Raw genomic sequence first — 61,967 nt, forward strand, 5'->3', positions numbered from 1 at the left:
TTGAGATCAAGCTAAAAAAAATTTGCTTGAAAACAAAAGGAATTTTCAATTTTTGAAACTCACAAACCTTCACGTTTATTTTTATTTTATTTTTTATTTTTTTTTAGAAAATTTTTAGACTAATCTCAGAAATTTTCTTGGCGGTAATTTACTCGTATTTTTTATTTTTTTTATCTACGATAGCCCTAATGTGGATTTGTACTTTCAACATAGCCTAAAATAACGAACATTTTTCTGTATAATGAAGCAGATGCTGAACATTTTGTTACATGACAACAACTAACTCTTAACAAAGTCTGTTAAAAAGTCAAGCGAGAAGCTTTCAGTCCTCAGATTTTAGCTAACTAGCTAACTAGGCAGCTAACTAATAGCTAACAGTGGAGTATTGTTTTGAGCTAAATGACAGAATAGCTTAATAGTATTTTTTTAGTACAGAGAACAGCGAAGCAGTTGTTGATGTAACTTATGTTTGTATTCACTCCTGTTTCATCATGGTTCTTCTACATTATGTCTTATAGATTACTGCAAATAATCGGGGGCAAATAACTTTAAGAAAAAACAACAAAAACAACCTGTCTGTCACTCAATTTGTAGCCGAGAATAAGAAACAGAAACTCCGCAGTCTGATCTCCAGGGAGCGACCCGAGGCCGACCAGGTGATGAGTGAAGATTTCGTGCTTTCGTTACAAATCTTTTCCACTTTTCACCAATAAGGCGATTCAGTTTTCATGTTAATCCATGAAAATTGATTAACTTGAAACTTTAGATACCTAAAATTGGTATCTAAAGTTCTTTTGGGATCCTTTTCTGTTTTCCTTTATCTTATTTTGTGCTTTCTTTTTTTCCTTTTAGTTTTTTTTTCTGGAAAATCCTGCCCATTATATTATTTGACTTCCTTCATTCTCCATTAGAATATTGTGTCTAAGCGTTTTGTGCTACATTTACAGACTTGTAGAATGGACAAAAACAGTCTATGCATCCTGAGCAAAGGASAGATGTTGGTAGGAAAGTTCCTCTGGTGGTGACCGACAGTCCACCTGTCATAATACAGCAAAAAAAAAAAAGTCTGATGGAGGGGTGTGGGCTACTGCCTGATGATGAAAGATGGGCTGTCCCCTCTGACATTTCAGGCGTTCAGAGTCAACAGGACGACCACCACCCAGGTGGCTGAGTGGAGGGCCGGCCAAGCAGCGGACGGACAGACAGACACTGACCGAGCAGTATGATTCCAACAGCTGAAGAAGAGAGCAAACGTCCCGCCGGTGGGGGCAATCAATCACACCCCGAGCTAAAAACCACCAGAGAGTGGAATCCGGCTGAAGGGAATCGAAAATAACAAAAAAACAACAATAAAGCGCGATAACAAGAAATGCAGATATATATAACTTGTCGGGAGACCTCACGCACACTGCTCTCTGACAGGATGAGCCTCAGCAAGCATAATAAACATCCAGGACAAAGTATTTTGTGCAAAGCAACGTTTGGCTCCCAGGGGAGGATCTGGGTCTCATTACGGATACGTGTGACGGTGCATGTGTGAAATGGGGAGTTGGACTCGTGCCTCTTTTTCGCTACAACAACAGCGAAGTGGATCTGGATGCTCAGGCTATCGGTGAGCTTCGCTGATGTTCACATGGTTAGTAAACGAGCGGTGAGGGAATCGGGTGTCAACATAAACCTCTCGGGGGAACAGCAGCGAAGGTCCAGGACGTCTTTGGGTTCTAAAGCTGGAGAACCACTGGCTCCGATGAGGCAGCTCTTAAAGGGGCAGTGATATGTCAAATTTACTTTTTAGAACATGTTATAGTTATTCCCTCATCAAAAACACACCTGGAGTGTTGCCTTGATTCTTTCATGCATGTTTGAGAAGTCCTTTAATCTCCCACGGCATCCATTCAGCTTTTCAAAACACCTGGGTGGACTTAGCTCCGCCTTCTCAGACAAAGCTCCTCCTTTCCAGTCTTCCAAGCTTCCAACTCACAGACCAGTCCCCTCCCTTCCCTCTCTTTTTCCCCCCACTCAACTCCTTCAGACTAGCCAGCAGCATTTAGCAAATGTGTCAGTGAAATGCTGGTAAAAATGTTGTTAAGGGGTTAACCCTTTAATTACAGCTTTCTAATTATTTATTAGAAACTGTAACTTTCACATGAACTTTATTCAAACTTTTCTGAAGTCCCAAGAAAACAGTTTTCATTTGCATATTAACAGTTAAACCAAAATTATTCATACCCCTGTTAGATTTAGATGTAGAATGATTTTCATTTAACCAATATTTTTTTCATCTTATAGGAAAATATTTTTCTCAACACATAATACAACATTCTAAAGAAAGTAACTATTTTGAAAAATAAAATAAAATACATTTTGACAAAAACTGCATTAAAAAAAAGCTTTTTGCATCCAGTATTTTAATCTTTTATCAATACTGATGAGGTCCAAGACTTTGTGACTGGAAGGCCTCCTTAAAATAATATTTAGAAGTGAAAGATCAGAGAATATAAAAAAAATTCACAGAAATTTGGATATTTCAAAACAACTCTGCATGAATTTATCAAACAAAATTACAATATATGTTTTAGATACTTAAAATACTGGCCATTAATGGACATCAATATATCTACTTAGCCCAGAAAGCATAAAAATTAAACATTTTATTTAGCACAGTCCAAATTGGACAGAAACAAAAATATTTTTTTTAAATTTCCCACAAGAGCCACGATCATTATTCTCCTTCTTTTCTGGCTCCTTTTCTGTGTCAGCCAGTTCTACCTGTGCATGCAAACTTTACTTGTATATCATCGTACACACGCTTGTGTGTGTGTGTGTGCGGGTGCATGACTGTGTGTGTGTGTGTGTGTGTGTGCGCGCGCGTGCGTGCATGTGTGTGTGTGTGTGTGTAAGCAGTGGGCGTTTGGGGGTCCCACGGGGAGCTGTACGGTTTCAGCACCTTGTCTCCTCTCCTGTTGTAGCGTTGACAGGACGGCGGTGAAGGGGCAGATGGGGTGAAGCGCAGAATTACAGCCAATCAGACGGTTGCCTCGTCAACCTCGCAGCGCTATTTTTAATAACCCCACTGTTTTCTTATTTAACATACTTTTTCAATAATGCAATGGTTTTTTACTTTTACATTTTCCAGTTTGCTTCAAAGATGTAAGGCTATAATTGGGAACAAATTATGCAAACAACAAGGTCTAATTATTAATTCTTGGCTCTGGTGAGTTTCTACCTAAAGGCAATAAGCTCAGATATCTGTAAGTTATCTTCTGTAAGTTATTTTCTCTGCTGCTCACTGTCTGGTTTTCATTTGGATTAACTTCCTTTGCTATCTGCTATTTGTTTGTGCGTCGTTCCACTTCAGTCCAGTTGTTGGATTTGGGTTTGTGGCCAATTTAAAGGCAGAATGAGGGGGCCAGCCCAGGGCACCATTCATGCTAGAATCACCCCTGGCAGTGACCTTAGACACCCAGACAGAAATAATGCACCTATACTTAGTCATCTGTTAACATGAAGAAATTTTATTCTTGAAAAGCTCTATCTAGTAAATGTGCGCGATACGGCATATTTTGATATCGATACGATACTGAGTAAAAACAGGGCTGGTATCACCGATTCCGATACTGATACTGATACTGTTACCAATACCGATACCGATACTTTTTTATTATTTAAGTTTGACAAACGTTTTACATTCAGTCTTTTTATTTGTGGAACTGAACCAAAAGTATCGATCTTGTCGTTCTAGCATCGATCCAATACCGGCTTGATATCAATATTATCGATGAATCGATTCGCATACACTTGTTAAAACTGGGCTGAGCCATATCATTTAGTAGAGATTATTGAGATTTGTGAAACTTTTACTGTATATTCTACAACAAAACCTTTAGGTTTCCTATTTTAAGTTCGCCAAGATCATCTTTTCTGTATGGTTCTCATGAAAAACAGGAGCGCTTGCAGCCGAATCAGTGTGAAGCGGCAAGCGTATTACATGTGCTTATCGTCTGTTTAATGTCTGTTTCCAAAGTAGAGAGGGAACGGAGGGATGAGCGAATGCCAGGGTAGGACGTAACCAGAGCCAGATTCTACAATCCATCAGGGCCCGGTCGATCGGCGAATATCTGACATTAGACCGAAACTCTCTGCCGATTCCACCGCAGCAGAGACCCGCTCATTAGTCAGCCTGACAGCGTTCGTTTCTTCCCTGTGAAGTGGAAGACAAAAGCGGTTTCTTTGGATTCAAACCCAGCTCTCTTCCTCCCTCTCCCAATCTGCCTACTGAAGAAATTAGAAGGCGAACACACAAACTCCGTTTAGATGACGGGTTTTAACTCGTTCTAACTTCTTGAGACGACCTCAATCCCACAGCCAAATGCAGTTTCGGTCTTCTTTTCCGTCATTTAATCATAATAAGTAATACGTGTCGTTTTTTTACATTGTTTTTTTTACATGGGACAGCCATTTTCATGCTTCACGCAAAGAAGAAGAAGAAAAATTACCCAGAGATATGAGGCTGTGCTCTCCTGGCATCGATTAACGGCGAAATATCGTCATATTTGTTTCCTGTATTCTCTAGAATGATCTTCCTCGCTCAGTAAAAATACTCTGTATCTCTGCTGGAGACCCGTTCAACCCAGCGTTGTGAAACAGTCGACATCTTGGATTAAAAAGGGAAGTAACGAGCCAAAGCTGTGGTGGATAAACTTCTAGCTAATGGCCAACAGAGATGTCATGAAGCTTATGAAACTGCTTTCTTTTACAGTTATTTTTACTCTTTACAAAATGTCTGATCGGGTTTCTTAACAATGGCTTTCCTGGAACGCTCTACATATATGTTTTTCCACAATAATTACTGATACTCTTTAAAAAAAAAATTCTTTATCTGTGTCCAAACCAAATGAAGGAAGGAATTTCATTTAATTTATTGATTCATCTAATTTATTTGATTAGGAGAGTGCACATTAATAAACACAACCAAATGGCTAAATGTCATCCTTTACCTAAGACAAGTAAGCAGAAGAACCAAAACACCTCACTACGCAGGACAGACGGATCAATATCGGCAAAACCTCAGATATTGTTATCAGTATCGGCATCGGTATCGGAAGTGAAAAAAGTGGGCCAGTGTGCAGGGAAACCAGCATGAAAGGTGCTGCACATGCAGATCCTTACCCTGCAGCAAAACCAGAGAAGAAAAATCTATAATTTTCATGATTAACGGCCAGAAAGGAACTCCAGATCTACTGAGTTAACCTTTTTACGTTTCCTGTGTGCGTTTCCAAAAGCGACCTGCGTCCACTTGAACGCGATGACTGATTGAGAGTTAGCGCACTAAATAAACTGTGTCCCAACACGCTCAGATATTAAGTTATCCAACATGTGCGCGTAAATACGTGTGAACTGGTCGCCGCTCAAGTGTGTATGTGTTCCCAGCTGGCACCAAGACAAGCTGCGACGTTATAACACCTAATTTACTCTCATTTAAATGCTGCAAGGTGTGAAACTGAGGTCAGTGGTATTTCCTTCACACACCTGAAACTGAAACTCGCTGTGTGCAGTTTTAGTCATTTACTCACACAAACTGACAGACAAAAAGTCCAGTTTGTTAACATTACTCCTATGAATATGTTTATGGGATTTTAAATTGCCTGTTTAAGATATACTGTTATTAAATTAAACAAAAAAATATATAAAGATTTTTACCATTTCCATCACATTCAACACCACTCAGGTTTACACACAGACCTTTTTTTTTATTTTTTATTCTACTGTGGCATTTTTTGTTGTTGTATGAATTCATTATACTTCCTAAATTTGACCGATCCATCCCCCAAACATTAGGAACCTTGTATTATTTTTCTATTAATAAGGCACATGTGCAAAGTTCTTTATTTGTGTTGGTTCTACATTGATTTACAGATATAATTAAACAAAAATGTTTTGTGGAATTCATTCAAATGTTTCCAATTTAGCTTTTCCCCTTTATGTCTTATACTGTTTTAAAAAATACTCATAAGGTGAAAAAATATGGTCTCGTGAAGCTTATGATGGGAGAAACTGCTTTCTGCTGTCTGTTTTAAACAAACAGATCTCACCCACAAAACAAAAGGTTTACTTTATTTAAGAAAGCAAACTTTCAAAATCTCATCTTGTCCTGTAAGCTAAATGTTCTGTGACACCTTTGATGGGGAAAAAAAAAGTATCTTTATTGCAGTTCTGGGAAATAAACCAATTTTGATATGGACAAAAAAAAAAGAAAACAGCTCGTCTTCATCGAAACACGAGGGTTTTTATTAAGAACATGTTTGTCAAATTGAAATGCAACTACTGCCATTCTCATCTCTAGTAAATAGTAAGTACATAATTTTTCACTATGTCATATTTGTGGAAATTTTCAGTTTCAATTGTTGTTTGGCGTAATGTTTTACAAACTGTTGGAATAGGTGATATTTATGGACAGTTCTTGCACAAACACCACCCTGGGCGTTCAACCTTTAAATTAAAAACTGCCAATTGCTGTAACTAGCAGACATTATGCTAGAAAATACGTAAACGAATAAGTTTACTGAAGCATATCCTGCTTTGGACACGTCCTGCTGAAACAGCAGCGTTTGCGCTTTTACAGCGACCAATTTAAATAAAAAAGAATAAAAACAGATATATATCTGCATGGTGCCACGTTAGTAAATGTTACAGTGAATTTACTCCAAGTGATGCACGGAAATTACCCCCACTGATTGGCGGGTATAAATTCAACGTTTTCCTAACCAGATTTTTTTTTAAAACGCAAGCCGTGCGCAATTTTTTTTTTCTGTCTTAATGCATATGTATGGGTGTGTTCACATGTGTAATAGATGTGTAATATCTGTTACCAGGCCTCATCACTGCTGTCAGCACGTCGGACCTCAAGCGCGTGTGATGGATTGTTTTACATGCAGCTGGAGCCTCCTGCTGTCTCCCCCCGGCCGAACCGCTCGCTGGCAAACAGGAACGCTGCCGAGATTCAGGAGGAATTATGAGTCATGATGGATCTGTCAGTCTGCTGGAGTGTGTGTGTGTGTGTGTGTGTGTGTGTGTGTGTGTGTGTGTGTGTGTGTGTGTGTGTGTGTGTGTGTGTGTGTGTGTGTGTGTGTGTGTTCTATCTTATCCCATGCTTCTATTACGTTGTCTTTATGGAAGGTGAGGCGTTTTGGTGAGCAGACTTCACAAACAAAGCGATCAAATTTCAGAGGTTTAAGCCAGCGAAGTAAGTAAAGGGCATAAAATACACGTTGATTACATGAATAAACCGCATTATGTACATTTCATTTGTCAGTGACAATTGTACAGAAAGCTGCGATATATAACTTACATTTAAAAAATGTTTCTTGCTTATTAGTTAAAACTGTCACCTTATCGTGACGTTATTATGAGGCAGATAATCTGTGAAAAGATCGATCTCCTCCACCTCCTCTCTGTGCTGTTAGTGGTGTCTGAGCAAAAGCACCAAAAACAACCAATCAGAGCCAGGAAATGTCCCAAAAACAACCAATCAGAGTCAGGAGGCGGGTCAGTGTACTTACCTCTAAATGTGCTAATGTATTCATGTCTATGGTGCTAATAATGGAGAACTGACTTAAAGTTTCAAGAAATCCAACTTATCAGCCATGCTAACTATGTTCTAAGACCCGCCTCCTCCTGGCTCTGATTGGTTGTTTCTAGTTAACACTGGGCAGAGGAACTCGATTTTTTTTTTCACAGATTTTTTTGTGTGATATCACATCGTGACAGTTCCAACATATATGTAAAAAAAAAAAAAGTCTCATAAAAGTCATGTAGTGCAGCTTCAAATTACGGCATTCAGCTACATGAACTTCACATTAAAGCTCCTTTTTAATCTGAAAACTTCGAATTAAGCTGCCAAAAACAAATATTTTACTAAAAGATCTGTTGCTAGGCTAAAAAAAAAACAAACAAAAAACTTATGGGGGGCATATTTTTACCTTCAGATGTTTTTCAGCTGCAATTTAAAATTTATTCCTACAGCCGATTCTGTCATTTGTCACTTTTCAACTACAAACCCTAACTCAGAGCTGACTTCATGCTAATACTTTCTCTCCGAGTTTAGTGCCAAATATTCTTACCCTATACTTAAAGTAATGATAGTGAAGCTTCCGACTCAAGTTTGAGTTGAAAAAGTGAAGATTTATTTACGGCGGTTTATACAGCGAGGATGAGGAAGTGCAGAGTCTTCTTGTCTGAATGCATTTGGAGGTCTAACAAACCCGCACTCACTGGAAAGCTTTAAAAGCTCCTGCATGTGTGATTCACCACACTGGCAAATCATTTATTGCTATGAATGCAAATATTCTGCCAGCATTCGGGTTGTAATTTCTGGCCCAGTCCTGCAGCTGATCACCACATATGATAGTATTTACTTCTTTTTTTTTTTTTTCAACAGAACTTACCACAATATTTGAATTCCTGGAGTCAAACGGTGTAAGCCTCACTTTTCTCCACATAATCAGTCTGCATTACAGTTGTGAGTGTAAAACTTCACTACGTCATCTGTCAAAACATTACAGATATCACTCAAATGGACGTCTTTAATTTATGAGAGAAGGATTTCTGTGGCTATCATAAAGAGAAATACCTTTTTACTCTTTTTAAGCATTGAATGAGCCACATCAGTCTTTAATGTCATTCTCATTTTGTTGAGTGGGACAGTACAGGAATGGAGACTCATTTATAACGATGCAGTTAATGTGTTTTCTTTTAAACTTCATTTAGGGGCAGCATTATGTAAAATCCACTTTTTAGCGCTTTACATCATGTTGTAATGTTATTCGCTCATCAAAAACATACGTATGTTTGAGAAATCCTTCAATCTCCATGGAAACCATTTAGCTGTGCAAAACGCCTGGGTGGACCTACAGCCCCGCCCTCTGGACGAGCCATGTTGTGACTTTCTGAAGGCGGAGTTTCAAAGAGCAGCAGGTTCTTAAAGAGACAGACGTCCAATTTCAAGGCGTTAAAATTACAAAGTAAAATTTTTTTAAGTTTAATTTATATTTGATATATTCTTATAACAAGTGAAGGTAACATAGTTACTTGATTTTGCTATAAAATGACATTACGTGCCTGCTAAACACATAATTAGAAAAAAAACAACAGTTTGCATATTTTAATTTAAGAAACCTTTAAGACTCAGTCTCGTTTGAACGTAAGCTTCCTTTAATTCAGCCAGCATTTTCAGCCACTTTCACAGTAAGAACCCAGCATCAAACATGTCCGCAGGGATGCATGAAAACGGTCAGATGTGAAATGTAAATTACAGTAAATGAAGCATTAAAAGCAGAAGTGATGATCCCGAATGTAAACAGCGGGCCTGCGTCCTGCTAACGCGTTCTTCTTCCGCTGCCTGTCTCCGGCCGCAGCGTTCTCCGTCTTGAGTTTATTCAGCTGCCTCCAGCGTTGAGGGATTCACACCCGCAGCTATCCGGGGGCAGACTGACAAGCCTCTGCTTATTGTCTGAAATGGCAGCTCTCCCACCCACTCACATAAATCAGAAGTGTGTTTCCAGATCTAACACACACACACACACACACACACACACACACACACACACACACACACACACACACACACACATCCCACTAAAACATTTCACAGTCACATCATCTATTTTCCTAAATCATACCACTGAGCTGTCATGAAAAGCAATGATTAATTCTTTCCAAGGAGTCGCAGTATTAGTTATATGCGGTAAGTGCTCAAAATTTCTTTTTAATTAAAAGAGGAGAGCGGGGGAAAAAATGCAATCACTTGTCTGTAATATTTACATTTTTTTGTACTTTTTTTTTGCAAGGCCCTGTTGCCTTGGATGACAAGAAGATGAGGAGTGAAAGACATATCGCAGTAAAATGCAAACGCATGCACAGTCGGGAGTATAATTTACTTTTGCGTTTTTCCAAGCCGAAAGCTGGAGAGGAAGAAACACGAGTTTGTCAGGTTCTGGGCCAGGAAGTTTAAACATCAGCCTGATTCTGGGTCGGCCACTTCACCTGAGATGAACGTTTCCTCCTCGGCTGAGATGTCAGCTGCCGTACTGCGAGTTCATTTATCGGAAAACGACAAACACACGTTCCTCTGTGAACCTGTTAACAGAAAACACAGAAGGACGGCTCAGAGATTAGAAAAAGTTTATTATTATTGTTACTGTTAGCACGGCCAGAAGCCAAATCATCCTCAGATTTTATTTTCATTTCTATTCAGGGATCACTAATGAAAACCTGAAAGTGTCTAGTAATAAAAACTTTTAAGAATATACAAATAAAACCGTTACAATAAAATTATCTTGTAAGTTGTGAACGATCACATCGACTTTCTGCACTGTTTTAGCATTGTATTTCAGCTAGCTAGCTAACTAGCTAGCTAGTTTTAGCAATGGCAGCGGACAAAGTGAACGAAGACGTTCAGTCTGTGTTGGTCACACGTATAAACATCAAATTAACATTGGCTAACGTTAACAGCCATCTTGTTCTGCTCAGCACTTCACAATGGAGGACGGTTGTTTGCAGCGCAGGCAATTTCAGGTAAACTGGTGCATTACATACGTCATGTCCAAACGTTGGCGATTGGGTCAAATTTAAAACCTCAACACGCCTCCACGACCCGTTGCTTAGGGTCTAGACTTTCTGGACGAAGTGAAGCGTACAACAAAGGGCTGGTTTTTACCAGGCTAGTGCAGCAGGCAGCTAACTGCTAGGTTACAACCATGCGTTTTGGGGTCAAAGCCAAAGCTTGAGGAAGTGGAAATACAAATAAATATTGGCAGAAATGTAGGTTTAGTTATCTGAAGCCGACTGTGGCATCTATAATATTACTACAGCTTCATACCAGAGTTATTTCTAATAAACAAGCAGGAGATGCGTCTAGATGTGCTCTGCTTCTCATGACATCTTACCAATCTGTTTATGTCTTTAGATTATTGCCTATCAGTTTTCCACTGCAGGTCAGGTAGAGTGTTTTTGATCTTTGTTACAAATGGCACCGGAGAGAAAAGATAGGGTGGGACGTTTCAAACATTTCCATCCATCTTTTAGTAGAAAAGCAAGCTAGCAACAAAACAATCAAGGGGTCAGGAACGAGGCAAGCCGTCTGTAACCGCATGAAGCGAACTGCGGGGGTAATAGCTTCCAAAAGATCCCACGGGTGAATGAAAGGGAAAGAGCTGGGCTAATGAAAACGATGCCCCCGTGATCACCATCTCGGCTCCAGGGTTGTATATCATACGGGAAACCCAGATGAGGATGAGCGGACGTGGGAGGTTGGCCGTCTCCAGTGAGCGTGTTGGAGCGACGCCACATCTGGTCAACAGTAGCGTTCGCTTCCTCCACAGAAAAAGAAAAATCACACAAAGCAGAGAGATCCCGCGCTAAACGAGGCCCACAAACACCACAAAGATGGTGGATTCGGGTGACTGAATCAGATTTTTATTTTTCATTGGAGTCGCCATAGAAAAGTGAACACGGCCCATGTGGAGAACATTGGGTCAAAATGTGCCTTTTCGTTTTTCTAATTCACATCGGTAACCAGGTGAATTTCTGTTTATTTTCTCACCTTACGGTGAGATCAACACAATGTTTGCAACTTTCACAGATATTAAAAAGGACTTTAAGTTCAAACTAACGGACTGGTTCCTGCAGATTTTTGATTGGCAATCGCACACACAACTTCACTTTCTGATTACAGGACGCACTGCAAAAACAGAATGGAGCTTCAACTTAAAATTTTTTTAGCTAATTTGTAACATGTAATCAAATTAAATTTGGATAACTTAATTTATGACAACTTAATAAACTTTATATAGTTATTTATATGAACTTAATTTGATTACTTGTAACAAATGAGATCTTTTTATTCGCCAGATRAACCGTTTTCTTTTTTCAGTGTACATCAAGCAGTGAAAATGAACTGAATGTGTGAAACTCTAACAGACCACTAGGTGGTGCTAATAGCAGATGTTCAGGCCGATTACATTTATTCTTTTACTTTCTTTTATTGTAAAATATAACAATGCATAAAAAAATGATCAATAAACAGTTCATGATTACTAAGGCTTTCATGTTAGACATAAAGTCAGCTTTAGGAACAAAGTCAAATTATTTATCACTACTTGAAATTCCCCCAAAACTTTTTAAGCTGCACTTAAAACAACTGAATTACTGCTTTGAGAATTTATTTCCGAGTTTAATTCATTGATAGAAATGATTGACCACATTTTCAGATTTTTACAAATTTTAAGTCAAGTTTAGTTGTACAGCACATTTCAGCAACGAACCAGTTCGAAGTGTTTTACATCAGAAAAACGTCAGAAAAACATGTGCCAGTTATCAAACCAGCAACAACTATTACATTTAGTCAAATTTTATTTAATAGACATTTATTACGTCCCTTTACTTTGTGTTGATGTGTTACTCAGAATCCCAGTAAAACACGTTAAAGTTTATGCCTATAATGGGATGATTGTGGAAAAGGTTTAAAGGGTGAGTATGTTTCCAAGGCATTTTGTATAATAGTAGTAAATCAGTTCATCAGTCAATATTGTTCTTTAGATATCACTTCCTGAATATAAAAGATGATCTACTAACCATTATATAGTGATTATTAACTTAATCTTACAAAAATAATCTCAACCAAAAAAGAAAAAGATAGTACTTAAATCTCAAATCTAGAATCTTTTCAGTGGTTTGTCAAATTAGTACCAGCTTTTCTATCCGAAGACTTTAAAATTTTATTTTATTTTTTATGAAAGCCATCAATTATTTAATGTATAGCTGCAACTTTATGCTTCCCTTTTTCTGTCATACAAGAATGCAGTATCCAACTCTTATCTGCTGTGTGTGGAGAATCATCCACACGTCACATGAAAGCAAAAGTCTGTCTTTGCTTTTCATTATTCAACCTCGAGGAAAACAGATAGGAAGGAAAGATAAGGAGATGAAAGAAAGGTTAAAAAAAAAAGTCTTTCATTTTCTTTCCTAATTGGTCTCCTGCTGCCGGGCCGAGAGGAAGTGGAGCTTCCACACCTCCACCCACAGAGGACGCCTGGAGTCTGGCCCCATCCCCGGAGCTTTGGAGGAGTGTGAAGTGCCAGCTTCAATCCCAGTAATCTCAATCCCGCGCTCCACGGTCGTTTCTCCTCCGCGGCGGCGTGAATGAGCCGGGGATGACCTCCCTCCTGGTTCGCATTATCTGCCCACCTGTTAATATGAGACCTTTGACCTGACGGAGAGGAGATGCGGTCAGAGGACAGCGAGTCTGTCCTAATGAGTCTACGTCCAGTCGATGTGTCATTTGGTTTCATTCACAAGACGAACAGCAGCTTGAACAAACCAGCATGCATGTGCTAATAAATTACTTTTTTTGTATTTTCATAAACAGAATGAAATTGTTTTTTAGCTCAGCCCTGCGATCTCTGGTTTATTCTCACAAAATGTGTTTTAATACCTTTATTCCTCACAATAAATCGCTTCAATTCAAATTCAAATGTACCTTATTGATCCCAGAGGAAAATGAAATGTTATTGTAACTCATATTAATTCAAATTCTTCAGATTCCTTGGACAAAGTGACAGCTGTTGGCAGGAATGATCTCCTGTAGCGGCCTGCGCTACAGTGAATTTGAAGAAGCCTCTGACTTAAGACACTGTTTTTCAAACACATCTAACTTGTCTCATCTCAGTGCCATTCAAAGTAAAAATATCACGGTTGATGTTATTTTATTTTTAACAAAATAAATGTCTTCACAAGATTATGCAAAATTGTATTACTTATTGTTTGTAAAGTCCAATAAATCTTTTTCTCCCTGTAATTTATTTTTTCTGCAAAAGAAAAGATATATCACATGGGTTCTAAGTAAGAGTACGGAAAGAGAAATGTACGTTTTTGTGGGGTTTTTTTTTAAAGAACTTCAGAAAACGGACGTAGTGCTGATTATGTTTTCATCTGACACAGTTTGTAGCTAGCTTAGGCTAATGCTAACATGTTGATTCTGTTCTTCAAACGCATTTAATCATGATTTAGGCCCGATTTCAAATTGAAACTTTATGAGACCAAAGCACCCTAAAGTAACTCAATTGATTGATTGATTTTAAATGTTTCACATCACTTAGCTATCGTCGTTTCCTCCTGCTCTGTTTCTCCCTCCCCCGCCAGCACAGAGCAAACTTTCATGCCCACACATATATCCTCATATCAACCCGATACATCCCTGACACATGCGGAGCAGACTTCTAAAGCAAATTGATTATTTGCATGTAGCCTAGCGCTCTCCCTCTGTGGTCTGCTGCACAGATGTATGGATGGATGCGTTACTTCCATAGAGAGAGAGAGAGAAACAAAGAGCTGCAGCAGCAGGAGCCATCTTTCAGAATGACAGAGAAGTCAAAAGCCGGGATTTTACTTTAACCCTGTCGAAGCAGCCGACACTTTGTGAGGTTTTGCCGCAAAAAGTGAGATAAAAAAAGGAATATTTTCTTAGTTCCTACCCAGTTCCAAGTGCGTTACTTTGTGAATATTTTAAAACTAATTTCTAATCGCTGCATGGGAATTTGTTAAACTTCAAAACAGAACATTCTGTGACATCATCTGTGTTGCTCTGTTGTTTCATTTTGAAAGCCATAAAAGTAATGAATTGGCCCCTGATCATCCAATACATGACTACTCCTCTCCCAGCCTTGTTAATCAATGTAATGGTCATAAGGACAGATCAGCTTCCAAACAGGACAGCGGCTCTCAGATGATGTCTTGTTCCTGGTTGCTAGGAGACAGGCTCGTTTGCTACAACTTGAACGGTCGAGATTAAAAAGAAACATGTAGAGTTAAAGCTGTAAGGACTTAACACCTGATGCCCAATGATTATCATAACTAAGGTAAGGTAAGCTAAGCTTAGGTAGGCTAATCTAAGGCAATGTAAGATAAGGTAAACTAAATTAAGCTAAGACTTTCAATTCAATTAAAAAAATACTTTATTACAAAAGAAAATTTTCTGCTGTTTTAACTCACATTATTTAAATTTTCCATCAGTAGTCGGTGCTGATGGCTGTGGACATGAAGGATCACCTGTAGCAATCTCTGTTACAGAGGTTTTGAAGAAGCATCCGACTGAAGACCCTCCGTTCTTGTATGACAGTCTCATGAAGAAGATGCTCAGTGTTGACCATAATGTTACTGATTTTATGGCAAATCCTTCTTTGCACAACAGTCTCCAGAGGAATACAAAGAAGTCTAAGAGACAAGTTGCTGAAAAGTTTCTTTCCAAGTTATTTCAAGTATATTGAGGTATTTGCTCTAGAAACTATGCTGGAATGACTTGGTGAGATTTTGTGTTTCTGCAGCGTTGGTCTGTCACACATATATCATAAAACGCTGTGAAGTTAGTTCTGCAAAGTGGGAAAAAAATTTGAAAAAGTTCACAGGGTGTCAATGCATCTGTAAAAGCGCCGTAAGTGTCAGAAAAGCAATAAGATTTCTTGGCGAAATACTTTCAGGAATGCCAGCTGACAACGAGATTCGCTTTGAACGAATATCGGCTTTCCACTCCTTGGATGTCTGATGACGGGATCGGGCCTTGGATGACCTGTAAAGACTTTTATAAATGAGTTCAATGGGATTTTTGTGGCTCTTGACAGTTTAACGGAGCATCAGATCTCCGCGCACAGACTCTCGGCAGGTCCACATATTGTTCGCCGGAGAATAAAAAGAGATGAAAAGGGGATGTGGCAAGAGGCTGAGGACACGAGTACATCCCCTCTTGGAGGACGTTCAAGAGACGTCCTATCAAAGCCGCTTTTCTTCCGTCTATAAATACCAGCTGAATAACATCCCCCCCAACCTCCTGCTGCGAGGATCAAGATCTGTTTAACACATGAAAGGCTCTGGAGATAACTCGGTGGGCTATACATTATGCATCGCGCAACTGCAGATGAAGAGAGCGGCGTATTAATCCAGCGTCTGGCCTGACATTTAAAAACGTGTCCATCAAAAATATGACGCTTAAATCTGCCCTAATTTATTGCGCTAAATATGTCTTAGCGTGTTGCATCGCTGGGAATCGGTGTTGAAAACGGCTCATAATAAATTATCAAATTTAAGTGGTTGCAGTATGGGGGTGGTAAAACGGACAAGATTGTAAAGTAGTCATATTAGGCTGCACCTGTGACAGAGTTCAGCTAATTAAAAAGGCTTGTTTGACTGCCATTCAACCCAAACAGCAGGTTTTACAGCAAGCTAAAGCAAAGGCAGCAGAACAAACTTTGCAAACAGCACTCAGAGAGTTTGAGAAACATCAGGATTAAGGTTCATTTCAGTGGCAAAAGTTGAAAAATCTAGAAAAAGTAGGGACAGATGGACCGTCAGTAGCAGCCTATGTTAATTGTTTTTTAAAAGAGGACTATTACATATTTTCCAGGCACAAGGTCATTTTATTGCACAGTCAAATAACTGTTTCCTTCAGTTGTCATAAAAAATGCTGCATATATTAAATGTGACTAACAAGAAATTTAAACTGGGCCTCTGTCTCTTTAAGAAACTTTTGTTCTCTCTGAAACTCCGCCTTCAGGAAGTCGTCACAACATGGCTCCTCTATTAAACCTTTAACAACGGTTTACCAGCGTTGTATTGAGAAGCAGCTCCTATAACGAGCTCAGCAGATGCTCAGTTCCAACAGGTGTTTGCTAATTGTTGCTGGCTAGTCTGGAGGAGCCGAATGGGGGAGTCAAGAGGAGACTGCTGTTCTGTGAGGCGGAAGCTCAAAAGGTTGGAAACTGCAGCTCTGAGGAGGAGCTTCGTCTTTGAAGGCGGGGCTAGGTCCAACCAGGAGTTTTGTACAGTTGAATGGTTGCCATTCAACTAAAGGATTTCTTAAACATGCATGAAATGATCAAGGCAACACTCCAGGTATGTTTTTGAAGAGGGAATAATATAACGTGAAGTAAAAATAAAAAATAAGTCAATTTTAAGTAATACTGCCCCTTTAATATCTGTTTTGGCCTGCTATGTAAGGAGGGCAGATTGATTCAAAAATATTAATAATATTGATAATTCAGTATCAGAATCTGATTGGTAATAGAGTGGTAAGATTAATATTTAGTTTCCCACACACCCTTTCAATTTTGTTATATTTTTGTATTTGTCAACTCCATCTCAAAAAAGATGTTTCCGATTTGCTCTCAATTATATTTTCCACCGTTTATGAAAAATACACAAATCATGTTTATATGCTATTAAAGTATTTCATAAGCATTTATAAACTTTATTCAAATTCTGTCCTAGGCTTGAACATAACACTTCAAAGGAAAAACAGCAAAAAAACCTGAAGGTCAGAAGTTTGATGATATATCACTCTTAAATAGAAAGTATCGGTATCGGCAACAAGCCCTTCATCGGATCAATACCAAACTATGAAGCAAGCCACACCTCTAGTAGTAACCAGTGTTTATTTTCATCTTGCTGCCATTTGTATGTTGTGAGAAGAGGATGGCAAAATTGATACATGATCTCGTAAAAAATAATTTACAACAGCAATATCAATATCGGATATTGATATCGGCTCAAATTTTCATATTGGTGCGTCATTTATGAAAAGCCTGTGAATCCTACAGAACTCTGTACCAGGAGGCCATCAGGCTTAAACAGCTTGTTGGGGGATTATTGTAGGAGACAAAACTTCAACAGATCTTATCCCATCTGTGTCAAAGTCCTTACTTCTTTTTCTCCTCTCCGTTTTTTTTTTCCAGATGAGGAGAGGTAAAGCGAGGAGAAGGGAAGAGAGGGGGGAGCGCAGCAGCACTCCCTCCTTCGCTCAGAGATGCAGAGAGCAGAACTTGTGCCAGTGAACCGGGCTTTGAAAGTGTAACGTAAGAATGGCAGATCACAGAGGCCAGAGGAAAATGATATTCTCCTCGTTGCGACTCCCCCTGCTAGGGACTTTGTTGTGGGGGCTTCTGCTTTTAACTGGAACCAGGTTCGGTGTTGATGCGGCATCCCGCACGGTGCGTACGAGCAAGCGCCGTCGTTTCTCTGCTCCCTGATGCGTGAGAACGGCGTGTTGAAGCTGATGGCCATCAGTGAAGACCCGGGGTCTCCAGGTAGGGGCTTCTCACCTGAGCTGACAGGTGGAAACCATGGAAGCTCGGAAAGCAGAGGAGTTTCCCATTATGAAATTGTGAAAGCAGATCATCACGATATACTGTACCGCCACCTTCTTAAAACCCATACGGCAGTTATTACTATTTCACTCAGACCCGCCATTTTGGATTTTAATGAAGTAGCTCGTACTGTCCCAATCCTCCTATTTTTACACACTTGTAACCTGCGCACTTATGTACACTTCGACTGAGTGCACACTTCATGGAGGGGCGTAGGGCCAAACCTTCCACGCAGTCAAAATCTCATCTTCAAGACAGCAACATACGTCCAGAGAGTATAAATCTGTCATCACCGCCCTGATCTTTCTTTTTGTATCCTCCTAAAAAAAAGTCTTTTTCAGCAGGAGGATTTTAACCTGCTTTTCTGCTGGTTGTTCTGTGCACTTTTATCAGATTTGCGAGGAAGGAAATGCAGGAGAACAGGAGTTAAATCTGATTTACGGCACGTTCTAAATCTATCAGACCTTTATGTGTTTACTAAAGGACTTCAACTCCAGGGGTTAGTACAGAACTGATAACCTATTACATGTATGACTGGAAATAAGTTCATTTTAATCAAGTCTGACTATTTTATTTTCTCATTTTCACCAATAGAGCAATATGTTATTGTGTACTTGTGCTGCTAAGGACGACTCACATAGAAACATCTTGTTGTGGATGATTTCCATTAGTAAGAAAAGATGAAAATCACATTATCAAATATAATCTCATTTTATCAGTGTGAGACACACACACACACACACACACACACACACACACACACACACACACACTTTGGAGCAGCTATAGCTTTTTTACAGAAGAGACTATAAAAAAAAAGAATAACCAGGACGACTTGATACAATCAGACAACCAGTGTTTGCCAATAGCTGTGTTGCTTCTCTGGTGTTTTGGATTAAACAGACTTCTTAACAATAATACTTCTTGATTTTCCTGCAGCGATGACATATGGCGTAGAGGATAAAAGTTAGAAACTTCGTCTTATAAAAGAATTCCTCTACACACACACACACACACACACACACAAACTCAAACTACACAACCCTAAAATGTTTCTCATTTGCGATTTGATACGCCTTGTGTGTTTTCGCAGATTTGACACCCTGTCGAATCGAGCTAAAAAAAATGCATCACGTTAATGCGGCGCCCCGTTTCATTCGGTAAATAGGCGTTTTGCCATTTGGGTTTTCTGTTTCAGGTGAGGAGCAAACCAGAAGGCCTCGGGCATTGAGGCGGCGTCTGTGGGACGGTGGGCGAAGCTTCGACCACGTCTTTTAGGAATTAAACGACTTTTAATAGAAATTGGAAGCACAGATCTCATTTTAGCTGATTCAAACACATGCAAAAAACATATGTATGCACATGCCCTCACTCTCAAAGCCAGCTGGTATGCAGAAAATCCCACAGTTTGCCCAGTTCTTTTGGGGGGGAGAAATGAGAGCTTAGCCTTCAGTCTAAATCAAAAACAAATCCTCTCACAGCCAGATTCCAACATCAAAGGGGCAGATTGGACAAAAATCCCCTTTAAGGCCAAGTTAGTGGTGGATGGATGGTGTCGAGTTAATGCATAGAAAATTGTTATATTTACCCTTCTTTTTATTATTATCATTGAAGCTGAAAGTCTGCTATGACTTCTCACTGCCGTGATGATGGTGCTGACACTTCACCCAGGAAACGGTTTCTAGGGGTCTTTGCTCAGAAAAAAATATACCACACTTAAAACCTGCTCTCGTTTAACTCCCCTTTTACGTATTTGAGTTAAGTGTAATTTTCTGGCAATTTTTTTTTATTTACTTCATTTTCCACTATCTAGCTAGCTAGTAGGTTAGCTAGCTGGTTGGATGATTAGCGTAAGATTAGCGTCTGTTAATGTCCAAAAATTCATAGCGCTATACGAATTTGATTTATTATGATTATTATTGTTGTTGTTAAATGTCCGTCCCTTTATTTGACACTACGTTACCCATGATGCACCCGTTTGTTTTTTGTTTCAATCTCATGTAGCCGAGCAAGTTCATTTCTGTGCTTCGGTGTGACTCTGTGGCATAAAAACAGCGTCCACGGATCAGGAATGGCCATAAGTTATCAATCATTCGCTAACCACATGTGCATGAGACGTGTACGTTTTTATTACGTAAGTATACCTTTTCCCGACCGAAATGTGTGTTTACGTCAGTTATTAGCCCAGGGGGTGACATTGTCCTCGTGTTTTTCTGACTCCCGATAGTGGAAAGACTTACTTAAAATTATATCTTAAGTTCTATGTTATATTTAGTCAAACACATTGATGTTGCAGAGGTGAAATTTGCCATTCATTGCACTTTTGTCCTGTGTATTTTTATTGCGTTTAACTGATAATTGACGTGCAGTGTTATAGCGCCCTCTAAGGGATTTTCTGTAGCACTGCATGTCATTTTTCATACTGCATCCATGCGTAGCTGTAGTTTACCTGTAAGGTTATTAATAAAATAATAATAATAATAGTTGTAGTAGTAATAATAATGATGGTAGTAGTTATTTCTAAATTTAAAATGTTAATTGTGGATTTGTTGAGACATTCAAATAATTTCAGTTGAGAGGGAAAAATAGCACAAGCTCATAAAATAGTCAAAATAAGTTGTAGTCTAAAGAAAGTTCTATTCTAAATTAACTAAAGACATCAAGATTAAGTAAATCAGATGCATTGTTCACGATCCAGTAATTTACATGGAGAGTAACTACCACCATTTAGCACTAGAAATAAAATAATACACTCACAACTTTAAAGTTTTTCTAGCAAAAAGCCACTCCAGCTCCATTTGAACCCGTTTAAATCCTTCACTTCAAAACATTAAATAGTCCAAAACACACACAAACAGAGCATATAATTAACATGTGACATGCAGCCGTTTCCCTTCACTCATATGTATGTGGCAAATATTCTGGAATCGATTTAAAAGTCCTGACTACCAATTTCATGCGTCGCTGCCATAAATCGTGCACAACACACATGTCCTTGTCTGGTTTCGTTTTTATTTCTCATCATCTGTAGACTTTCTGCCTGACGTCGAGGTTCGCGTCCCCTCAGCCGCACCTGAAATTTCAATCTCCAGTTTAACTTTGATATGACTGAAGTGATTTACTGACCTGTTATCTAAATGATTAAAAAAGTAGATTTTATTTCAATAACTGAGCTCACCAAACGAGACATTACAAATATTATTTTCACACAGATTGATGGCTTGCAAGGTTTATTTCTGATTATTAAGATGATTTTCTACTAATGAAAACGTCATCGTTTAATATTGAAATATTACATCGGACTGATGACGGGCTGAATGAAAAGTACGTTTAGCACTTTAAAGGTTTACACTTTCTAAACTTTCTTTCAATAAGACAAATGAGCCTCATTGGAACATATATTCTAATTTATTGAAAATGGGTGCACATTTAACAGTAAAATAAAAGTTCCCGCTGCTTAGTATAAAAGTAAGTCTCAGTTCATTTTAAGCACATGCTTTAATTATTATTTCTAAGTATTTCTGAAGTTTAGAATAAAACTAACAGAGTTTCAAATTTTTTTCATTAGACAGGTTGTGTTTTCATAAAGAAAAAAAAAGTCACATTTATGCAACAAACCCAATCTGAAATTAGGAATAAAATCTGGCTTGGATGGTAATTTAAAAAAGGCAGAATTAGCTGAAGTAAGTTAAACGTCTCCTTTTATTATTGCACTTTTCTTCTTGGTTTTCAACAAGCTATTTCACCTCTGGTTTCATGTCATGTCCAACTAACCTTTTTGTTGAAAACACGGGACTCGTAGCTCTGACTTGTGTGTGAAGCATGACTCAGGCTCCCTTTGCATAACCGAATCGGACAGAGTGCCATAATATTTACACCAAAGACACAAAATGAAACTGCTTCACGCTGGCCAAAAGATCAAACTTTAAAAGAAAGAAAACAGAAGGAGGAAAAGTGCTTAGGCTGAACGGAAGTGAATGTTGCTGAGGAGCTCACAGACATCGCATTTTGATTTTCAAAACATAACGCAGAAATAAATCCTTCATGTGAATCTCGATTTAACCTGGAGATACAGTGAAGTAAATCATTAAAGTCTCAAGTGCTGTGACTGCAGACTGAGTTTTTTTCCAGACATCACATGTTCAGAGTATCCATCAGTCATCCACTACGTGACATTTCAGACACTGGTGTGATTTAAACACAGCGAGATTTAAACACACACATGTTAATTAAAGTACAACTGTAGCATGTCGGAGAAAACTGGAAATTTTGGAGAAAAAGAGAATGTTAGGGGGAAATTAATAATGCCCTCATGAACAGCCGAAATTCATTTACTTTGTCAAAAAAACATGATGATGAATATAATCTTTATATGAAATACTAATAAAAACAAAATCAAAACAAATGATATAAACACTACATAGTATGGATTGAAACAGGCAAAGAAAAACTCCAGTACATTAATCATTAAACATGAGAAACGATGAACATCAAAATGAGCAAATGGCTGTTAAAATATAAATACTGCATTTGTTAAATTTCAAAATTGTCAACTGTTTGGGGAAAAAATTACACAGTCATTGCCAAAAGTTAACATTCATTCATCTGAAAAACAAACTAATCTCAGAGAAAAAAAATGGTAAAAAGTAAATAAAGCTGAAATGTTTCAGATAAATAAGTTTGCACACGTTCTGAGTTTGTTAAACCGCCTCCTAGATTCATTTTCAGGAGTTAAAGCCAACATCAATGATGGGCTGCTTCTAGTGATCAAATGTACCGGAAGTAAAGTTTATTATTTTTGGTCATTTGAACCTTTTCACTGAAGCCAAAGTTTTCAGACAGATTAAAATGATCAAAGTGGAATTATTATCACATCACTCCAGGAAGCAATATACAAGTGTAGCCCATGTAGAAATATATATTTTAATGTTTTTAGGTATCTGCTAGAAATGACAAAAATGACTTCAAGAGAAGAAAATTAGAGGTTTTGAAATGACCTAGTCAAAGTCCAGAATTACACCTAACAGGATGTCTGAGGGGCCACTTGTGTACTAGACATGTCCTGACTGACAGTCTAGAACATTTGGAGAAGTTTCACTACAGCCACTGAACTAATGTTACGAAGTCTGGATGTGGGATGCTAATCATTCAACGTTCCCACAAAGAAGAATGAATGATTAAATGAAATTTGACATTATTTATCATGGCTTCATTTTGTTGCAGCACACAAACTTGCTATTGTAACAGGGGCCTACAACCTTGGATTGTAGCAATCACGTTCTTTTTCCTTTAAACCAGCTGAAAAGTGGCTCTCATGTCCCAGAAAACGTTCAGTTCAAATGTTGAACTATACAGAACGAACACCTTGGCAGCCTTCGTGCAAAACAAACAGCAAAACTTAAGACCCGGCTTCAGAGTAAAAACAAACACTTCTGCGGGCCTTGTCCTTGCATTCTGACGTATTTAGTCTCGTAATAAACCCGGGGAGAGACGGCCAGTGAAGCTGGAAACCTCAGCAGGGCCGCATAACACCTTGACAATTCAACCCACATGTGCGGCGGCGTGCTGGGCCGCCGCCTCAGGGCAAGATGGCCTCTGCCGGGCCGGCATGTGGAAGAGGTTTTCCACTCAGCTGAACCTCCAGCACCTCCACCGGGATCCCCGGCGCTCACCGCTATTATACCGCCGCGGCTTCAAGCGTCGCCAGCCAGCTGCGGATTAACACCATTTGCACCTCGTCTCTCGGCGTGCAGGTAACACCCATGCCTCCACGGGGAGGTCCGCGCATTCCACGAACACGGAGTCCCGACAAGAGGCAGGCAAATATCTCAGGAAGGCTGGGTTTGTTGCCAACAATATTACATTTGCGAAAAGAGTAAATTGAATTCAAACGCCGTAATGCAATAAGAAAGGGATAATCTAATTTGAGCTCAGCGCTGTTTTAAAATGCTTGAACAACTTCTTGAGGCGTTTTGTTTCGTCCTCAGAGAGCTGAGACACCGTGTTTTTCTTCTTCTCACGTCCTGCTATCGATCAAGCGCTTATGGGTAGGGACCCTAAAAGAAACAGGCTCGTGATATCAAAGCTCGAGACATCTGTGTTTTATATCTACGTTTACTCAGAATGTCTGTCAGTCTGTCCTCCACTTGGCAAGATGCTCTCTCTCTTTTTAACCTAAAAGTTTTTCATATTTTAGTTAAGTTACCATTTTCAGACTCACGAGTTGAGTTTTTGACCAAAGGTGTTCACATTAAAACCCCGGTTTTACGTAACGTCTGTGATGTACGTTGATAATTAGGCATTAAACTCTATATATAAAGTTAAATGATTTATCCAAGGCACACGAACAATGGAGAGAAGAAAGATGCCAAAAGAAATTATTGGAATGGAATGAATATAAGTTTCCTATGGAGATTGGAAAAGTATAGATTTTTTTTACACATCTCCATAAATATTAGAAAAAGACAGACTATTCATATTTCCTTCCCTGTCTTTTTGTTTATCCTTCCTCTTCCCCATTTATTTCCTTCTTTCCGTCCATCTTTCCTACCTTACTTCCAACTCTGCTTCTATCAATCCTTTCTTCTAGATTTATCGGCCAGCTGATTCATCGGGGCTGATTTCCTTAATTTTGAGAGATGTGATCGGCCGATATTTACACGTCTCCTGATCTTTTCTACATCAGCAAAATGTCTGATCATCAGCCACTGTCCTCTCTTGCTCTCCCGTTAGAGGTTTGACTGACAGATCGGGCCACCAGCTCATGTTAACAATAGTCACCCCCTGTTGCCGACTCAGCGACCTTCTTGCTATATTTAGCGACATCTCAGAAAAAAACAAAAACTAGCATCCGTCAAAATGAGAATTGGCAGGTCAGGCGTTTTAAAGATCAGTAATCGGACAGAAAACTGAAATTGGTGCACCCCGACTTTCTTCCATACTTTGTTTTGTTTCTGTTCTTTCTGCATCATATCCATCAATCATTCATTCTTTTCCATATCCCTTCTTTTCTTACTCCACCAACTGAGCCTCTTTCATCCTTTTTGCCCTTACTATCTGTCCATCCTATCACCATTTCTTCCTTATTTATTTCCTTCCTGTTGTACTTCTTTTTTTGCTTCTCTCCTCCTATCCATGTCCCCTCCCTTCCATACTTCCTCCCTTTCTTGTTTACTTCATGAGGTTTTTCCCATCATAAATTTGAGAACTAAAGAACCATCTGCCATTAATAACGTCAAGGTTTTGCTTTCAACCTTTAAAAGTGACCAAACACAGAACAGAGACCTCTCTATTGCGTTAGGAAACGAACGGACACGACGAAAACAAGGAGAGCGTGTGTAGAAACGAAGCAAGAAAAGAACGGCAGACCAAGTGAAGAGATGCACAAATAAAGTAAAGCAACAAAGGTTTTAGGTTTTTTTTTAGAGTGCTGACAAGCAGGTCAGCTGGTGTGGAGCTGGAGTGGGTGGAGCCAGTCGGTGAGTGGAGGAGTGAGAGTGGGAGGTGTTGGAGCGGCTGGGGAGGGGGGTCTGCCCTGTGACATGACCCCGTCACATGAGAGGTGAGCCAACACGTACCGTGGGCCCGTTAAACAGCTCGACGCCAGGTAAGAGACCGATTCCATCCGCCTCGTTTCGTACGCTGATGACACCGTGTGCTCTTTATTTGACCTCCAAACCCTAAAACAACATACAGCCGTTTAGTTTTAGCACAAATTCTAACAAGATGGCCAGAGGTTTTTCAATTGTCAAAAATAAAAGCTACGAAAAAGACACCAGGAAGGTGTCACGGCCTGAGAGTGGGTAGGGAATCTGAGAAAAACAATAATAATAAACGGAGTAAATCTTTATGTTGGTGGTTGTATTTTAGTATAGAGAATGTCAACGCTTTCCAGAAGTTCACCTGAACATTGTTCCCTCAGCAGCCATTCAGTCGCTCTAAATGAGCGGCACCTTTCACGGCCGGCAAACAGAGGCCGACATTCAGCACAACAAAACAGACCAGGCCACAAGGCTGCAGGTAGACAACTGGGAAAGATGGCAGCGTTTTAAACCACAAACCAAAAACTACTAGTTTTCATGGAGTATACAGCCAGACGTAATTAAATAGTTTTTAATCAGACTGTTTTTTCCACATCTTAGAACAAAATCGTTGCTTCATCAGAACTTAGAATGTACCAAAATATCAAGTTTTCTAACGGATATAGATGATTGCTTTGTATTTGAAGAGCAGCCTACAGGGTGTGAACTGTAGATGGATTATATACGCAGGTCTGTTTATTGTTGATCTGCCACACTATATGCTGGATGGCGTTTTGAGTTTTCATCAGTGCTGCACTGCCCTCAAGTGGTCATACCTGGAAACTGCACTCTAAAAGATTTGTGACGGAAACAATTCTTCTTCTCCTTCAGTGTTTTCTAACTCTGGTCTTTGTCCATTATAGCCTAGTAGGTGTTGATACAGATGAAGTATCTCTTCAGCATGGTATTATTTAATGGTACAAGTTAGAGAAATTTACTATTTAACTTCACCGATCAGAGATTTTGTGGCAGGTTGTGAATCACCTGTTGGTTTTTTTAAGCCTTTTACATGCAAACACTAATTTAAGTTGATTACAATTTCTCCTAAAAAAAACTACTAAAAGTAATACATTTGCGTTTTCAACATCCAGATTTAATTTAAAATTGATGTGTTTCAGAGTCACTTAAAACAATGATTTCTTCAAAACAGTTTTGGAGTCAAATAGATTTATAACTTTGAAAATCTACAAATTCAGTCATTTTTGATCCAAGTTTTGGACCAAAATATAATCTATTCATTAAATCCACCTAGAAAGAATTGCAATGCATCTTTAACCCTTTTATTGCTTTACAACTCTAGAAAACGTAACAAAAACTTGTAATTTTTTTCTACAAGATAATTTCATTCTAAATGCCAACAGTGTCCAACTTTAAAATATTGAGGAAACAAGTCTGATTTTTTGTGAGATGTGTTAGATTTCTACTATTTGAATCCTTTATTATAGCAAATAAAGTTCCTCTTTGTTATGAGCAATCGTTGGTCATTTACACGCTCTGCAGAACTTCAGCATTATTGCTTCAAAACAGGATAGCATGATTACAGATTAAACATTTTGAATGTTCTTTGGCATCTTTAGCAATTGGCGCAGTTAGCGTCACCGACAGCAGATTGTGTGGGTGTCATCTGCACAGATTGTAGACTTTCACCTTAACTGTAAAGGCAACATTTCTTAATCCAACATGCTCTATTGTGACAGACTAAAGAGGTCAACTTTGCTGTTTTATGTTCAACTTCCAGTTGTTTGTTGACGTCTAGCTGTTAGTCGTTTTTCGTGTCGCTTCCTTTACACTGGATTCTCGTCTATTTGTGGTTCAGTATTCACAGACGCTCTTATTTGTGTATTTTTCTGTCCAGAGCATTGCCAGAAAGCTCTTCTCTTGGTGCTGATTTGATGTGTCTGTAAGAGCGGAGTTAAGGAAGACGATGGATGTTAGCTTCTGTGGTTGTTCAAGTGTGATACTGGTTACCAGCTAATTTCTCAGTGAACTGAAACTACATATTTTAACTGCTAAGTACAATTTAAATACACATATCAAATATAATGTAACCTTTTTAACCGGTTCTTTATTTGGAAATCTGTTATTAGTAACTATAATGTCAATGAAAATTAGCTTGAAAGAAGAATGGTAGCACCTGTCATGTATTGTGGTCTCACATTAGGTAATACATTTGGGTTATGTCACAAGAAGTGCTTTTTGTTTTGTTTCTTGTCATTAAAATACAGGTTTTAAATATTACAGCCATGTCTTTTGGAGTTTTGGCACATATAGTTCCTGAACAAGTTACACCAGACATTGATAAATTGTTCAGTCATTGTTGATTGCAATAGTTCGTTTTTTTGGGGGTTTTTTAATGAATACATTGATTCATTAAAAATCAATGTAACATCACATTAAGTGAGCGTATGTAGACCTTTGGCCAGGACTGCACTTCACATAGGAAGATAAACAGAAGCGGATATTGATTTGGGGATCGTATTGGGAAGGGGCTGCCTGGTCTTTAGACACAACACAGCCTGCTGAATGGGACTCCACAATCTCCATCATTGTGGAGATTGAAATCTAAGAATCTAGCAACTAAATAAATGCTGAAATCTGGGGTCCGTAAAAACATGTTTTTATGCTTTCCGCTGATTGTTTCGCTAACTGGGCATCTGAAGTACTGGGTTGCATTTTAGGAACTGAAAAATGTCGCATGAGGTTGGACCAGCTTGTGGAAAACCTTATTCTGAAATGTTTTACTTTGTTTTATTTAGAGACATACAGTGTTCCTAAAACCCTTGAAGTTTTCTGAGAACATTAATTATAATCTCTGTACAAGAGTGATCTTACAGAGTGTGATACATGGTAGCTTTCACCTGACTTTTTGGAAAGACCCAGTGGTTTCTTTGTGATGTACGCATTATACTCACTCCTGGCTTTTCTGTACCACAGATGCACTGAAAAAAAATTTTTTTTTAACATAGATCCTGCATCATTTAAGTCTGGGTTGATTGAACACAACAACTTCAAATGGGTTAAAAGTGACTAATGTTTAACATTTAGACTAACAAGGATTGTGGTCGATGTTGAATATAGTAGCTAGCACTAGCGTGTGCTAGCTACTTACGGCTAGTGGCATCTTTGTGAGCAGACTTGTTTCTTAGTGTGAACATCGTTATAATGCATCATTTTTAGCATTTCTTATTTCATCCCGAGGCTCCGTCTAGTCTCTTCTCTAACCAAGAGAAGAGACTTGGTCATAATTTCAGTCTCAGTGTTTGGTTAGAACTTCTTCCCAAAACAACATAAACCCCTGATTTTGATTAACCCAGTAGTTTTGCCGTGCAAAATTTCTTTGTAATCGTCCTGGGTTTACGTCAACAGTAAAAGCAGGATTATTTTTGAGAGACGAAGCTTTAGATACGTCAAGCATAACCAGTGTGCTTTCTGTGTTTGCTGCAGGCGGTTCACATGTTACGAGTCTGGCAGGAGGAAACGAGTTCTGCTAAGAGAGAATGTGCAGCTGTCATCAGTGAGTAAGGCGCATCAAAACTATTAGCTCTCTACTTGCTGCATGATAAATTACTGATGTGTCGACAGGGCCCAGAGTCATACTTTCTATGTAACAAATTTCCTTATACAAATTTAGACTGTGTGTGTGGTTGGTTGTCCTGACTGTTTCTTTAAAGTTTTAATAAGCAAATAACATTTTAGTTTTATCAAACTAAAGTTTCTTGTAAAGTTTAAACTCGTCTCATGTTATTTAAAAAAGCAGTTGATGTGTTTATTTGTTTGACAGCAAGTATAATTCAGCATCTGCTATTCAAATCATTTAGCTATGTTTTTAAGCCAATTTGAGTAGAAATTCAGGGCAAATGGTAATACTTAGAAGGTAGAATATTAATATAAAAAATAAATGGAAGCAAACAGTTGAAAAAGTTGCAGAGAAACTCATTGTGTCCATGGTTAAATTTAAATTAACTCTTCTTTCTTATTTTAATCACATGCTTACATACTATGTAATGGTGGCGAAAGTTTCCCAACTTTTAAAATAGTCCCAAAGGTATTAAGTCATCTACATTCAGACACAGTTGTCGCATGGTTAATCTGTAGGGTTTGATGTAAAGTGGAGCTGTTCTGTGGGACTTTCATCGAGGTCTAGGAATGGGCTTACTTGAGTAATTACCATAAAAACAGATAAATATGTTCAGACACTGATGCTAGTTGGGTTGGCCTGGTTAGTGATCTCTGCTCTGATAGATTCCTATAAGATGTTGTCAGGACTCAATCAGGCCAGTCACGTTTTCCCCCCACCAAACTTCCTCCATGCTTTTCTTTCTAGACCTTGCTTTGTGCACTGGGGTACAGTCATGTTGGAACAGGAAGGAAATTGCCCAAAATCTCTTGGCACGATGAAGCCTTCAGAGTTTTTTTGGAACTAGAGCAGCGCAAAGCCTGAACCAGAAAAATAACGCCTCACCCTTTTTACCAAACGCTACACTTGACACGATGCAGTCAGGCAGGTCGTTGTTGTCCGGGCAACTGCAAAACCAAGACTCGTTCATCGGGTTGCCAGATTTGTCCCTCCAGGCAACATGTCTCCAATGTCCTAGAGTCCAACAGAAATGGGTTTGCATTGCTATGGTCTCATGTAACACTATGATAATCATTCCATGACACTTTCTAAGGACTGTTGAGCCAATCTGAAGCTTGGAGGACTGTATCTGTGACCCCCGCTGTGTGATGTAACGTGGCGGAGTCGAAGTTGTTCCAAATCACTTCCAGTTTGTAGTGATACCACCTACATTTGGGACAGAGACTCTAGCGACTGGATTTTATACACGTGTGGTCATGTTGTGGTTGCAAAACCTGAGTTTAATGGTTTGTAGGTAATTTAGTAAATATACCTAAACATTCTTGGCATGTTCACTACACAGGTGAAAAAAATATACTTAAGTGTACTAAAATCTAGAATTGTAGCTACATTTACAACATTTTTATAACATAAATTTTATGAGTGCTATTTTTAATTTTTTTTTTTGTTGAATTCAAATATAATCAACATTCAATTTAAGGTGAATTTACTTTACTATTCTGTGCTAAAATGGAATTACTTAATGTACACTTATAATTTAAATATATTAGATTTTTTTTGTTGTGCTTATTTCATGCTAGAATGACACATATTGGTGTTATTTCCAATAAATTTATGGTGTTTGTAACTTGTATAAAGAAAATAAAATATATTATAAATATATTAAAACTATTTCCATAACACCTTACAAATATTTTTAAAAATATATGAAGACGTTCATTCATTGAAACAATTTTATTATGCTTAAAAAGTATATATAGGTAACAGACAAAAATACAATAATACATTTTTTAAAGTATTTATGCTTTAATTTAGTTGAATTAAAGCATAAACATTATTATTTTTTAAAATTAAATTTCTAACTCACCACCTCCACAAATAATGTTTGCCTTCACATGGCAGCTGGCCGCTGGGTTTCGGCCGCCTCTTGTCGTCGCCGTGGCCGGAGTCCATCAGCACATTTCTAGCTTGTGTAAACACGGTAAAAGCAGCGGTCGCGCCCGGGTCACATGTAGCTACTCTCTCCCAGCGGTTTTCACAGGGTCTCTGTGAAAGTTCAGCCTGAATGAGCCAAAAGCAACGCGGAGGTGGCTCGGACTGGCAAACAAAGGCACGGGAGGCTAAAATTAAAGCTGCCGGCCGCGTTGCTCACACGTCAGAGACAAGGCGGAAGTCCAGCTGGGCAGTTATTGGTTGACTGAGCTGCACGCGCAGGTTGACGGGGAGCTTCTGTCTAAACGGGGATGTTGCAACGTCAGTCCTTCGTGGGCGCCGTGTGGGGCGAGAGGCAGGATTTTTGGGTGTGTTGCTCATTTGCGGTAAGTTTTGCTGTAGTTTTATTTGTATATCTTGCTTTTTTAAATCAGACTTGACATGCATTGTGCAGCCTTTACTCAAAAAATGTCCCCTGAGATAAATGTATTTGCTTAATCAGAGAAAAATCTGCAATAACACAAAGGATCTTGTTGATCATGGTAACTACTAGAAATAAACAGTGATCAGAAAGAGTTGCATTTTTGCATGAAAAATAGTTGTACTAGTTGTACAGCAAATAGCATACACTGATTATGACTACATCAGGTGAAATGAAGAAATGAGCTCTTCATCATCGTCACACCTGTCAATGTGTGGGATAATCAATCAGTGAGTCAAGTTTATTTATATAGCACATTTAAGCAACAAGTCAGTTCAACGTTCTTTACATCATAAAAACACACAAATAAAAAGTCCTAAAAACAACATACAGTCAACAATTGAGAAACCAGTGACAAACATTACAGATTGACAAAGGCCACCATCAAAACCATCAACATGCGTCAAATATGTTTGTCAATGTTCCGTTTATTATGGTTCAAAGGCAACTCTGAACAGGTGGGTTTTTAGCCTTGATTTAAAGTTAAGTCTCAGTTGAATATTGTGTTGTCAGAGCTAATGCATTAGATAGAAATTATTTGAGCAAGTTCAACACAGAATCAGATTATGATGACTAGGCAATTCAGCCCAATTCCAAAAACTTAAGCTGTTGTGCAACGGATCAGTGGCATTGAGTGACCGAGGCTTACTGATGGGAGAGCAAAGAGTGTGCCGCATCGTCCGACCCAACAGCAAGCAAACAAGTTATGTTACTGCCGGTTCTGACAGAAAGATGTATGAAATACACATCTGAGCTTCATGGGGTAACCCAGCAGAAGACCCCTGATCATAATGTTACGCCTCATTGGTGTGTGTTTCGAGCCGCGACGTTGTCTGTCTGGTGTTTGTCTCATGCAGAGAAGGAGTTCATTGTGCAGAGATGGCCATGGTATGCCTAACAGACTTTGAGGAGTACGCAAATGCACATCTTTCAAAGGCCACCTGGGATTATTACGCAGCCGGAGCAGATGAATGCTGCACCAGAGACGACAATCTGCTGGCTTACAAAAGGTACGCTGGACATAACACATCATGTACACACAGCTTTTGACTTATTTACTTTTACATTGACATTACATCTCTTACTAGGTTTAATATTGAGTTGTTGACCATTTAGAGACTCATTTTTATGTGGACTTTGTGCTGTTTTGACACATCTTTGCCTTCTCTGAGCAGTCTCTGGTAAGGTGAAGTTGTATAATAATTAACCTGTTGCTACATTTTAGCCAGACCCACTGTTAGGACAGAGGGACATTTTTGGAAGTTGCTTCCCCTGTGGAACAAGGAATCATGATTTTGTTTTTCCTTTTGTACAAATTGAGTCAAAATCTGATGTAGTGAGGAAAGAGTTGAGTCAAAAAATAAAGCTCTCAAATTAGAGACGATCGAGACATTTGTATCATACATGAAAGAACGAGAATAAAACTAATCTACCAAGAGATTCTTCCAAAGACTTGCAGTGTGTGGAAAAAGGTGGTCTGGTATCAGGATACCTCCTGGTCTTCTCAGTTTGAACGTTTTCCAGCCCCACTGGATGGAGATCTTCGGATTTCTTGTTGAAGGGACTGTATGTTGACTTTAACAAGGTTCTGGCTTGGAATCCTGGGGTATGCCTGGGTCTCTCTCCTGGACCCATTACCCCTAAAATATAATCTTAGATAAGTGGATGATCGCCATATGATCATCATTATATAGGTGAAACAATCAGCCTGTTAGGGCAAATTCACACACATTTATACGCAGATCGGTAGGCAACTTGGGGAAAAGGCACAGATGTTTAACTGGATTTACAAGAGGAACCGACAATCTTCCGATTGCAAGATGACTACTCTGTCTTGCAATACTTTTATTGGAACACCACCAAGAAAAGTATTGGTGGTGTCCCAATACTTTTATAAGTATCATTATATTTGTCCAGGCCTGTTTCATTAGTTTATCTTTTTTTATGTATATAATTCAGTTGAACCACATTTGACCAATGATTTTCATTGGTTAATTTCAGTAATAATAGAAAAACTTCAGTGAGTTTTATCTATAATTACTTTAGTCTTTTGTAGTTATTTCAGTGACCACTGTGGGTCTTTAAATCATTAACAGAGGACTACCAACAGTTTTATCCACGTCTGTAAACACTACAAGTTTGGTGGTTTGATTTCAGAGACTTTTTAACAGTATTCTATGGCTTTTCCACCCCATTTTTTTCTCCAAAACAAGTCACGTTTCTGTTCAGGCATTGTCATGTACCATTGTAACATCAGGGCCTTCCAAACTTACTTGAAGAGTTTTCCTTCATAGAGAACCAATCAATCCCACTGAATTATTCATGTCTGTCCTCCAGGATCCGTTTGAGGCCTCGCATCCTGCGGGACGTATCAGTGAGTGACACGCGCACCACGGTGCAGGGGAAAGAAATAAGCTTTCCCGTTGGCATTGCGCCGACGGCCTTCCACTGCCTGGCCTGGCATGAAGGCGAGGTGGCTACAGCTCGCGGTGAGTCACGTTCGTCTCTGTGTGTCGCAATGAGCGAAAGTTTTATCCTCCTTTTGACGTCTTCAACTTTTACCTCCAGAATAGAAAGTCTTTGTAATGCTTTTTTTATTTCTACTTAATTCTTTGCTCAGTACATCAGATACTCTGTCGTAAGTTGAAGTTGCATTTCGGCCACAGATTTGGAGGATCTCGTGGGGGGGATGATGAAAACATGAACTCGGTTATGCACTGGAAGATTTACTAACGCCATAAAACACCAGCTAATGAGAGTAAAATAGTCAATGTCTTCCTTACCCCGAATGACAATGACCCTAAATCACACCGCTGATGCAGAAAACACACATCTGAATAGAAAGCATAAGAGCTCAGACAGGCCTCATGCAGGCGCCAAACCACAACATTGCTGAGGCCGAACCGAATCGCTTTGATAGATACTGAACAAGAGACTATTCAGCAAAACGCTCATTAAAGAAACCTGGAGAACTATTTGTGAACGCAGCTGGCTTATGTAGTGAAATGTGTTTAGTCTGTTTAGTCATTCATACATTTACTCTCTTTTCAGACGGCTAAATTCGTAGGACTTCAGGTGGAAAACAAAAAGTGTCCGACATGTGTTTGTATTACTCTCTGTTTGACTCACTTCAGTTCGTACCAATTGACAGCACATGTTGGCATTTTGTAGAAAAGTCAGTGAAATCCAGTTCGCCTGTTGCAGAAATCCTTAATTCAGCAACAGCGGTAGTACTCAATCCGAACACTAGAGGGAAGTGTTGCAAGCTGAACCAGCAGCTTCACAAGGATCATTAATTCATTTATTCAAAGAATCAATTAGACATTCAATCTACCCCAAACTCTGCTGGCCACAAAAACAATTCATATGGTTGGAGGCAGAATTATTGAACACCGGTGCAAAATATTTATCCTAATTATCATTTTTCATCTACAGTACCTCGCGAAAGTATTCATACCCCTTGAATTTCTACATCTTTTTTTTCCTTTAGAACCACAAACTTCATTGTTTGTGTGGGATATAATTTTTGCTGCAGATTTTTACTGCTCCCTCTTAGCTTTTTACGGTTAGAGACTGTAAAAAGCTATTCTTCTCTGAAGAATGGCTCAAGTTCTCTGACGGACTGGATTGAGTCTGTGATGATCAGATTTAAAAAAAAACTAAATCCTATATTCTCCACGTCTGGTTCTGGGGATGAAGGACAGACCAGAACCAGAAGGCCTGAGTGGTCTATACAGTTGATACAATGACTACATATCTCTAGTGTATTTTGGTGTTAAGTTATTCAGTTATGAATAAGCTAACAAAAGTATTTTAAAGTCTATTCTCTGAGCCTTGGACTTTAAAACTGGAGTTATTTGCTCAATCTACCTGTGAACACACCGTCTTAATTTAAGGGGTTTTGGATATAGAACTGCTTGCTAAACCTTCCAAATTTTAATTTGTAAAAATAAACGTGAAAACCATGTATTTATTTCCCTTTCGACACACGGTACTGTGCTACTTTGCCAAGCACCGTAAATGTGAATATTAAACCTCTGTGCCTTTAACGGAAGTCCCACCATCGCTGATCACACCACCGATTCCCCCCACACAGCCACCGAGGGTCTCAACACCTGCTACATCACCAGCACCTACTCCACCTGCTCAGTGGAGGAGATCGTTGCGGCGGCGCCCAGCGGCTACCGCTGGTTCCAGCTCTACGTGTACCGGGAGAGGAAGCTGTCCGAGCAGCTGGTACACCGGGTGGAGGCGCTCGGCTACAAGGCGCTGGTCCTCACGGTCGACGTGCCCTACACGGGAAAGCGCCGCAACGACATCCGCAACCAGTTCAGGCTGCCGCCGCACCTCAAGGTCAAGAACTTTGAGGGAGTTTTCGAGGTAAGAGAATGGATTGGCACAGCGAGTTAGAAACTGTGCAACAGATGTTGAGTCGCAGTTAAAAGGAAAAGGTTCAAGGCGGACTTTTGTGCGGCCTAAAGCCGCAGCATGTAGCTTTTATAAAAAATATTTTTTTACGTATTTATTTTGTGGCAGTGTGAGACAGATAATCTATAAAAAAGGCAAGCTCCTCCATTTCCTCCATGTCCTACCATTGCAATCTGTAGAAAAGCACCGCTTCCGGTCAGAAACAACCAATCAGAGCCAGGAGGAGGGTCTTGGTGCTATCAATCACACTCGTGAACATGCTGCTAGATGGACTAATGGTGAAAAAAGCAACTTACTGTTTCAGGAAAACTGTTTATCCAAAGTGATCGGTAGCCATGCTAACCAGCATTAGCATGAGCTCTGCCGTTGGAAAGAAGCTGCAGCATAGCAGAGAGCAAGGGAGAGACTGTGAGCACATACACAAGCATGATTGGTAGCGCTAAGACCCTCCTCCTGGCTCTCATTGGTTGTTTCTGATCAAGTAGTGTATTTCTACTAGAAGCACAGAGGCAGAAGAGTTTTTCGTAGATTATCTGTCTTGTACTTTCACAACATAGTGACAACAAATATTTAAAAAAACATTTTTCTTCGGTAACACTTTATTTGAAGGGACATAATTTTGTAAATTAAGGGCATGCAAAATTGACACTTTTAATGGACTTTTAATGCAACTTTTAGAGCAACTTTTTATTAAAAGTGTCATTATTTACCGAATGACACTTTATGACAGCTGTCATAAACATTCATAAAGACTCCTTCATGTTCATGACAGATGTTATGTCATGTTTATGACAGTGTCATGTCAGTCTTATTCACACCCCTTCAAATAAAGTGTTACCTTTTCTTCTATAAGAGTTACATACTATAGTTTGAAGGCTTCCATTTAATTTTTTTCTAATGTGATATTAGAAGTTGAAGTGTGATATTCTTTCTTACTTATTTCTGTCCCTTGGTGATCTTTTTGTTTTGAGGAAGTAAAACTTAAATGACAAAGTTGCACTCTCATAAAACCTAATCTAATGCACGAACCTTTATGGGAGCTGTACTTGTCGCACTATAAGCAGGAGACGAGCGTCCCAGAGGAGTACGGGATACCGGCCAACACCTTGGACCCGTCTATCAGCTGGAAGGACATCTACTGGCTGCAGTCTATCACCTGCCTCCCCATCATCATCAAGGGCATCCTGACCAAGGAAGACGCTGAGCTGGCCGTGGAGCACGGCGTCCAGGGTATCATTGTGTCCAACCACGGGGGGAGGCAGCTGGACGGCGGCCCGGCGTCGGTACATGCTAAACACGTTCCTCATAACTTCACCTTAGAAAGGGAATTTGTCGTAAACAGAGTCATACAACGTGACCATGGAGTCACTACAATTAGTTCTTGCTGTTGTAAGGTGTTTAAAGAACTGGGTGGCTTAAAAAGAAGAGTGAGCAGCTTCAGTTATGTCTGAAAGCTAAACAACAGAGTCAGTGATGTTGTTTTAGAGAATTATATTGTTTAATAATAAGATGAGAAAACCTTCTGAAAATGGATGGCTCGTAACACTGTTTTGACAGATCTAAAAAAACTACTTTTTTTATTATTATAATTTTTTTTACATTGTTTTGAAGATCCCACTTAAAAAGCTTAAGATCTTCTAAAATCATTTTGTTCAATAAATTTATGGTTTTCCCAAAATCCGGATTAGATTTATAATGAGCTGTACTGTGCTCTTTATAGGAGCTACTTCTCAGAGCAACGCTGGTAAAAATGTTGTTGAGGGTTTCTTAAAGAGACAGAGACCCAATTTCAAGGCGCTGCATTAGAAAGTCAAATTTATTGTAAGTCATATTTGGTATATATTGCATTTTTATAAAGTAGTTACTTGATTGTGCTATAAAATGACACTATATGTCTGGAAAATACGTAACATTGCCCCTTTAGTACATCGCTCAAAGATGGGACTAGTGTAATGTCCTGACCATAAATTTATTTTTAAATACACGCATTTGACATTTTCTTCCAAGCATTTGAAAGATTCATCTGCAGTCTTTGATAAAATCAAACTTTGCTCCTGCTTATGTTTTTTTTTGTAGAGCAGCTTGCCAAAACGCTAGGCTAACGTTAGCATGTTTGCTTTGTTTTTATATGACCTGTTGATTTAGCTTACAATCTCCAGTAAGTTCTAGTGAATCATGTGCCAACAACATCTCACAGAAAACAAACATTTCATATATGCAACACTTTGCTTCAATCAACATAAACTTTATTGTCTCGATTGTCTCAGCGGGAACAACTGTCTTTGGCACACAGAGCAGGTCACATGGCATAGAGAAATTAGCAGCTTCAGTAGCCATTTCGGTCTCTTTTGCAGACCGAAATGGCTGTGGAAGTGTTTTATCTTTCATTCTCAAAGAAAAAACCCTGATTTATGAAATCAAGAAGTTATATGTGTGGTGAGTAATACAGTTTTGGAAGCAATGTACATAGAAACACGTCGATGCCCAACATGATGAGAAAGGCCTCACAGTGAAATAGAAATAGAACAGCACATCAGTGAGTGGAGCGCTGGGTAATATCTGTCTGCACGTTTCTTCCCCCGTCATTTGCAAACAGATCGACGCCCTGGCAGAGATCGTGGACACGGTGGCAGGCAGAATTGAAGTTTACGTCGATGGAGGAATCAGGACAGGAAGCGACGTCCTCAAAGCGCTGGCCTTGGGGGCCAAGTGTGTGTTCATCGGCCGTCCAGCCGTGTGGGGCCTCGCATACAAGGTACAACAGCTGATGTGTGTGATTGGTTGTTTAGAAATGTGTGTTAGGGTGATCCGTGACGTTTAAATGCAACAGGGGTTGTTTGTTTTTTCTTTTGCCGTCTTTTTGTTTCGCCCAAAAAACATAAAATGTTTGTCCTTGACAATGTTGGTAATTTAGTTAGTTTAGGTAATTTAACTGCAACCTAAAGTTTTATCCCTCTGTGAGACAGAGTATTATGGTCACGCCAAGATAACAAAATAATAAAATCACAAGAATAAAGTCATTATAATTACTAGAATAAAGTTGTATGAGAATAAAATCGTAGTATTACAACTTTATTCTTGTATATTACTGTTATGACTTCTGTCTGGAAATATTGTGACTTTATTCTTGAATTTTACAACCGTTTTCTCATATTATTTTGACTTTATTCTCTTACAAGTGTATTTTCATAATACTAATGTAATTCTCATGATATGACTTTATATTTGTAATGCTGTCTTTATTCTCAAAATATGACATTTTGCTCACAATCTTGACTTTATTCTCACAATATTACAACTGTATTCTTGTAATGTTATGGGTTTATTCTTTATACTTGTATTATTTCAACTTTGTCTTTATACTCTTTAAAAGACTTTTTTCTTAAAATATTGTAACTTTATTCTCATATTATTTTGACTTTATTCTCACTTGACATTATTGTCGTAACACTATGACTTTCTCCTGTTAATTTCTTTTTTTTTATTATTAGTCTGGCTCTAGCACTCTAGCCAGGCTACAGTGAAAGAGAGGCAGTAATTATATCTTGTGTGATTTATCAGGGGGAGGAAGGAGTGAGGGAAGTTCTTCAGATCCTGAATGACGAGTTCCGTCTTTCCATGGCTCTATCAGGTCAGTCTGATACTCGAGGTTTAGCGACCCAAACAGAAACTGATGAAATAATGGCATTCACGGTGTCCTCTCTTTCCGTCCTGGATGACCTGACAGGCTGCAGAAACGTAGCCGAAATCAGCAGGAACCTCGTTCAGTTTTCCAAACTTTGACGACGATAAGGACGACGGCGCCGCTTTAGCAGGATTCTGGCCTGAATTAAAGCTTAAGCCCGAGATGTAACGACGAATACACTGAGGACGGGTTCACGTCAGAACCCGCTGGCACCAGGAAATCACGGTTCACAGAAGCCTGTGCCTGGAATTCGACTTGTAATCATCCCCCATTGTACGAGTGACAGAATGTCGTGAGAAAGTGGAGTGTTGTTGGAAGACTGAGCGATCGATTAATGAAAGTGTTTTTGGCTTTGGTGGCGGAAAGGATGTGGGCGCTTATCATAAAAACGAACACATTTCTTCTGGTTAAACTGTGCAATGTTTGTGAGAAATGCTGCCAGTGCTTGTGGTTGAATAAATACCTGCTGAGATGAACATACTGGGTTCCTTTTGTTATATCACTTTTCTGATTTTTTTTCTTTATAAAATACACATGCAGTTTCATTTAGATAAGAAATTCCGCTGGACGATAAATTGACCAAGAAGTTATCGCGATAAACGATAATATTGTTGTTTTGGAACCATTTTCAAGTGATATAATGGCATAAAAATACAAGGACACATTCTCAAATGTCAATAAACATACATTTAAACACTGGAACTGAAAGACATGTTAAATATTCAAAATAAAACAGAAACAACAAAATGATTAAGTCACAGTAAACAAAATTGTTCTTCAAAAAGCTGAGGCCAAAGCATCAAGGACTTTTGCCATCCAGTTTTTGGTAGAAAGAGAAAATAGAGAAATGATGGCGCCTGTTTTAATTTATTATGCGATTAACTGATTTACATCCTAGCTCAATAGATGTGTATTTATATAACACACCTCAAGTCATGCCTGGTTAAATGTTTGCATTTCTTAGCCGTCAGCTAGCTTTTGGCACTCCTTTGGCTCGATGTTTGACCTCACGAATCTGTAGAGCTGATTGAAATAGTTTGGTTTTCTAGAGCATGTGGCTTTTCAAAGGCCATTCCAGAAGCTCAGCATTAGCCAGTTTCAGTCTTTCCTAAACTGGTTTTGATGTGCTGGAGCCCCCCGTCCAGGTTTCAGCTCACAACCTCTGAGTTGAGCTGATGTAAATGAATATGGAAGCAGTCTTTCCCTCCATCCTGTGGAACACCGACGGTACGTCTGGCAGAGAATCGGTCTCGATGCACGGCGCCAACTACTGCCACCAGTTGCGTCTTCCTTGGTTTGAAATCCTCACATTGACTCCAAACATGCTTGTTGTTATTTTGGCCAAACCGTGTCGGTTGTCTGACCGTACTGCTTTTCTACAGGTGATATTTAGGTTGCCCGTGTGCGTAGCTGTTTTTGTCAAGTCTGATGGGTAACTTTTGAACCCTCTCAGTTCATATTAGGGAAAACTGATCGATTGAAAATGGGTTTTTCTCTGAGTAGATACATTCTTAACAGGTAAATAATGCTATTCAATTTGAAGTTTTACAGCCACCAGAGCTGAATTTGGAGTGTTTAGTGTAATTTATCGACCACCACTCTATCCTGTGTCATTATTTAAATAGAATTTAGGAAAATTATTAGATTGGCTTGAGAACAGACTGGCGCAGTTGCATTTTGATGGCCAAGAAAAATTGTGCTATAGGTGCAACTAGATAAAAGAAATATTTAGCAAATGTGTCTAAAATTGAGCAACATACGGATTAGAGAAAATCCATAGTAAGGTCAAACTCATCTTCACAATTCTTATGTTTGCAATCTGTTGGTGTTTTTGTTTTTTTCTGCAGTATCATTATTGTATTCTGATTCAAATAGGTCTTTGTAGGCCCAAAAGTAACATAACATTCATGTCCATGAACAGTAGACGCTCCAGTTTTCATCAGTCGTATGAACAAGTTAAATCTTCGAAAACAAACAGACTCATCAAATGTTTCTGCAACCAAATCAACCTACAATGGGGGCTCAAGATCAAGCTAAGACACCTGCACATGTGTAGGCATAAAAGGAAATAACGGGTCACAGAGGCGCTGAACGGCGGCAACGTCGTCCACCGTTTTGGAGAGCTCTCACCGGTTAAAAGTCAATCGGTTGTGTCACGTTGTGAAAAAGCTTGAAAACTCCAAAGAGCTCGCACAAAAGAAACAGTGTCAGTATCTCAAATGTGACACAACTGGGTGGAGAGCAGCGAGATGCGGAAAGAGACCGAGAAGGAGAAGTGGTACAGGAAGTGACTGAGGTCTCGGTTAAGTTAAGAAACGGTGATGCTTGCTCAGATGCACCGACTYTTCCACCAGCTGGAGCGGCGCAGCAGACATTTTCTGCTCCATCTTCTTCTCTGAGTTGCTCTGCGTTAGATGGACAATCTGGAGGGGGGCCTCGGATCCAGTCTGCTGAGGAAGCTTTCCTCCAGGTAGGCCATGCACATCGACAAGTTTTTGATTTCTCTGTCAAACATGCACTGGAAGTTGAATCATACCCAAGGTAGCTTAAAAAAAAAGAGTCAACTTTTTGATTAGTTGCCCTTCAACAATGGCCTCAGTCTCCGTCATTAACTCCTAACCTACGCCAGTCAGTTCGACTGTTTGTTTTTTTTCTGCTGGAAGCCATTTAAGTTCTAATAACGGTGGCCAAAACAAATGGCCAAAAAAAAAAAGCCAATTTGGAAAGATGTTTCAAATTCATTTCTCAGCATGGGGTGCAGACGTAGCAACTGAAAACAATTCCCATTTAGAAGGATTTAAAGATTTTGTTTACGGAATTCTTTTCCTCCACAAATTTACTCTGGTACACATTGTCCAAACAACAGTACATGCAGAACCACTTTAGTAATTATTATTGCGTGGGAGGAAAGATGCTTCGCCAGAACAGTGTGCTCATTTTGTTTCACATCAATCAAACTGTTTTATATGCTTAAATGTGTGCTGGTAACTATGTAAAACCTGGTATAAAAAGTAGAAGTAAAAGTCGAGAAAAAAAAAAAAACCTAAACAAACTAAACTAAAAATGCCAAAAACAAATCAAAGCAGCCGAAGGATAGAATCAAACGGCAAAAAGCGACCGAAGCACACTTAACATTTCAAACGGACAAGTCTGCAGATGGAGCCGGGCGGACCCGAGGTTGAATCAAGTGTGAAGATAATTACACAACTAAGTAGCAGAGTAATATGGTTAAATTAAAAAATTACAACCCACGTAGGTTGGAGTTAATTTGACCGACTTGCAAGCAGGGTTTCGCTTTTGTAGGCTGTTTCAAAAAGTTAACATCTGGTGCAGTTTTACAGTTTTACCGGCGAGCTCTACCAGATTTTTTTTGTTTTTTGGATGTAGGTTACAGTCTGCTGATTCGTCTCGTTTTCTTCTTCTCGTAGGAAGTCTCACCAGCGCAACAACAGCCCTCAGCCTCCAGGGGACAACGAGCACGGGTATGAAAACGTCTGGACCGTCCTTTCACAACATGTCCGCTCTTCCGGACGTTTCGTCACCGTAGACGGCCCGGTTGTCGCCGAACCCGCAGTTCTCAGACATTTGTGTTTGTTTAATGTTATTAGCTTCAGGGTCCGACATCAAAAACAACACATTGCGCATATTTGCAGGGGAAAATATAACTGGCACAGCACTTGACAAGGTAAAAAGCCAGACAGGAAGTGATTGAACCAGGCAGGAAGTGATCGAACTAGAGGTCGTAAACAGGAGAAACCTCTTACCTTCCTGTTCGGCGGCCTCTCGTTCACAGCAACAGGCCGCCTTAGACAAAACAACCCCCATCTGCTGCGAATTGAGCTTTTCCCCCTGAATGATAAAATGTCCGTTTGTTTTCAGATTGCGAGAAGAGCCAAACCACACTTAGTCCGATTCATCGTTCACCGCTCCCACCGACTTTGCTTTATTTATTTATTTATTTATTTATTTCGTCCGTCCCAATTTACTTCTTTTTAAGTCACGACGCATAATTTCTCAGATATTTTCTCTATACTAGATGTGGGAATCATTTCAGGGATCCATGAATCAATCTGTTGTCCACTAATTAATTTGATTCAGGCGGATTTAATGGTTCTGGGTTGTAGCTGCGGTGGTTCTATTTACTTCCATGTCAAGAGATGGGAAATGTATTAAAAAAGGAAAAAAAAAAAGTCGAAGAGCACTGAACCAAACTATGGCAACATAAATTTCATACAGGATAAGAAAAAAAAGAAACCAGTGTCACCATAATGCTTTATATTTGCGAGCAGGGATTCCACAAAAACGTAACTGCAGTGAATGGAAGCAGCTGAAAGTCAAATTTCTTTTCGTTCAAGCAGTTTTTAATAACCACACTATGGTAATGTTGTGACTAAAACATAATTTCAAAGTCACACCACTCAAACATATTTTAGTCCATCTCTAGTTAATTTCTTTCAAAACACAGTGGATCTCAAAAAGTCATCTTAAGCTTGGTGAACGGATAAAAAAAAAGAAGACGTCAAATTCGTAATGCGCAATCTGTTGCTCATTTGGCTTTGACACCCAGGAAAAAATAAGTCACTCCTGTGGCTAATTATCTTGAATTAAGATGCAGGAGGAACACTTGAAGAGACTGGTTAGCAATTTAACTTAACCCTATAATTGCCGTGACAACACCGGTGTCCTCAATGGACCCGTCGACTGTACATGCGAGGGGTTACCGACGAGATCTGAAGAAGGCAGCATATGTTTTATACTGACGGTGAATCCTTTACATGTGAGACACAAATACCATAGAAAATTGTATGATTGCAAACAAAACATGCGGTGGCTTTGATGGCGTGTTTACTCAGTCCTCTCAGGCCAGCTGTTGTCACCGTTGCACGAACCTGGTCGTGCAACGGTGACAACCGTCTCTGGTTCCGCTCGGCCCGGCAGCCGAGACTCCAGATTGTTTCATAATCCCCGGAGCAAAAAAACCCCAAAAAACAAACAAACAAACAAAAAAAATAAGGGTTTGGAACAGATACTGTTTTTTGGTTTGTGAGTAAAAAGAGCCGCCGCCTTTGCACAACCACACTTCCTGCATGTTAGGATCTGTGGGAAAAGCATTTGACTATATATGAAAGTTATTTTAAAAAATTATTCTTTTTTCTTTAGTATGACAAATGACAGTTGGAATCTGTTACATTACATTAATCCTCCATATATGGTAACTTCTTGTTTATGTAAGACGATGGGTTTTTTGAAAATTACTCATCTTGAAGTTTTAAGTTGATTTATTTTTCTTTATTTTTTTTGTTTTACTTTTGCATACATTAGCCAAAATGTAAAAAAAAAAAAAAAAAGAGATTTTAAAAAAGATAAAACTAGCAGAGAAGTAGATAAACAATATTTCTATTTCTGTCAATATGAAGAAGACAAAGTGTGGACCAAAGCTAAAATTAATAAAAGTGTAGATGGAAGCACAAGCTTATTATACCATTGCTTTTTATTCATAAAGCACAACTGAAAACAAAGCAGAAGAATATTTTCTGTATATTTTCTAAAACATATCATGGAAATCCAGCTGAGTCAGAAAATCAAAACACAAACATAAAAGAAAACAATAAAACCTTATAGTATTTGTTTAGCAAATGATTTTTAGACTTAAAAAAAAACTAAGAGTGAAAATTTCAGTTTTAACTCCTCAGTAATTATTCCACACCTGAATCTCACTCACTGAAATACAATTCAATATTTCTAAATGTTCTTTTTAATAATAATAATCCTTCTCTCTAATTTGAAAAACAACGTGGAGGCTGATTAGGATTTGTGTCATGAAATGTGCTGCATTTATCATTAACAATGGCACCAAACACATCCAGTAATAACAAAAACAGATATTGTTGAACCACTTTTGCTTAGTATTAACATGCTAAATGTAGAGCTAGCTTTGAGGGTTAAGAGGTGAAACGTTGCCCAACCGCTAACAAGCTGCTTTTCCACTCCAAAACAAATAGTTTACATTAAAACAGACTAAGGCAAAAATATCATTTGTTAAACTTATTTTCAACCAATCTTGTGTAAGAGTAAAAAAAGCTCTGAGTTGCAGCTGTGGATGAGCTAACGTGTTCCTTGGTTGAGTCATAATTGAGTTATTTTACATATAATCACCTTTCTAACATAACGGGCTAAGTTGGGTTTTTTTTGGGAGGGGGGGGAGTTGCCAAAAGTGATTTTGGCTGGGGAAAAAATCACTTCTGGCAAAAAGTATTTGACAAAGTTGATGACAGAATAGACCCTTCCCTCATTGGGTAAATAAAAGTGTAATGACTTACCAGAGGAGGTATTCGTTTGGGTGCAGAACTGTTGAAAGCACTGAAACTCCATCCTGATTTCTCATTTCTGCATTTAAGTGACTGATTGACAGGAACTCAATTTTGATTCATTGGCAATTAATTTTTTTATGTACTTGTACAAAGATCTGGTTTTGCAACAGATGTTATTTTTTTCTCTTTCTTTTGTTTTGTCTTTTCACCCCGCCATACAAAAAGAGGAAGTACCGTTCACCATTGTAGTCTCTTGTTCCTCATTTTCAGATCGCACCATGTATGGACATCAAATCAGATGAGGGAGTTTTACTTGTCCCACTGAGGAGAAGTAGTGTCCATTAATCAAATGTGTAAGAATAGAAAAGCCAGAGTTTGGCTTTTAGGGATGGATCAAGTGAGAGTTGAGGAAGTGGCATTTTGGGGGAAGAGGGTAAGAACTGTGAGACAAAGGTCAAGATTGAAACATTCGATTTCCAAATTACCCAACAGCTGTTTTTTTTTTTCCTTTTACCTCTGGTATTCTAAATTTGAAGGTTTTTGCATATCCAAAAGATTGGGCTGTATGTTCACCCATGCAGGGCGAGCGGCGATGACAGCAGCGCCGGGAGGCTTAGCCGCAGGCTGTCCCGTCTGGGCAGCAGACATTCGTCCAGGGAACCTCCAAGACCTCCGGTTCAGCCGGAAAGGCCTCCTCCTCCACCTGTCCAGCAAGGTGTGTGCTCTCCGCAGCGTCCGGCCACCGCATGGTCCAACTACCGTAATGTGCATCTTTAGAGAAAAACAAAACCGAGACATTTTCGACTAAACCTTCATCACTGAGCAGCGATATTACAGCTTTCTCTTGACCCGAGGTGTGTTTGTGGTTACAGATGAGAGGATTCCACCACCAGCCCTCGTCCTGCCTTCAGCTCCGCCTCCAGCACCGGCTCCTTTCCCGCTTCCACTAGATCGGCCGCCCAAGCGGCCCGACAAATCCACCAAACCCAAGCTCCCGCCTCGGCCGCTCTCCAAGGTGTTCAGTAGTTACGAACACGGATCGAATGTGTTGCAGGTACATGCTTCCAACTGTACCAGTCGTCCACCGCAGCTTGGGGTTGAAGTAATTGCATTGAATGCTGTCATTCATACAATAAAAGACACTGAATTTCTAGCCAATAATGTTGGTCATTTTATGTAAAACAAGTCGTATGGATTTATTGTTTCCTCCAAAGGGCTTCGATATTTTCCGAGGAGATGAGACTCTGTGTGACGTCGTCCTGGTTCCTGGAGACGGCACCGAAGCTTTCCCAGTTCACAGAGTCATCATGGCTTCCTGCAGTGATTATTTTAAGGCAATGTTCACAGGTTTGTTCGACCTTCTGTGATATTTGGTGACAGGCAATTTAAGAAGATTAAGCCCTTTATGTAGGAAGATGTTTGACTTATCACTCCACTGTGTTCGTTTAACTTGAAGATAATGACTTAAAAAATAATACAGCACACAAAGTCAATTACCTATGCTACTCTGGTGATGAAGATGGTTAAAAAAAGGTGATAATAATGTAGTTGTGAGTTGCCAAACATCCAGCTGTCCATCAGTTGTCTTCTCCCACTTACCTGGCCTGGTAGAAACCAGCTCCTTGTTCTACGCTTCGCTTTCTACTGAGGGTCTGGACGCTCCACTGACGAGAAACGACTGCTTGCTGGAGGCGTAGACACTGTGAAAGTTTTAAAATGACTGGATTGACGTTTGCCCCAGACGTATATAATGCACCTGTTTGACGACCGTTCTCTACTGCGAGGTGAGAAGCGGTGAGCCGAACAAGATGGCTGTTAATGTTAAGTCAATATTTGGTTGTGAGGGTAACAAGTCCAGAAGGGACTCACTGACATCCCTCTCCCTAGTAAATTCTGGGTTCTTCCATTTTAAAGTGACTGGAAAACCTCCAAAAGTTTCCCAGACCTGGACAAAGCAGTCCATCATTTTCTAGTGTAGAACCTCAGCCTTGGAGCCAACATCCATCCTATTAACTTTACATTTGTGTGCAATCTTCTGCAGTTTAGACTGAAAAAATAGCCTCAAAAAATGCTAAATTAAACACCTTGAGACCCTGTCATCACATCATTAACAGGACCTTTAAAAAGGTGCATCTGTTGCACAGTTCTCAGTAAAAAACAATAGATGGAAACTTTTTTTATTACAGAAGATAAGTTGATAGCTCAATGTCATTGTTCTGCTAAAACAGACTCTTGATGAAACGGCACAGAAATAATTTGTCACGACTTATACTTTAATTTTTGATTACCACAAAAAAGGAAACTCTGCTGACCTTTTTCACTCGTCCTCCTTTACATCGCGACTTCTAACAAACCCCGTGCTGTAATCCTCGTCAGACGCGTCTTTCGCATCTCGCTGGTTTTGCCCTGCGTCTTCCTGCCAGCTCAAGGCAAATCTCCCTAAGCGATGCAAATTCATGCGTTCACCTTGTGTCTGTTCCTCTGTGCTTCGTTTGCTCTGTTCAGGAGGCATGAGAGAGCAGGAGATGAGAGAGATCAAGCTGCATGGGGTCACCAAGGCGGGCTTAAAGAACATCATAGAGTTCATTTACACATCCAAAGTCATCCTCGACATGGGCAACCTCCAGGACACCCTGGAGGCTGCAAACTTCTTGCAGGTCATGCCTGTTCTGAGCTTCTGCAACGAGCTTCTGAGCAGCGAGGTGAGAAGCTTCTTGACTTTTTTTTTTACATGTTGAACAGTGCTGGTTTGCAATCCAGGCCTCTTCCTCAAAGGCCTCTCAAGTCCTCCAAGACAACACCACAATAAATGCTTTTACATTACAAATTTGCACAAATCTTTAGTCAATTTTCTGCTAAAAAAAACAGCAACACACAATTTCCGATAAATTGCGAAATCCCGTTAAATAAGAAATTTAATTGAAATGKTAATAARCTTTCATCATCTTTCAGCCATCAGTCTGTCTTATTCAGGCATTGGAGAGACAAGCCTCTTATATATTTGCGAGCGGCTACGTAGGCGCCGTTTTGGAGAAACTGTAATCGGCAATTTTACACGAGAGCTATGGATTCAACACACTGGAATGATGCACAACATTTTATGAACTGTGTGATGTTGAGAGAGCTCTGGTAGAACTAGCTGTACATTGTCAGAAAACCCCCAGCAAAAAAAACCTTCATCCTCCTACTACTTCCTGTCTCCTTCTTCGTGGTTTTCACCAGTAGTAACATCCAGCTGTTGATCACGTGACTGTGTGATGCGGAAAAATGTGTTTCCATTGCAGTTATGCCAAATACATTGATTTTGATATGGCTGAAAAAACCACCTAATCCTAGAGGGAAAAAAATTATATCAAAACTTTCGAAATGGGCATGTTTCCGTTAAGACAATTTATTTTCAAAATTCAAATTTGGGCAATTTTATGGCTAATGGAAAAACAGCTACAGTTTAGATAAAGCCAAACTAATTTGGTTGATTTTTCCATGTATCCCTTGGTGCAGATTACAATCGATAACTGTGTGGAAGTGGAGCGGATTGCCACAGATCTGCTCCTTGAGGATGTTCTGGTGAATATTGGTAAGTTAAGACACGCGACCTTTGTAGCATTTGTGCAGTGAACAACAGGAAAGCCCGCCATGCAATGTTTTGTTTCCAATTTATGATTGGTCTTATCAAACCTAGGGAAGTTTGTGGGGCAGAACCTGACTCCGCTGGTGGACTCCGGCCGCTACTTGCAGCTCTCAGAGACCAGCATCGCCAATGCTCTGGCCAGCAACTCGCTGGGCGGTTTCTCAGAGCTGGAGCTCTACCACATCGCCAAGGGGTGGCTGGAGCACGACCCTCCCTCGCGTCACTCCTCCGTCTACGCCCTTATGCGCCACATACGCTTCCCGCTAATGAGCCCCAGTGAACTCATTCAGATCTCTCAGGACGAGGAGGAGGAGAGCGACTCCATGATGCGCTCTGACACCGCCTGCGTGAACCTGCTGCTGGAGGCCAGCAACTACCAGATGATGCCTTACATGCAGCCGGCGCTGCAAACCGAGAGGACACAGATTCGATCGGACTCCACCCACATCCTGGCGCTGGGCGGCGTGATGCGGCAGCAGCTGGTGGTGAGCCGGGAGCTGAGGCTCTACGACGAGAACACTGGCCATTGGAGGGCTCTGAGGCCCATGGAGGTGCCACGTTATCAACACGGCGTGGCTCTTCTGGGAGGCTTTCTCTTTATTGTTGGAGGTGAGGGCATCAAGCTTAACGCTAAGTTGAAGTCATAGTCGGTATTACACTTGAAAATAAGGGCACTATAAACATTTGAAAATAAGGGCACCTTAAAACACAGCAACAAACTTCAGACCAATCAACACTTTGCACAGAGTTCTGTCGACATAGTTCCATCCAGGCCTGGTATCAAGGTCGGCAGGCAGACGCCTCTCTGCAAACAAAATAATGCAATTTTTGTCACGCATCAATGAGAACAGATTTGTACTTTCGGACAAAGTACATTTGAGCCTCTAGGCTAAGTTTTGAAGCTTAACACCAATTTCCATTGAATTCTTAGGTCAGAGCACATACGACACAAAGGGCAAGACTGCCATAGACAGCGCCTATCGCTACGACCCGCGCTTCGACAAATGGCTTCAGATTGCCTCTCTCAACGAGAAAAGGACCTTTTTCCACCTCAGCRCTCTGAAGGGGAAGCTGTTTGCCGTTGGAGGAAGGAACGCCTCTGGGGAAATCGGTAGGCCCCTAGGCTCAAAATTGTGAGAAATTTCTCGGAAGGAGCGTCCGGTTGTTAGCCTTCAACATCTTCTCTCTTGTCCTTTTGACCAGACACCGTGGAGTGCTACAACCTGAAGAAAAACGAGTGGACCTTTGTGACCAACATGATGGAACCTCATTATGGGCATGCTGGGACCGTTCACGGGGGCCTCATGTACATCTCAGGTGAGAGAACAATGCACAAGGCCAGACAGGGATATCTTTACAGTATTTAAAAGAATGTGTACAGATTTACTTGGTTGCATTTTTGCCTTCTGAAGGATTTCCAACAGGTTTGCAGGAAGTAGCTTACCTGCAGTAAACTGGAGGATCCAGACTTAACAGTAGAGCATACAATTCCCTCCAAAAGTATTGGAACAACAAGGCGAATTCTCTAGTTTTTAAGGGGTTTCAGCTTTTATTTCCTGGTATTTATGTGTTGATGTGCTAAGCAACTCAGTAGATAGCGCCTTTTGTTTGAACCCAACCATTTTTCAAGTGATCAAAACTGTGACTGGCAGGTGTTTCTTGTTAAGCAGGTGTTGCCTTTGAGGTCGATTGTTCAAAACATTAAACACCCTTCTTGTTAAAGTGGGTTAACCAACATGAAAACTGGAGAGCTCTTCATAGGGGAAAAACGAGCCAATTAGAAGCTGAGAGAAGTAAAGTAGGAAAACCAATCAGAGTCATTGGACAAACATTGGGCATATCAACGATTTGTAATGTCTTGTATCTAGGAGATTTTCTCTCTATCTTTTGCCGGTCTGGGAAAAACTTAAACTTTTCCTGGCAGTTAAAAATATATATACATTAAGTACAATTATGGACTTTCACCCACATATGAGGACAATAATTTAGTAGCAGCTTATGGCAACTGAACATTTGTGTTGCTAAACGCTAACAGTGATTGTCATAATGTTCCATTGAATCCACTTGTGATTTCATATGTCCAAAAATGCATGATGCATGATGTTAGCCTTTTTGTGATCTCCTATTTTTACCGTCCATCGTTACTGGTTTCATTATTAGGCCAGCAGATTCTGGGCAGGCTATTTTTGCATCTGACAATTACATCAACGTTTTAGTCACTTCTCCCTGGTTCTCCAAACCGAGATGACTCAAAGCAAGCTTGAGGAATAGCTCCCTGCTTTTCTTGGATGTGTGGAAACGAGTGTAGATGTTTGGTTTTATGAACACTAACAGTTGAGCAGAGGCAATTAGCATTTGTCACCTGCTTTTGTAAGGATACTTCCTGAACGGTTTTGAAATAATAAGAGAGTTTCAGAGCTAAACACAGCTCCTAACGGCGCTCTAGCTCAGGGCCTGTTAAAGTAAGCGACTGAAAGCAGAGCAAAGTCACTGAACCCACAAAATAACACTTCCTTCTATAAATGATCTCTGTGAAAAAATGACTCATCCTGAATGGGGAGAGAGAAAGCCACATAAGTCGTGTTTTATCTGCTCTTGATGCGTTTCCAAAAGGTCAACTTCTTTTCTTTTTTTTTATAGCTCCACCTCAACAAGAAGCATTTGAGTTTTGTTTTTTACAACGTATTCCCAACATTGACAAGACAGCTGATGAAAGCGCTTAATTACAATTCTCTGCACTGATATAATTTCCCCAAAAACTCTCCATGCCACGGTTTTTTGGAGTTATAGGAAACTAGCTCTGGTGGTAAAAGCAAACCAACATTTTATCAGCAGGAGATTTGCTTGACGCAAAATTGACGAGCAAATTAGCTTGTGCAACCATCTAACCGCATTCCCTCACAGGGTCTTTTTCACAGCTGTTAAACCACACAATGCATCTACTTTCCGTCTAAGTGCTGTTCACACGGTTGAGTGCCTCAGGAAAGCAAAGCGTGTTTGTTTTTTGGTTTGTTCACAAATTAATTTCAGTCTTTTGGCACTGCAGCCGCTTTAAAGAAATCACTCTCTGGTGTCAAATATCTGACTCTGCCACATGAGCAGAGCTCTGTGGCATTCGAGAGACTTCGAGAAGAAAAACCAAGCACGATTGTAGCTGCTGGTGAGCTTTGCAACTTAGAGCTTGGAGGAAACACTACACAAGTATTAAATCTTCCCGTATTTGGTATTTTCTGATAAGAATCAAGTGGAAGTGTTTTTTCTTTTTGTTTGGTTTTGTTTTTTTTGTCAGGTTTTGTTAGCTTGTAGATGGCACTCTCTTAGCTGACCTACTTGAAAGCCTGTTCCTGTTTTAGCGGCGCTCTCATAGGCCGCTCTCAACCTGATCTGGGTTTCTTAGCAACCCTTGGACAGGAAAACCACTTCTCGCAATGAGAGCACAGTGTAACCTATAAGTTTCACATGTAGGACTTAGAACCAGGAAGCCCAAAGGCCTGTGGTTAGGGTGGGCCTCCGAAACTCAGCACCTATTTCACTTCTCTCATTTCTGTAGACCTACATGTATGCGTATAGCAAACACTGTGGAAACTTTACCAGGCAAGTTCTGAACGGGGGTGTTATTATTTCCTTTTTCACCATTTTTTTGGATTGATGTTGAAAGAAATTATTACAATTTTTATCACTTTCTGTCATGGTACAACCACAAACGTCAATGTATTTTTTGGGGGGGATTTAAGGGGGACCTATTATGCAAAATTAACTTCTTGTATCTTTTTATTGTTCCATTTGGGTCTCAGCTGCTATTGTAGCAATATTTTTTTTATTTTTTGGTGTCTAGAAAATGAGTGGTTTCAAAAACCTCATGATTGTTGAGTCACAATTGATGGGGGACTGCACCGTTACCTAGCAACCCCAACCGAGTCAATATATCTCATAGCAACCCGCCCGGTTTTACTGCTGTATGCACTGAACAAAAGCTGCTAGAGAAGAAAAGTTTTTTTTGTTTTGTTACTGCATTCTTGTTGGTTGTGCAGAAGGCTCCACTTCTGCTTTTCAAAGACAAACGGTTGTATAATTGAGCATCTGTTTGCAGCCATTTTCATGTACAATTGTTAACGTTGAGTTTGCTGGGAGTGGGCGTGGCCATCAGCAGCTTATAAAGTGACAAGAGGCCCTAAAACTCCTCATTCTGAAAGGAGCTCAAAGTAGGCAGAACTGGCTAAAATCTTCTTATCTAAGAATGATTTTGTGCAAAAAAATTTAATGAACAGGTTTTGAAGGCCTATCCTAACGCATTCAAGGAAGCATAATAGGTCTCCTTTAATGCAATTGATCAACACGGATCAATGTAAAAAAAAAAATTTCGGCTTTTTTTCCAGTTTCTTTACAAGTTAAAAAATCTGAGATGCTTCACAAAACTTTTATAAACTTTTATATTCAGCACCTCGTACTTCATAGAACCAGTTTACGCTGCAACTCTTTTGGTTCTGAGTCTACAAACTAGAAAAATATTTGGAGCCTTAATTATTTTGACCTAATATGTTTTGCAGAATAACTCATCTATTATGGTTTCTTCCTGTACTTATTTATATACTGTATTTTCCGCACTATAAGGCGCACCTTCAATGAATGGGCTATTTTAAAACTTTTTTCATATATATGGCGCATAGAATAGACGCTTCAGTTTAAGGCGCACTGGTGGCTTTTGAGGAAATTTAAGGTTTTTAGGTGCGCCTTATAGTGCGGAAAATACGGTACTTTCTTTCCATCGTCACATAAACTCTGATAAGACTGCTAAAGAAAAGCATCCCCACAGCATCAGGCTTCCACCACCGTGTGTCGGAGAGGCTGCTGTGTGTTCGACAGTGTTAGTTTTCATCGGTGCAACATTTTTCATTTTGGCCTAAAAATTGAATGTTGGTCTCATAAAACCAGAACACCCTCTTCCACAAGTTCTCTGTTTCCCTTTCATGGTTTGTGGCAAAGTGGCCTTCTTTTGTCTTTCTGTCAACAATGGCGTTTCTTCAAATGGATTATGTCACCGTAACTATGAGGCCGGTCAAAATAACTGCAGCAAACACACTTATTTTGACAGGCTTATCACAGTGTTAACATATAAGAAGCTTTCAAAAAGCTCTTTATACACTTTAGACAGTGTATAAGGAGCTATACTGAAAACTGCACTGATACTGAAAATAGAAAGAACATAACTTTTGTATTAGTGAGCTTTTCTGCTGCTGTGCTGAAAACAACTTATTTTCGAGTCCCTGGGTGACCAGTCAACAATTAAGACGGCAGAAATCTTCCGACTAGCCGTTAGCCGGAGTCTCTGATCTAAATTTGAGATTGTGTTTGAGTACTGTGATGGTAATGGAATAATAATAATAATAATAATGCAAGAACATATTCTCGAAAGTCGATAAATGTTAAATTCTGATGACCATTTAAAAACTGGAACTGGGAGACATTTAAACTGTCCAGAATAAATAAACCAAGCAACAGAAACGACTAACAGAATGAATTATTGGAGTCTCTGTAAGCAAAAAAAGGCTAGCAGAGATGAAAGCGCCAGAATAAAGAGCAATATTTGGTAGAAAGAGAGAAAATGGAGGACAACAATAAACTTTTAAATAAATGATTATCATTACGAGCGCCATCTGCTGTAAGCAAACCTGACATTAAAAAACATCTGAGCTTTCTCTTCAAAGAAACTAAATCCAATACAACAGAACATAGAAATTAAACTTTACTGCGGTAACGTTATCAGAATAAATTTCTTAAATATTCAATATGATATTTTTTTTGCTCTCATATTATTAAAATAAAATAAGAAATGGGGCAAATTATTAGTCTATCTCGTATCTAATTGCTAATCTGTTSCTTGTCATTTCGTAGTGCATGAGAAAGTGCAGTAGGTGACAGCTTATGAAAAGCAATCTGAGGAAATGCAGCTCGGTCGCTGCGCCTTCTCAGGCCAAACGGAAGCGATACGGCGGCTCGCTATCTGTTGTCTGGAAACCACCAAATAATTAGTGCAAGCTGTAACCCTGCACAAATATTTTCATCCTCATTACAAACACGGATTTTGGCTCGATGTCGAAAACGGTAACAATGGCGTCTATTCTTCAGGGAACTATTAGTCCAATTGATGCTGAAGGCTCATTTCAGCTCCTGCATAATCATGTTTTTTTGTTGCTGTTTTGAAGGCAAATATTGTGGATGTAAAGTTTTCATCATCTGACACAGTAAATACATCGTCACTGTCTGATCCGTCCCTGAACCTGCTGCACTCTTAATCCAAACTAACTGGAGATGCATCCATCTACTTTTTTCACTTCCGATATAAATATCTGAGGTTCAGTAAATGGAAAAACATGCTAAGTTGACTTAAAATGTTACTGTAAAAAAAGGAAAACAGGCATTAATTTACTGAATTACAAATTTATTTGATGACTCTGCACCAGTACAGCACATTTAAATACACCAATAGCTTCAAAAGCCTGATCAAATATGGAAAAACTTTAATTTGTTCAGTCAGTGCAATTAGTAGCCAAAGTAAAATAAATAATAAAGACTCTGTTAAACACAACAGGCTGACTATTTTGGTCAAAAAATAAACAAAACGTCATTGAAATGGTCCAGAAATTAAAATGAGGTATTCTAAATATAATGTAAAATAAGGAATAAAGCATGAAGCCGCTCAGAGCACAAAGCGTAGAATTAGACTGATTAGATCTGCCCTTATGGATTGAGCCCATAAACCTAGGCTGGAATTGCTTTCAATATCGGGATCAATACAGATATTAATATCAGATCGGTGCATCTCTAGCCATGAGAGGTTGAGTGGCTAAAGTCTTTCCTCTGCCTACATCTCCCAGAATGCTGCACGGTTCTGGTTCGCAGATCAGTGAAATGATTAAACATCAGACGTATTAGCTATTGATATTGATCGTGTGTTTATCGCAATAACTGCTGTTATTGATTTATTGCCCAGCCCTATTCTTACTTAAAATATTTTATGCTACAGTAAAAATAATACAGCACCTCACTTGACCGTTTGCAAGGTTTCCCCCTGAAAACTTGCTAAGCACAGGGATTTGGTGACAGAAAGGTCATTCATCCAGCAGCTTGTCGAGTTTTTGAGGTAAAAATGTTTAAAGTTGACAGGAAATTTGAAAATATAATTTGATAATCATGTGTTGTTGGAAGATTAATACCTGAACACCAACTATAAAGTGTTAATATGCAAATATTTTTAAAAGATTTTTTTTAAAAAAAGCAATACTTAGCCTGGTGGGACACAAGTAAAGCCTGGTGGCCCGCCAGGCTTACAATACATTGTGGGAAACCCTGATTTCTCAGTTTCCAACATGCCACTGGAAAAATCCATATTTTCATTTTGAGTATTTAGAACCTCTGGTAAGCTTTTGGCTACTTTTGCTGTGGTGACATGAATCTTATTCTCTTCGGTCTCACAGGTGGCATCACCCGCGACACCTTCCAGAAGGAGCTGTGGTGCTACGACCCGGTCGCCGACTCGTGGAGCCGCCGGGCCGACATGATGGAGCTCCGCGGCCTACACTGCATGTGCACGGTGGGGGACCGGCTCTACGTGATGGGTGGCAACCACTTCCGGGGCAGCAGCGACTACGACGACGTGCTGGGCTGCGAGTACTACAGCCCGGACACGGACCAGTGGACGGTGGTGGCGCCGATGCCCCGTGGCCAGAGCGACGTCGGCGTCACGGTCTTCAACGGCCAGATCTACGTGGTCGGGGGTTACTCCTGGAACAGCAGGTGCATGGTGGACATCGTCCAGCGCTACGACCCGGAGCAGGACGCGTGGGACCGAGTATTCAACGTGCTGGAGCCCCTGGGAGGGATCCGGGCCTGCACGATGACCGTTTACGTGCCGGAGGGGTCGGTGGACGAGGCCGAGATACAAGATTGCCCGTTACCCACGGCTAAGAACTGCTAGCCACATGCATCAGGCTGCTTTTGGGGGGTTTCCAGCTTACGCCAAAACAGGAAGCAGTGTGGGTTGTGACACAATGGTTTCATGTGCAAACAAAAGCTAGCGAGTGCAGCTTGACACACATGTCGTATTTCAGTTATTTTCTGTCCTTCCCACAACCTGTTAGCCACGTAGCATCTGCTTGTGTTCTCTCTGAAGACTCTGAATAAAAACATGGAGCTGCCTCGCCAGACACTGAAGACCTCTGCTTTGCAGGTGAACCTTCAGTCGAACCGATTCATCTATTTCCCGGCACAAAGTCGTCAGATTAAAGATTAATAAATCGAGCGAGAGCTGTCTTTGTGGAATGCGGCTCTGTTTTTCTCTCCAAGACCAGCAGCTCGAAGGACTGTACAGATTTGCCAGACTTAAAATAGAGATTATTGTGTGTGTGTTGTGTGCGTGTGTGCGTGTGTGCGTGCGTGCGTGCTGAAAGAAAAAAAAAGCCACAGAGAGGTTTACTTGTGTTTTTTTGAGTGGAACGTTTGTAGCTCAGTCATGAGACATCAGTCCCTGCCATGGCTACAAATACCACACATCGTTATCATGTCGTAGCGTTGGAACTTCCTGTCCCCTCATTAATTAGGCCTGTGTGCAAAATCCCTGCTTTCACACTTTGGACCTGTTGAACCGTCAGCTTTTGGCAAGCAATGTTCAGCTAAGAATGTGAGAAAATCCGGACTTGCCGTTGCTTGATGTGAACATGAGGAGACGCGAACAAAGGCCTCAGCTGCCCTGCTGCATTAATCCCACTAGATTACGCTCAGGGAGGGAAAGAGTCTTTCTATTTACTATCAACGGCGACAAGAGTTGAACTTAACAACGTGTGTTGACACGAGATCGTCCTTATCTAAAACCACGCTAACACACACGCACACACACTGACACTCCTGGCTGTCTGACGATTTAACTACCCTTGAATCTTTGTCCTTCACTTCCAGATAAGACAGCAGACAGCTGTGATTATGGCTGCTATGCCAAGGCCTTTTAGCTGCAATGTTGAAAACCAGACTTCTACCTTGGAGCTGAAAATCAAAAAAAAAAAAAGGAATGGAAAAAGAAAAAGAGCTTGATTGCCATGGCAGAAGAAATGGCCAAGGCTAATTTGATGGAGAGAGAGAAAGKAAGGAAGGAAAGAGTGAAAGAAGGACAGAAAGAAAGAATGAAAGAGGAAAGAAAGAAGGGATGACATCAAAACAGAAAAGAAAGAAGAAAGGAAGGAAAGTAAAAAGAAGGAAAGAAAGAAGGGAAGAAAGATTGGATGACATCAAAACGGAAAAGAAAGAAGTAAAAAAAGTAGAATGGAAGAAGAAAGAAAAAGAATGGAAGAGGAAAGGAAGGACAGGTTGTGCTCTTCACTTTTTCTACTTCCACTCATTTCGAAGTAGAAAACATAAACAGCTGCACCTCAAAAGCTATATGACTGAAATGAAAATGGATTTATCTCAGCGATTCATTTCAAACATATCCACATAAAAATGTGATCCCATGGAATTGAAAGGACTTCCTCAAACTAACAACTTTCAGCAATAAACATACTTTGCCATAAACCAAAATGTATGTAATATAAATGTTTTTTATTATTACTTTGGTGAGATATTCTAATCTTAAATGTTCAAAACAGAAATAAAGGCTTGAAAACATCGTCTGTGTGTAAATGATCTATGTAATGTGTTACAGTTGGCGATTTAAGCTACGGATATGAAGTTTTCAATAATTTATTGAATATGATTATGTTTATATAGCATGGCTTAAAGCTGAAAAGTTTCAAAATTCAGTTTGCAAATTATGTAAGACAAATATTTTTTTTTAAAATCAGGTCCTGTTTTGGAGTTGGGCACGTTATCCAAATGTTTTAATGGAAAGTTAAGTGGAAGGAAGACAAAAACAAAACAAACAAACCTTCAGAAAATTAGACAGCGCAACTCAGGGGCTTGAGCACCTGCCCCTTTTGCTCCTTGCCCCCAAGTGCCCTTTTGGGTAATTTTTGTTGTTGTGTTGTTTTGGTTTGGTATTATCATTTCCTAAGTCCTCTTCTGACACATAATAACATGTACTAAAATTATTAGTTTTTTTGTTGGGGTTTTTTTTTTTTACAACATAATAAGCAGGTTACCTTTGACCTTTTGCCCGTGACGCATGACGCAGTTCCGTCTGTGCAGTGAGATAAGGCGGCTAACTGGTGCTCAACTTAGCGAACGTTCCAGATTACGGAACAGTTTTTGGTGAATTTTAAAAAACGTTTTTGGTGAATAAAGTGGACCTGCTGCTTGTCAGATGACGGAAAACGTTGAAGTATCGTTTCTGCTTCAGCTCGGAGTCGCGGTTTAAGCAGAGAGGTAATGAAATACAACAGACGCTGACGGGCCTCTGCGTCTGCCTTTCTCTGAAGAACCACTGAGCGGGAGGAGACAGACTGGTGAGGAGAAACTGCTCTTCTCTATCGATTCAGTGTTTCTATCATACAGACATTAAGCTGTTGTTGATGTGCTATTAGCTAGCTGCTAGCTAGCGACTTTGCTAGCAAAGCAAGATAACTAAAAATCTTCTTCCCTGTATTGTTAATGATATCAGTCATTCTTCAGTATTGCTTATGCAATAAGGGCACATCGCCCGTCCAAAACCGATCATCTCCATAATGGATATATGTCCGATCTTCTAATTTCCTTTGCTACATAATGTACATTTCATTTATTCTAGCGTTAAGTAAACGTATCTTGAAGGAGAATAACACTTAAATAAAAGTCCAACAAGGATATTCATTTAGAATTAAAAATAACTCGCCCTGAATTACCATGATAGATATAATGTAATAAAAGTGTGTCATTAATGAAGGAGAAAAAACTAAATCCAGACTTTAAGTTTAGGGTCTGGTTCGCAGAGTATGAAGTTAAATTTGCTTCCCAATTATTCAATGGAAAAAAAAAATAAAAATAACCTCAGTTAAATAAAATAAAATTGTTGTCAAAACTTTTGGAATTGTAATGATTCTTTTTTTAAAACAAAAAGTTTAGTTTAAAAAACTTTTTAAAATTAAATAACTCATTTTTGTCTTGTAAACTTAAAAAGTTATTTGCCAAACATAAAGTATTATTTGCACACATCAGAAATCTTTTGTTGCGATTTTGAGCCCTGTGAAAATCACAAGCAAAAACTTAGAATAGCTGAATGGACCATCTTCATCTCCACTGCAGCAAACAGGCTGCTCTTTTTTAGATTACAGTCACTAAAAGGTTGCATTGTGCCCTTGTTTATAATTTTAATAGTGTAATTCTGTAAAGACAAAATATGTCTGGTGGTCCAGCTCTGATTTACATATCTTGCTAAATTGCTGGTTTGAATATTGCAAAACTTTCCTATAAAAAAATAGACCTGCAGAAAGAAATTACTAATAAAATATCTTACATAGTTGTATGCTTTATATAGAGATTTTCCTTAGCTTTGATTATATATGCCACATTTTTGTAATTTATCATTGTTTATTAAACTCTGAAATCTGTGTGGTTTGTTAATATTCTGTCCTAGAATGTGGTTAGATGTGCCCTTTTTTTTTTGAGCACCTGCCCCTTTAGTGGTCTCTGCACGGCCCTGCACCATGGTGTATCACGTAGCTTTTCTRTGATATTCTAATTCACTGGGAAGCACCTGAGAACCACACAGGTTTGGAATCTGAGGTTGAGGTTTGACTAGCAAAGGCTCACATCCTGCAATATAACAAAAAAAAAAAAAAAGTCCCATAAACATTCTGACGTCTTAAAAGTTTCAGCTTGTTCAAAACACAGGAAGTTGTGGGAGGATTAGTCTGTAAAAAGCCCAGCGGCTGAAGTCGCGATGTTGAATTTATTGTAATTAACCGAAATGTCCAGTAAAACAGCGCATCTAAGTTTGATAATGGCTGTCGGGAAAGGTAAAACCCGCCGGCATGCTCACAGTTTCCATCACTCAGCCACTCGACCTCCGAACTATAGTTTACAGAGCAACCAAGGGGCCAGCTACAACTAATCATGTGGTATAATAAAAACACGTCTGACCACACGTCAGACGGATCTTACCTTGAGATGACAAATCTTGTTTCATTAGGCTGATATAACCTTGCGCCTCGCCTCCCACACACACACAAACACGCACGCACACACACACACA

The 61,967-nt window shown here is 39.6% G+C and overlaps 2 protein-coding genes and 1 long non-coding RNA gene across 7 annotated transcripts; all 3 read left to right on the forward strand.

Annotated features, from left to right (window-relative positions):
• Positions 1–12,100: 12,100 nt before the first annotated feature.
• On the forward strand, positions 12,101–15,281 carry LOC103477938 (uncharacterized). Its single transcript, XR_535721.2, has 2 exons — positions 12,101–14,912; positions 15,067–15,281. It is a non-coding gene; the product is annotated as an uncharacterized LOC103477938 (long non-coding RNA).
• A 5,016-nt stretch (positions 15,282–20,297) lies between these two features.
• hao2 (hydroxyacid oxidase 2 (long chain)) lies at positions 20,298–40,349 on the forward strand. 5 transcript variants are annotated; one of them, XM_008431359.2, is made up of 9 exons: positions 20,298–20,322; positions 29,213–29,282; positions 32,616–32,768; positions 34,096–34,247; positions 35,855–36,138; positions 37,248–37,469; positions 38,783–38,941; positions 39,748–39,817; positions 39,914–40,349. In XM_008431359.2, exons 2-9 carry the CDS (start codon positions 29,266–29,268, stop codon positions 39,967–39,969), a joined length of 1,113 nt encoding a protein of 370 aa, XP_008429581.1. In that variant the 5' UTR covers positions 20,298–20,322; positions 29,213–29,265; the 3' UTR covers positions 39,970–40,349. The 5 variants fall into 5 exon arrangements, with proteins under 5 accessions (XP_008429581.1, XP_008429572.1, XP_008429591.1 ...); XM_008431350.2 differs by lacking the exon at positions 20,298–20,322 and adding an exon at positions 23,691–25,794; XM_008431369.2 differs by lacking the exons at positions 20,298–20,322; positions 29,213–29,282 and adding an exon at positions 31,580–31,663.
• Positions 40,350–42,000: 1,651 nt separating this feature from the next.
• LOC103477972 (kelch-like protein 9) lies at positions 42,001–59,008 on the forward strand. The gene is made up of 11 exons (XM_008431383.2): positions 42,001–42,341; positions 43,300–43,353; positions 46,764–46,897; positions 47,055–47,236; positions 47,397–47,529; positions 48,688–48,884; positions 49,684–49,759; positions 49,865–50,422; positions 50,745–50,924; positions 51,017–51,130; positions 57,289–59,008. The coding sequence occupies exons 1-11, from the start codon at positions 42,286–42,288 to the stop codon at positions 57,786–57,788; spliced, it is 2,184 nt and encodes a 727-aa protein (XP_008429605.1). The 5' UTR covers positions 42,001–42,285; the 3' UTR covers positions 57,789–59,008.
• The last annotated feature ends 2,959 nt before the right edge of the window (positions 59,009–61,967 follow it).

Source organism: Poecilia reticulata, linkage group LG2, assembly GCF_000633615.1.
Source record: "Poecilia reticulata strain Guanapo linkage group LG2, Guppy_female_1.0+MT, whole genome shotgun sequence".
Classification (NCBI taxonomy): domain Eukaryota; kingdom Metazoa; phylum Chordata; class Actinopteri; order Cyprinodontiformes; family Poeciliidae; genus Poecilia; species Poecilia reticulata.

Coding starts and splice junctions, on each gene's coding strand:
- hao2 (XM_008431332.2), top strand. CDS start 32,410: ATGGGAGAGCAAAGAGTGTGCCGCATCGTCCGACCCAACAGCAAGCAA. Junction 32,493..32,615: donor GCCGGTTCTGACAGAAAGAT/GTATGAAATACA, acceptor TGTCTCATGCAG/AGAAGGAGTTCATTGTGCAG. Junction 32,769..34,095: donor AATCTGCTGGCTTACAAAAG/GTACGCTGGACA, acceptor TCTGTCCTCCAG/GATCCGTTTGAGGCCTCGCA.